A 72,089-nucleotide genomic window follows, 5' to 3' on the forward strand; every position below is an offset into this window, starting at 1 on the left:
TCATTATGTTAATTTATAATTTATTAAAACTAGTAATATCATTATTATTATTAGCATTAAAAGTATTATTAAAATTATCATCTTATATAAAATTTTCATTATTATTATATTTAAATTTAATAGTATTATTACCTATATCTTAATATTTCCATTAATTTAACTAACAAATGATAATCATATAAAAATATATTTAATACACATAAGTAAACTATATTAAGACTTTTATTTATTAAAATATATATAATAAATATATAATAAAATATATAAAAATTATCATTAATAATAATACAAATATTTGTTCGATTACAATATTATGTATTAATGAATATACGAATGATATAGGTTTGTGAATCCGAGGCCAACCATGCATTGTGCAGTTCCGTCGTATGAATATTTTTACTACAAAATATTGTAGAGTGAGTTCATTTGATTCCCTTTTACTCTTTACGTTTTTGAGACTCAGAATACATGCGCTACTTTTACAACTGCTTAATTAAATGCTTTTAAAATACATTTTGAACTGCGAAAACATGAAATACTTTTATAAATGTTTGACGAGATAGACACAAGCAAAACATTCCTCGAATGAATTATGTGGACGTGATAATTGCCACCATTGAATTATGTGGACATGATAATTGCCACAATTGATATGAATATTTTTTCCCCTGATTATTATTTCTTGGTAACCTAAGAATTAGGGAACATCACTAATTTTGAGAATTAGTGCACGCCTAATTGACGCGAATCTTAAAGGTAGCTACCGGGTTTAACACCCCCACCCAGAATGTTCATTAGACCGAAGGGTTAGTGGGCATGGTGTTTAGTACTTCAAAGTTTATATGATTATTATACAGACGAGATGTTCTATTTTGGGGATATTATTTATGCGCATTATATGTTAAGGTCGGTTACCAAGCCAAGTTATGAATGAAAAGTGAATGTTATGTATCGAGAGAATGATTTTATACACAGGTTATGTGTATGATATTTTTGTACATGAGATATGTGTACGGTTACTAAGATTTATAAAAAATGGTTTCGTACACACAAAAAAAGTGTACTGTATTTAAAAGATATCGCATGTACATTACATGTGGGTATAGGATTTGGGCCCATTTGTACCATGCTGCATTTAAATCTTGTGGTCTATCAAAATGTTGAATTTTATTGTTTTATGATAAACTTATAAACTCACCAACCTTTTGGTTGACACTTTAAAGCATGTTTATTCTCAGGTATGAAAGAAACCTTCCGCTGTGCATATGGAGTCGTTCATGGAATATAGAGGTCCGTTCATCGCAATGGTACCAGATGTTATTGTATTCGTTCAACAGAATTTGGACAGGGTATGACATATGGTATCAGAGCGGTGGTCTTAGCGAACCAGGTCTTGCATTAGTGTGTCTAATGGATAGTTGTTTAGATGCATTAGTGAGTCTGGACTTCGACCGTGTCTGCATGTCAAAAGTTTTGCTTATCATTTTTGTCGAAAATCATCTGCTTATCATCCTTAGGAAATTACCTGCTCATTATTCTTAGTCTAGACATGTCTTACTACCTCTATTGCATAGACAGTGTATAGATAAATTCATATCTTAACGTATCTATTATTGTTACCTTTGCCTGACAGCTTCCGTAGATTCCTCCGTAACTTATGGGATTTTAGTATTATATATGCATATGTAAATTATGTATTGCAGGGTACTAATCTACATCCTATAATCTATTTCTTAACGAAAATCCTTCATCTGATCGTACGAGATGAATCCCTCAACCAGTTCGAGTCCCTCAGATTTCAATAGCTATTCTGATAGTTATTCTGACAGCTATTCCTACATGGATATTCACCTAAGCTCAGAAAGCGGTGTCACCAGAATGAATCAATCGATCATCCCCAATTCATTTGATGGGTTCGTAGTCGACTTAATCAATGGAGACGCGAAGAAGGCGATCCTTTACACCAACCGAATTCACCTCTTGACGAACAACCTGAAGCACTTACCGGCGAAACTATCCGAAACACCATTTTTAGCATCATTTCTAGAATATCTCACCACAATTATATTCTATCTCAAATTCTAGATCTTATTTATTCGCTTGTTCTGACTGACAATCATCCCGGAGTAATAGCAGAAGCCAACGAGCTTCGCGCCCTAGTTGTAGCCTTGGAAAATATGGTGCAAAATTTACCAGTTTTAGCAACATCATCGACACCAACAGTACCATCAGTAACAGCACCAGTACCATCAACAATCCATGCCTCAACATCTCATTCTGTACCTCGAGTATAATCATCATTCTACGTATCGTTCTATATCAATTATCTTCGTTCTTCATGGCGATTATGTAATCTCTAATGTTTTATAGATTATGTACTCTAATTCTAGCCGTAAATCAGATGAGTTTAATATCATATTAACTCATTAAATCCACAATTTACATCTAAAGAAAATATATATATGTATATATGTTTTCATAAAGATTGTAATTAGAAATTCTTTTGTACAAACTATTAATGGTGAAAATATTTTAATGGGTAGGTAATACCCGAGGAAATATTTAACTTTCATATTAACATGTTATACTTTACATTCTTCAAATCCGATTCAACAGTCATTTACTATCCTATTTACATCCACCGATGCACGTATCTGTTCACCACAGAATAACCATTTTCATTCAATTTTATATTTGGATTTTGACCTATCAGAATCCGACAAGTGGCATAATGAAGAAAACATTGGACAAAATAAAATTTGTTAGAAACAAACAAATTAACTATGAGAAATTTTGTTAAGAATCCACGCTAACAAAATCCTAGCTAACTGTTCCTAGCTAACTGTTAATTCCTTATTGTAAATTTAATTATCGCAATTTAATTATCGCAATTTTATTTATCGTCATTTAATTTCTGTTATTTACTTTACGCACTTTATTTATCATCATTTAATTCCTGTTATTTATTTACGCATTTAAATATCGGGACACGTATACAAGGTTTTGACATATCATATCGACGCATCTATATATATTATTTGGAATAACCATAGACACTCTATATGCAGTAATATTGGAGTTAGCTATACAGGATTGAGGTTGATTCTACAATAATATATATACTTTGAGTTGTGATTTAGTCTGAGACATGTACACGGGTCATGACACGTATTAATTAATTCGAATATTGTATATTAAACTATATATGAATTATTGGACTGTCAACTGTGGACTAATAACATTGGACAATTAAAATGAATTAAAATATTGATTATAACACATGAAATTAAACATTTCTTCAAGTTTGCCACTTGATTTCATCTTAACCCTCATTTGTATCTTGATGATTACAATCCGCGTTCAAACCTTTCATGATTCTTGAGAACACTTCAATCGAGAGGATGAACCAACCGCACTTCATCTATGGAAGGACAGATTTATGCATATAGTTATGCACCTGAAAAATTCTCGGAACCTAAGTAAACGTTTAACACGTATCTGTGTTAGCTCCTTTGGCATTGTTATTACCGAAAATAATATTGTAAATCTTTTTCAAATTAGCCAATTTTGTCACAGCTCCAGCAAATCAACTTCGACTTTTCGTTCGAAACAAAATTAGTATAACCTTGCTATAGGTGCGTGCTCTTTTATTGTTACCGGGGAACCTTTTATATTCCACCATATTACCAGCAGATGTACCAGCAACCTCGTCGCTCCTTGGTTTAAATCTCTCCGACAAATCACTATATTTATCTATTAAAGTCTCATCATGTACTCATCCGCATCTTGTAACAAGAATTGCCATACCAATTACCGAAAATCAGCAAATCTGTATTGTGAGTCTCGCAACGTTTCCACAACAACAGTTATATGTATCTATATAACATTTATCTCTTAAAACTATGATCTTCCATTCTTAAATTCTGAAAAGCACCCAGTCTGCGAATTAATACTCTGAATTTTGAAAAGTTGAATGAAGCAACAAAAACAGTAAACGACCTCAACAGCCAAAAGTTGATGATAAAAAATTGTATGTTGGCAAAGCTCAGAAAAAGTTTGAAACTTAAAAACTGATTGAGAAAACTACGAAGGAGTCTCTGAACAAATCACAAGGACTAAACTTGTACATTAAAATTCCTGATGATTCTATTTCTGATGAAATCTGTAGTGACCCGAACTTTTACATGTTTATATATATTAATTGAGATTGATATTTACATGATTAAATGTTTCCAACATGTTAAGCAATCAAACTTGTTAAGACTTGATTAATTGAAATAGGTTTCATATAGACAATTGACCACCCAAGTTGACCGGTGATTCACGAACGTTAAAACTTGTAAAAAAAAAAACTATATGATGACATATATATGGTTATATATATAGTTAACATGATATTATGATAAGTAAACATATCATTAATTATATTAACAATGAACTACATATGTAAAAACAAGACTACTAACTTAATGATTTTGAAACGAGACATATATGTAACGTTTATCGTTGTAACGACATTTAATGTATATATATCATATTAAGAGATATTCGTACATCATAATATCATGATAATATAATAATTTAAAATCTCTTTTGATATTATAAACATTGGGTTAACAACATTTAACAAGATCGTTAACCTAAAGGTTTCAAAACAACACTTACATGTAACGACTAACGATGACTTAACGACTCAGTTAAAATGTATATACATGTAGTGTTTTAATATGTATTTATACACTTTTGAAAGACTTCAATACACTTATCAAAATACTTCTACTTAACAAAAATGCTTACAATTACATTCTCGTTCAGTTTCATCAACAATTCTACTCGTATGCACCCGTATTCGTACTCGTACAATACACAGCTTTTAGATGTATGTACTATTGGTATATACACTCCAATGATCAGCTCTTAGCAGCCCATGTGAGTCACCTAACACATGTGGGAACCATCATTTGGCAACTAGCATGAAATATCTCATAAGATTACAAAAATATGAGTAATCATTCATGACTTATTTACATGAAAACAAAATTACATATCCTTTATATCTAATCCATACACCAACGACCAAAAACACCTACAAACACTTTCATTCTTCAATTTTCTTCATCTAATTGAACTCTCTCAAGTTCTATCTTCAAGTTCTAAGTGTTCTTCATAAATTCCAAAAGTTCTAGTTTCATAAAATCAAGAATACTTTCAAGTTTGCTAGCTCACTTCCAATCTTGTAAGGTGATCATCCAACCTCAAGAAATCTTTGTTTCTTACAGTAGGTTATCATTCTAATACAAGGTAATAATCATATTCAAACTTTGGTTCAATTTCTATAACTATAACAATCTTATTTCAAGTGATGATCTTACTTGAACTTGTTTTCGTGTCATGATTTTGCTTCAAGAACTTTGAGCCATCCAAAGATCCATTGAAGCTAGATCCATTTTTCTCTTTTCCAGTAGGTTCATCCAAGGAACTTAAGGTAGTAATGATGTTCATAACATCATTCGATTCATACATATAAAGCTATCTTATTCGAAGGTTTAAACTTGTAATCACTAGAACATAGTTTAGTTAATTCTAAACTTGTTCGCAAACAAAAGTTAATCCTTCTAACTTGACTTTTAAAATCAACTAAACACATGTTCTATATCTATATGATATGCTAACTTAATGATTTAAAACCTGGAAACACGAAAAACACCGTAAAACCGGATTTACGCCGTCGTAGTAACACCGCGGGCTGTTTTGGGTTAGTTAATTAAAAACTATGATAAACTTTGATTTAAAAGTTGTTATTCTGAGAAAATGATTTTTATTATGAACATAAAACTATATCCAAAAATTATGGTTAAACTCAAAGTGGAAGTATGTTTTCTAAAATGGTCATCTAGACGTCGTTCTTTCGACTGAAATGACTACCTTTACAAAAACAACTTGTAACTTATTTTTCCGACTATAAACCTATACTTTTTCTGTTTAGATTCATAAAATAGAGTTCAATATGAAACCATAGCAATTTGATTCACTCAAAACGGATTTAAAATGAAGAAGTTATGGGTAAAACAAGATTGGATAATTTTTCTCATTTTAGCTACGTGAAAATTGGTAACAAATCTATTCCAACCATAAATTAATCAACTTGTATTATATATTATGTAATCTTGAGATACCATAGACACGTATACAATGTTTCGACCTATCATGTCGACACATCTATATATATTTTGGAACAACCATAGACACTCTATATGTGAATGTTGGAGTTAGCTATACAGGGTTGAGGTTGATTCCAAAATATATATAGTTTGAGTTGTGATCAATACTGAGATACGTATACACTGGGTCGTGGATTGATTCAAGATAATATTTATCGATTTATTTCTGTACATCTAACTGTGGACAACTAGTTGTAGGTTACTAACGAGGACAGCTGACTTAATAAACTTAAAACATCAAAATATATTAAAAGTGTTGTAAATATATTTTGAACATACTTTGATATATATATATATATTGTTATAGGTTCGTGAATCAACCAGTGGCCAAGTCTTACTTCCCGACGAAGTAAAAATCTGTGAAAGTGAGTTATAGTCCCACTTTTAAAATCTAATATTTTTGGGATGAGAATACATGCAGGTTTTATAAATGATTTACAAAATAGACACAAGTACGTGAAACTACATTCTATGGTTGAATTATCGAAATCGAATATGCCCCTTTTTATTAAGTCTGGTAATCTAAGAATTAGGGAACAGACACCCTAATTGACGCGAATCCTAAAGATAGATCTATTGGGCCTAACAAACCCCATCCAAAGTACCGGATGCTTTAGTACTTCGAAATTTATATCATATCCGAAGGGTGTCCCGGAATGATGGGGATATTCTTATATATGCATCTTGTTAATGTCGGTTACCAGGTGTTCACCATATGAATGATTTTTATCTCTATGTATGGGATGTGTATTGAAATATGAAATCTTGTGGTCTATTGTTACGATTTGATATATATAGGTTAAACCTATAACTCACCAACATTTTTGTTGACGTTTAAAGCATGTTTATTCTCAGGTGAATATTAAGAGCTTCCGCTGTTGCATACTAAAATAAGGACAAGATTTGGAGTCCATGTTTGTATGATATTGTGTAAAAACTGCATTCAAGAAACTGATTTCGATGTAACATATTTGTATTGTAAACCATTATGTAATGGTCGTGTGTAAACAGGATATTTTAGATTATCATTATTTGATAATCTACGTAAAGCTTTTTAAACCTTTATTGATGAAATAAAGGTTATGGTTTGTTTTAAAAATGAATGCAGTCTTTAAAAAAACGTCTCATATAGAGGTCAAAACCTCGCAACGAAATCAATTAATATGGAACGTTTTTAATCAATAAGAACGGGACAGAGTTTCATTACTCCCTTTTTAAATGCTTTTGCAATATATATTCTTGGGACTGAGAATACATGCGCTGTTTTTTTATAAATGCTTTACGAAATAGACACAAGTGATCGAAACTACATTCTATGGTTGGATTATCAAATCGAATATCACCCTATATAGTCTGGTAATCTAAGAATTAGGGAACAGAAACCCTAATTGACGCGAATCCTAAAGATAGATCTATCGGGCCCAACAAGCCCCATCCAAAGTACCGGATGCTTTAGTACTTCGAAATTTATATCATGTCCGAAGGAGGATCCCGGAATGATGGGGATATTCTTATATGCAAATTGTTAACGTCGGTTACCAGGTGTTCAATCCATATGAATGATATTTTTGTCTCTATGCATGGGACGTTTATTTATGAGAATTTGGAATATGAAAACTTGTGGTCTATTAAAATATTGAAATGATTATTTATGTTAAACTAATGAACTCACCAACCTTTTGGTTGACACTTGAAAGCATGTTTATTCTCAGGTACGAAAGAAATCTTCCGCTGTGCATTTGCTCATTTTAAAGATATTACTTGGAGTCATTCATGGCATATTTCAAAAGACGTTGCATTCGAGTCGTTGAGTTCATCAAGATTATTATAAAGTCAATTATAGTTAGATATATTATGAAATGATATGCATGACGTCAAATTTCGATGAAATGAAAGATTGTCTTTTCAAAAACGAATGCAATGTTTGTAAAATGTATCATATAGAGGTCAAGTACCTCGCGATGTTTGACTGCATTAACGCATAAAGGGAAGAAATTTGAATGGAATGATGAACAAGAGAAAGCGTTTCAGTTATTGAAGAAAAAGCTAACTACGGCACCTATATTGTCATTGCCTGAAGGGAATGATGATTTTGTGATTTATTGTGACGCATCAAAGCAAGGTCTCGGTTGTGTATTAATGCAACGAACGAAGGTGATTGCTTATGCGTCTAGACAATTGAAGATTCACGAACAAAATTATACGACGCATGATTTGGAATTAGGCGCGGTTGTTTTTGCATTAAAGACTTGGAGGCACTACTTATATGGGGTCAAAAGTATTATATATACCGACCACAAAAGTCTTCAACACATATTTAATCAGAAACAACTGAATATGAGGCAGCGTAGGTGGATTGAATTGTTGAATGATTACGACTTTGAGATTCGTTACCACCCGGGGAAGGCAAATGTGGTAGCCGATGCCTTGAGCAGGAAGGATAGAGAACCCATTCGAGTAAAATCTATGAATATAATGATTCATAATAACCTTACTACTTAAATAAAGGAGGCGCAACAAGGAGTTTTAAAAGAGGGAAATTTAAAGGATGAAATACCCAAAGAATCGGAGAAGCATCTTAATATTCGGGAAGACGGAACCCGGTATAGGGTTGAAAGGATTTGGGTACCAAAATTTGGAGATATGAGAGAAATGGTACTTAGAGAAGCTCATAAAACCAGATACTCAATACATCCTGGAACGGGGAAGATGTACAAGGATCTCAAGAAACATTTTTGGTGGCCGGGTATGAAAGCCGATGTTGCTAAATACGTAGGAGAATGTTTGACGTGTTCTAAGGTCAAAGCTGAGCATCAGAAACCATCAGGTCTACTTCAACAACCCGAAATCCCGGAATGGAAATGGGAAAACATTACCATGGATTTCATCACTAAATTGCCAAGGACTGCAAGTGGTTTTGATACTATTTGGGTAATAGTTGATCGTCTCACCAAATCAGCACACTTCCTACCAATAAGAGTAGATGACAAGATGGAGAAGTTAGCACGACTGTATTTGAAGGAAGTCGTCTCCAGACATGGAATACCAATCTCTATTATCTCTGATAGGGATGGCAGATTTATTTCAAGATTCTGGCAGACATTACAGCAAGCATTAGGAACTCGTCTAGACATGAGTACTGCCTATCATCCACAAACTGATGGGCAGAGCGAAAGGACGATACAAACGCTTGAAGACATGCTACGAGCATGTGTTATTGATTTCGGAAACAGTTGGGATCGACATCTACCGTTAGCAGAATTTTCCTACAACAACAGCTACCATTTAAGCATTGAGATGGCGCCGTTTGAAGCACTTTATGGTAGAAAGTGCAGGTCTCCGATTTGTTGGAGTGAGGTGGGGGATAGACAGATTACGGGTCCGGAGATTATACAAGAAACTACCGAGAAGATCATCCAAATTCAACAACGGTTGAAAACCGCCCAAAGTCGACAAAAGAGCTACGCTGACATTAAAAGAAAAGATATAGAATTTGAAATTGGAGAGATGGTCATGCTTAAAGTTTCACCTTGGAAAGGCGTTGTTCGATTTGGTAAACGAGGGAAATTAAATCCAAGGTATATTGGACCATTCAAGATTATTGATCGTGTCGGACCAGTAGCTTACCGACTTGAGTTACCTCAACAACTCGCGGCTGTACATAACACTTTCCACGTCTCGAATTTGAAGAAATGTTTTGCTAAAGAAGATCTCACTATTCCATTAGATGAAATCCAAATCAACGAAAAACTCCAATTCATCGAAGAACCCGTCGAAATAATGGATCGTGAGGTTAAAAGACTTAAGCAAAACAAGATACCAATTGTTAAGGTTCGATGGAATGCTCGTAGAGGACCCGAGTTCACCTGGGAGCGTGAAGATCAGATGAAGAAGAAATACCCGCATCTATTTCCAGAAGATTCGTCAACACCTTCAACAGCTTAAAATTTCGGGACGAAATTTATTTAACGGGTAGGTACTGTAGTGACCCGAACTTTTACATGTTTATATATATTAATTGAGATTGATATTTACATGATTAAATGTTTCCAACATGTTAAGCAATCAAACTTGTTAAGACTTGATTAATTGAAATAGGTTTCATATAGACAATTGACCACCCAAGTTGACCGGTGATTCACGAACGTTAAAACTTGTAAAAAAAAACTATATGATGACATATATATGGTTATATATATAGTTAACATGATATTATGATAAGTAAACATATCATTAATTATATTAACAATGAACTACATATGTAAAAACAAGACTACTAACTTAATGATTTTGAAACGAGACATATATGTAACGTTTATCGTTGTAACGACATTTAATGTATATATATCATATTAAGAGATATTCGTACATCATAATATCATGATAATATAATAATTTAAAATCTCTTTTGATATTATAAACATTGGGTTAACAACATTTAACAAGATCGTTAACCTAAAGGTTTCAAAACAACACTTACATGTAACGACTAACGATGACTTAACGACTCAGTTAAAATGTATATACATGTAGTGTTTTAATATGTATTTATACACTTTTGAAAGACTTCAATACACTTATCAAAATACTTCTACTTAACAAAAATGCTTACAATTACATTCTCGTTCAGTTTCATCAACAATTCTACTCGTATGCACCCGTATTCGTACTCGTACAATACACAGCTTTTAGATGTATGTACTATTGGTATATACACTCCAATGATCAGCTCTTAGCAGCCCATGTGAGTCACCTAACACATGTGGGAACCATCATTTGGCAACTAGCATGAAATATCTCATAAGATTACAAAAATATGAGTAATCATTCATGACTTATTTACATGAAAACAAAATTACATATCCTTTATATCTAATCCATACACCAACGACCAAAAACACCTACAAACACTTTCATTCTTCAATTTTCTTCATCTAATTGAACTCTCTCAAGTTCTATCTTCAAGTTCTAAGTGTTCTTCATAAATTCCAAAAGTTCTAGTTTCATAAAATCAAGAATACTTTCAAGTTTGCTAGCTCACTTCCAATCTTGTAAGGTGATCATCCAACCTCAAGAAATCTTTGTTTCTTACAGTAGGTTATCATTCTAATACAAGGTAATAATCATATTCAAACTTTGGTTCAATTTCTATAACTATAACAATCTTATTTCAAGTGATGATCTTACTTGAACTTGTTTTCGTGTCATGATTTTGCTTCAAGAACTTTGAGCCATCCAAAGATCCATTGAAGCTAGATCCATTTTTCTCTTTTCCAGTAGGTTCATCCAAGGAACTTAAGGTAGTAATGATGTTCATAACATCATTCGATTCATACATATAAAGCTATCTTATTCGAAGGTTTAAACTTGTAATCACTAGAACATAGTTTAGTTAATTCTAAACTTGTTCGCAAACAAAAGTTAATCCTTCTAACTTGACTTTTAAAATCAACTAAACACATGTTCTATATCTATATGATATGCTAACTTAATGATTTAAAACCTGGAAACACGAAAAACACCGTAAAACCGGATTTACGCCGTCGTAGTAACACCGCGGGCTGTTTTGGGTTAGTTAATTAAAAACTATGATAAACTTTGATTTAAAAGTTGTTATTCTGAGAAAATTATTTTTATTATGAACATGAAACTATATCCAAAAATTATGGTTAAACTCAAAGTGGAAGTATGTTTTCTAAAATGGTCATCTAGACGTCGTTCTTTCGACTGAAATGACTACCTTTACAAAAACAACTTGTAACTTATTTTTCCGACTATAAACCTATACTTTTTCTGTTTAGATTCATAAAATAGAGTTCAATATGAAACCATAGCAATTTGATTCACTCAAAACGGATTTAAAATGAAGAAGTTATGGGTAAAACAAGATTGGATAATTTTTCTCATTTTAGCTACGTGAAAATTGGTAACAAATCTATTCCAACCATAACTTAATCAACTTGTATTATATATTATGTAATCTTGAGATACCATAGACACGTATACAATGTTTCGACCTATCATGTCGACACATCTATATATATTTTGGAACAACCATAGACACTCTATATGTGAATGTTGGAGTTAGCTATACAGGGTTGAGGTTGATTCCAAAATATATATAGTTTGAGTTGTGATCAATACTGAGATACGTATACACTGGGTCGTGGATTGATTCAAGATAATATTTATCGATTTATTTCTGTACATCTAACTGTGGACAACTAGTTGTAGGTTACTAACGAGGACAGCTGACTTAATAAACTTAAAACATCAAAATATATTAAAAGTGTTGTAAATATATTTTGAACATACTTTGATATATATGTATATATTGTTATAGGTTCGTGAATCAACCAGTGGCCAAGTCTTACTTCCCGACGAAGTAAAAATCTGTGAAAGTGAGTTATAGTCCCACTTTTAAAATCTAATATTTTTGGGATGAGAATACATGCAGGTTTTATAAATGATTTACAAAATAGACACAAGTACGTGAAACTACATTCTATGGTTGAATTATCGAAATCGAATATGCCCCTTTTTATTAAGTCTGGTAATCTAAGAATTAGGGAACAGACACCCTAATTGACGCGAATCCTAAAGATAGATCTATTGGGCCTAACAAACCCCATCCAAAGTACCGGATGCTTTAGTACTTCGAAATTTATATCATATCCGAAGGGTGTCCCGGAATGATGGGGATATTCTTATATATGCATCTTGTTAATGTCGGTTACCAGGTGTTCACCATATGAATGATTTTTATCTCTATGTATGGGATGTGTATTGAAATATGAAATCTTGTGGTCTATTGTTACGATTTGATATATATAGGTTAAACCTATAACTCACCAACATTTTTGTTGACGTTTAAAGCATGTTTATTCTCAGGTGAATATTAAGAGCTTCCGCTGTTGCATACTAAAATAAGGACAAGATTTGGAGTCCATGTTTGTATGATATTGTGTAAAAACTGCATTCAAGAAACTGATTTCGATGTAACATATTTGTATTGTAAACCATTATGTAATGGTCGTGTGTAAACAGGATATTTTAGATTATCATTATTTGATAATCTACGTAAAGCTTTTTAAACCTTTATTAATGAAATAAAGGTTATGGTTTGTTTAAAAAATGAATGCAGTCTTTAAAAAAACATCTCATATAGAGGTCAAAACCTCGCAACGAAATCAATTAATATGGAACGTTTTTAATCAATAAGAACGGGACATTTCAAAATCTTTAGCGAATACCTTGCTTCTGACTCCAAACTCTTGCGGACGAATTTTCTTCACTATCCTTCGATATTAGAAATTCCAAGATATCATAGTATCTATAATTATAAATATCCTCCATATTTCTGAAGATATTTTCATAACTGTTCTTATCTGAAATCATTAATCTCTTCGTGCTATCAGTGTTACATCATATAGAAACTGTTAGTTTCTATATTCTGTAAACTTTCGAGCTTAAAATATGAATGTTATTGAAGTAATGCTGGGAACTGATGCATGAGTTAGTATAATATAATGACACTTGATCAACGTGATTATATTACAGTAAGTCATGCTGAGTTTTTAAATGGAACATGATGATTCACAGATCATACCGTCATCATGTGCCATGTTACACGACTCTTGTATTATATTTAACCTCAAAAATATCAAAAAAATATTTTCTTGATGATTCGGTCTTTTTCGGATATTCTGGTAATTTGACAAATCAAATCGTGCTAATATATTCCTTCTTGTTTAGAACATGATGTTCATTCGAAACTCCATACTTACAAATTATGGACCGTTACTCGCTTTACTAGAGGTCGAGAAGATAATAAAAAGGCAAAGAGCTCCGCAATATAAGGGAGAATATAAAGGCCGACAACAACACATAAATTACAAACCGTGTATGTCAATGTTTATCGCAACATAAAGACACAGGAGAATTAAAAATACTATAACCCCAAGGGCGAAGTAGAAGAAAATAGATTCCTCCAATGGAAGTTGGAAAATGAGAATGATTGTTGCGATAGTCAGGGTAAGGACAAGGATCAGAACGGGATTAAGCATTTTCACAATCTTTTGGATGTATGAACTAAGAAAGAAAGTATAAGAATGATGAGAATAATGGAACGGAAGAGTTTAATTTATAATGGAAATATCAGACAGAGTAATCAAGGCAGATCACCGTATTTAATATTAAAGATCTTAATTTCCTTACTCGCCGAAGAATCAAATCTTTTAGATTTCGAAAATTTCCTCTAAATCCCTTAAACTCCGAAAATCAACCCTATCTGCGTCAAAAGATATGACGAAACTTTATTTCTCTCATTTCACTCTTTTGTGATAGCTTCACTCATACTCTTCACAAAATCAAATTTGTTTTATCCATATTACTCAATGATGATAAAACTCTATGTGTCACGGAAACATACTTATTGCCAGCCATGATGATCCCACTCAAATTTCGGGATGAAATTTCTTTAACGGGTAGGTACTGTGACGACCCGGGAATTTTCAACTAAATTTAAACTTAATCTTTATATGATTTTGATACGATAAGCAAAGTGTGTAACGTTGAGTCTAGAAAATTTTGAAACGATGTTCATATATTCATTTGACCCTTGACTGTTTCCAACGATTCACGAACAACTATTTGTAAATGGATTCATATATGTTTAAATATATAGATAGATATAAATAATAATTTGAAGTATAACTTAAGATATTATATGTTGTTGTTATTAAAAATTTAATAAAATAAAAATAGGATATTATAATAATTATTATTTAAAATATATCTTTATATGAATAAAGTATATTAAAAATAAATGTTAAATGATTTTAATATTCGTTTGAAGTTTCGATTAATATTAAGCAAGTTAAATTCAAACATATATAATTTTAAAACAAAAGGTGATCCGAAAATGAGTTCTATAAATTTTTTGCTTACTAAAAATATATTTAGGACCTAGTTATTAAGTTTTAACACTTTTTATATTTTACCCAGAATCGAGAGGGACAGTTGATGTAATTTTTATTTAATAGTTAATGATCGAATTTTACACCATAATGACCAAAATAAATAAATATAGTTAATTTAAAAATATGAGATTTTTCTGAAAACTTTTATGCACCACTAATTAACAACGGAGCACGATATACTACCCGTATTTAAAATGCGTCGGTAGATTGAGGCCAAAATATATGGCTGCTTTACTGTTATTCAATGTTTCCTTTCTATGATTTAAGCAAGTAGTACTATGTGTTATTATTATTATATTATTATTATTATTGTAATATAAGATATAAGATATATATTTAGATATATATAACTGATAGTTTACTGCATAGTCCCAAGAATACAAACCCATTTCCTTCTTTGAATACCATTCCATTGACACCATAAACTACTATTTCCTTTCTATTTTCCCATTTTAATCGAGCTCCATGAGCATCCTCAAACCAAAGCCGCCACTATCATCGCCTAACAACACCCACCATGAAATCACGACATCATCTTCACCACCAAGACTATCACCAATTCAAACCCATCACTGTTTATGTTTCGATCTTTAACCAAAACCGACCACCCTTGATTTTGTTTTCGGCTTGAGCTCACCAAACAGTTACCACCACCATGACACCATGATTCACCACCACCTTCGACCAAACCTTCCACCTTCATCCTCTTCGTCAACCATCACCATTAACAACCCAAAACCACCCCACCTTGATCACTTTCCATCACCACCATCATCAAACGATATAACCATTATTAAACCACCATCAAACAAACCGGTTATCTTTTGGTTCCTGTTTATTTGAACCACCTTTATTTAGTTGCTGCTACGCTGTTGTTGCAGATATAAAACCACCACCAACGAAACCATTTAACACGTTAAACCATCAATAAAGTGCTATTGTTGTTGTATCGGTAGAACCATGACCATCACCAACTAAACTCATCATTGTTTGCAAACCCCACGACTTTTGGCTGCTATTATTTATTCTTGATTGTTGATGAGTCAGACGAAGCAATCAATACACGCACACTCCTTATTTTAATTACTGGGTCTATTAATGGACTCCCAAGTGTTTGCATCTTGGGCTCGTTAAATATTGGGTTAGGATAAGCGGGCTTGTAACAAGTCACTTTATGTTTTATAAAATGAGATAATTCCGGTTACTATTCGCTATCTTTCTTGTTTCTGTTCTATTAAACATCGATGAAGATGATGATGTTTATGATGTGTTATGATGATGAAGAATACCCGAATGATAGTGGATGAGGGTGATGTATATAAAATGATAATGATGATACGGTAAGGTGATGGAGTCGATTATGATTTATGATGATGGTTATGGTTAAATAATTATATTAAGATGATGATGATGATATTGTATTATGATGATTATGGTTAAGTAAATGATGATGAGATATGTGTTGATGATGAGGATTGGGTTTTAAGTTTAAGAAGAAAAGCAAACAGCTTCATATAGGTTATATAATTAAAACTGCGAGTTATTTCAAGAAGTAACGAGTGGGTCAGTGGTTTGTAGGGAAATGGTGGAAACGAGTGGTCGTGGGTTCGATTCCCGCTTCAGGCTGTTTATTTCCTTCTTTTTTTAAAAAAAAAGCTTCTAAGGTATTAACTCCTATTATTATTATTATTATTATTATTATTATTATTATTATTATTATTATTATTATTATTATTATTATTATTATTATTATTATTATTATTATTATTATTATTATTATCATTATTATTAGTTAATGTTATTATTGTTATAATTTATTAGTGTTGTTAGTACTAAATATTATTAGAATTATAATTATTATTATTATTATCATGTTTATAAGTAATATGAATATTATTATTATTAATATTAACGTTATTAATGTATTTATTATTATAAATTTTATCATTTAAGTATTAGTTATCATTTATCATTATTGTTATTATGACTATGGTTATAATTAAGAATATGGTTGTTATTGTTATTATTATTATACTTATTAACGACTAAGATATGTATTATCATTATTATTTTGTAGACATAAATACTATAATTAATGTTATTATCATTTTGTCATTAAGTAACCTCATTAAGTATTATTAAAGTTATTACTGATAGTACTAATATTAATATAAATATTAGTATGATTAGGATTATTACTATTATGAGTAGCTTTTAATGAACCATTACTAAAATTATTAATATTAGTAATAAAATGGTTATGTTTATAGTTACTAATAATATCAATATTATTACTGTTATCATTAATACTAGAAGTATCATTATTTTAATTTATAATTTATTAAAACTAGTAATATCATTATTATTATTAGCATTAAAAGTATTATTAAAATTATCATCTTATATAAAATTTGCATTATTATTATATTTAAATTTAATAGTATTATTACCTATATCTTAATATTTCCATTAATTTAACTAACAAATGATAATCATATAACAATATATTTAATACACATAAGTAAACTATATTAAGACTTTTATTTATTTAAATATATATAATAAATATATAATAAAATATATAAAAATTATCATTAATAATAATACAAATATTTATTTGATTACAATATTATGTATTAATGAATAAACGAATGATATAGGTTCGTGAATCCGAGGCCAACCCTGCATTGTGCAGTTCCGTCGTATGAATATATTTTTACTACAAAATATTGTAGAGTGAGTTCATTTGATTCCCTTTTACTCTTTACATTTTTGGAACTCAGAATACATGCGCTACTTTTACAACTGCTTTATTAAATGCTTTTGAAATACATTTTGAACTGCGAATACATGAAATACTTTTATAAATGTTTGACGAGATAGACACAAGCAAAACATTCCTCGAATGAATTATGTGGACGTGATAATTGCCTCCATTAAATTATGTGGACGTGATAATTGCCACAATTGATATGAATATTTTTTCCCCTGATTATTATTGCTTGGTAACCTAAGAATTAGGGAACATCACTAATTTTGAGAATTAGTGCACGCCTAATTGACGCGAATCCTAAAGGTAGCTACCGGGTTTAACACCCCCACCCAGAATGTTCATTAGACCGAAGGGCTAGTGGGCGTGGTGTTTAGTACTTCGAAGTTTATATGATTATTATACATACGAGATGTTCTGTTTTGGGGATATTATTTATGCGCATTATATGTTAAGGTCGGTTACCAAGCCAAGCTATGAACGAAAAGTGAATCTTATGTATTGAGAGAATGATTTTATACACAGGTTATGTGTATGATATTTTTGTACACGAGATATGTGTACGGTTACTAAGATTTATGAAAAATGGTTTCGTACACAAAAAAAAAGTGTACTGTATTTAAAAGATATCGCATGTACATTACAGGTGGGTATAGGATTCGGGCCCATTTGTACCATGCAGCATTTAAATCTTGTGGTCTATCAAAATGTTGAATTTTATTATTTTATGATAAACTTATGAACTCACCAACCTTTTGGTTGATACTTTAAAGCATGTTTATTCTCAGGTATGAAAGAAACCTTCCGCTGTGCATATGGAGTCGTTCATGGAATATAGTGGTCCGTTCATCGCAATGGTACCAGATGTTATTGTATTCATTCAAGAGAATTTGGACGGGGTATGACATGTGGTATCAGAGCGGTGGTCTTAGCGAATCAGGTCTTGCATTAGTGTGTCTAACTGATAGTTGTTTAGATGCATTAGTGACTCTGGACATCGACCGTGTCTGCATGTCAAAAGTTTTGCTTATCATTTTTGTCGGAAATCATCTGCTTATCATCCTTAGGAAATTACCTGCTCATTATTCTTAGTCTAGACATGTCTTACTGCCTCTATTGCATAGACAGTGTATAGATAAATTCATATCTTAACGTATCTATTATTGTTACCTTTGCCTGACAGCTTCCGTAGATTCCTCCGTAACTTATGGGATTTTAGTATTATATATGCATATGTAAATTATGTATTGCAGGGTACTAATCTACATCCTATAATCTATTTCTTATCAAAAATCCTTCATCTGATCGTACGAGATGAATCCCTCAACCAGTTCGAGTCCCTCAGATTTCAATAGCTATTCTGATAGTTATTCCGACAGCTATTCCTACATGGATATTCACCTAAGCTCAGAAAGCGGTGTCACCAGAATGAATCAATCAGTCAGTCATCCCCAATTCATCTGATGGGTTCGTAGTCAACTTAATCAATGGAGACACGAAGAAGGCGATCCTTTCCACCAACCGAATTCACCTCTTGACGAAGAACCTGAAGCACTTACCGGCGAAACTATCCGAAACACCATTTTTAGCCTTATTTCTAGAATATCTCACCACAATTATATTCTATCTCAAATTTTAGATCTTATTCATCCGCTCGTTCTGACCGACAATCATCCCGGAGTAATAGCAGAAGCCAACGAGCTTCGCGCCTGAGTTGTAGCCTTGGAAAATATGGTGCAAAATTTACCAGTTTTAGCAACATCATCGACACCAACAGTACCATCAGTAACAGCACCAGTACCATCAACAATCCATGCCTCAACATCTCATTCTGTACCTCGAGTATAATCATCATTCTACATATCGTCCTATATCAATTATCTTCGTTCTTCATGGCGATTATGTAATCTCTAATGTTTTATAGATTATGTACTCTAATTCTAGCCGTAAATCAGATGAGTTTAATATCATATTAACTCATTAAATCCACGATTTACATCTGAAGAAAATATATATGTATATATGTTTTCATAAAGATTGTAATTAGAAATTCTTTTGTACAAACTATTAATGGTGAAAATATTTTAACGGGTAGGTAATACCCGAGGAAATATTTAACTTTCATATTAACATGTTATACTGTACATTCTTCAAATCCGATTCAACCGTCATTTACTATCCTATTTACATCCACCGATGCACGTATACGTTCACCACAGAATAACCATTTTCATTCAATTTTATATTTGGATTTTGACCTATCAGAATCCGACAAGTGGCATAATGAAGAAAACATTGGACAAAATAAAATTTGTTAGAAACAAACAAATTAACTATGAGAAATTTTGTTAAGAATCCACGCTAAAAAAATCCTAGCTAACTGTTCCTAGCTAACTGTTAATTCCTTATTATACATTTAATTATCGCAATTTTATTTATCGTCATTTAATTTCTGTTATTTACTTTACGCACTTTATTTATCGTCATTTAATTCCTGTTATTTATTTACGCATTTAAATATCGGGACACGTATACAAGGTTTTGACATATCATATCGACGCATCTATATATATTATTTGGAATAATCATAGACACTCTATATGCAGTAATGCTGGAGTTAGCTATACAGGGTTGAGGTTGATTCTACAATAATATATATACTTTGAGTTGTGATTGAGTCTGGGACATGTACACGGGTCACGACACATATTAATTAATTCGAATATTGTATATTAAACTATATATGAATTATTGGACTGTCAACTGTGGACTAATAACATTGGACAATTAAAATGAATTAAAATATTGATTATAACATATGAAATTAAACATTTCTTCAAGTTTGCCACTTGATTTCATCTTAACCCTCATTTGTATCTTGATGATTACAATCCGCGTTCAAACCTTTCATGATTCTTGAGAACACTTCAATCGAGAGGATGAACCAACCGCACTTCATCTATGGAAGGACAGATTTATGCATATAGTTATGCACCTGAAAAATTCTAGGAACCTAAGTAAACGTTTAACACGTATCTGTGTTAGCTCCTTTGGCATTGTTATTACCGAAAATAATATTGTAAATCTTTTTCAAATTAGCCAATTTTGTCACAGCTCCAGCAAATCAACTTCGACTTTTCGTTCGAAACAAAATTATTATAACCTTGCTATAGGTGCGTGCTCTTTTATTGTTACCGGGGAACCTTTTATATTCCACCATATTACCAGCAGATGTACCAACAACCTCGTCGCTCCTTGGTTTAAATCTCTCCGACAAATCACTATATTTATCTATTGAAGTCTCATCATGTACTCATCCGCATCTTGTAACAAGAATTGCCATACCAATTACCGGAAATCAGAAAATCTGTATTGTGAGTCTCGCAACGTTTCCACAACAACAGTTATATGTATCTATATAACATTTATCTCTTAGAACTATGATCTTCCATTCTGAAATTCTGAAAAGCACCCAGTCTGCGAATTAATACTCTGAATTTTGAAAAGTTAAATGAAGCAACAAAAACTGTAAACGACCTCAACAGCCAAAAGTTGATGATAAAGAATTGTATGTTGGCAAAGCTAAGAAAAAGTTTGAAACTGAAAAACTGATTGAGCAAACTACGAAGGAGTCTCTGAACAAATCACAAGGACTAAACTTGTACATTAAAATTCCTGATGAATCTATTTCTGAAGAAATCTTTAGCGAATACCTTGCTTCTGACTCCAAACTCTTGCGGACGAATTTTCTTCACTATCCTTTGATATTAGAAATTCAAAGATATCATAGTATCTATAATTATAAATATCCTCCATATTTCTGAAGATATTTTCATAACTGTTCTTATCTGAAATCATTAATCTCTTCGTGCTATCAGTGTTACATCATATAGAAACTGTTAGTTTCTATATTCTGTAAACTTTCGAGCTTAAAATATGAATGTTATTGAAGTAATGCTGGGAACTGATGCATGAGTTAGTATAATATAATGACACTTGATCAACGTGATTATATTACAGTAAGTCATGCTGAGTTTTTAAATGGAACATGATGATTCACAGATCATACCGTCATCATGTGCCATGTTACACGACTCTTGTATTTTATTTAACCTCAAAAATATCAAGAAAATATTTTCTTGATGATTCGGTCTTTTCCGGATATTCTGGTAATTTGACAAATCAAATCGTGCTAATATGTTCTTTCTTGTTTAGAACATGATGTTCATTCGAAACTCCACACTTACGAATTCTGGACCGTTACTCGCTTTACTAGAGGTCGAGAAGATAATTAAAAGGCAAAGAGCTCCGCAATATAAGGGAGAATATAAAGGCCGACAACAACACATAAATTACAAACCGTGTATGTCAATGTTTATCGCAACATAAAGACACGGGAGAATTAAAAATACTATAACCCCAAGGGCGAAGTAGAAGAAAACAGATTCCTCCAGTGGAAGTTGGAAAATGAGAATGATTGTTGCGATAGTCAGGGTAAGGACAAGGATCAGAACGGGATTAAGCATTTTCACAATCTTTTGGATGTATGCACTAAGAAAGAAAGTATAAGAATGATGAGAATAATGGAACGGAAGAGTTTAATTTATAATGGAAATATCAGACAGAGTAATCAAGGCAGATCACCGTATTTAATATTAGAGATCTTAATTTCCTTACTCGCCGAAGAATCAAATCTTTTAGATTTCAAAAATTTCCTCTAAATCCCTTAAACTCCGAAAATCAACCCTATATGCGTCAAAAGATATGATGAAACTTTATTTCTCTCATTTCACTCTTTTGTGATAGCTTCACTCATACTCTTCACAAAATCAAATTTGTTTTATCCATATTACTCAATGATGATAAAACTCTATGTGTCATGGAAACATACTTATTATCAGCCATGATTATCCCACTCAAATTTCGAGACGAAATTTCTTTAACGGGTAGGTACTGTGACGACCCGGGAATTTTCAACTAAATTTAAACTCAATCTTTATATGATTTTGATACGATAAGCAAAGTGTGTAATGTTGAGTGTAGAAAATTTTGAAACGATGTTCATATATTCATTTGACCCTTGACTGTTTCCAACGATTCACGAACAACTATTTGTAAATGGATTCATATATGTTTAAATATATAGATAGATATAAATAATAATTTGAAGTATAACTTAAGATATTATATGTTGTTGTTATTAAAAATTTAATAAAATAAAAATAGGATATTATAATAATTATTATTTAAAATATATCTTTATATGAATTAAGTATATTAAAAATAAATGTTAAATGATTTTAATATTCGTTTGATGTTTCGATTAATATTAAGCAAGTTAAATTCAAACATATATAATTTTAAAACAAAAGGTGATCCGAAAATGAGTTCTATAAATTTTTGGCTTACTAAAAATATATTTAGGACCTAGTTATTAAGTTTTAACACTTTTTATATTTTACCCAGAATCAAAAGGGACAGTTGATGTAATTTTTATTTAATAGTTAATGATCGAATTTTACACCATAATGACCAAAATAAATAAATATAGTTAATTTAAAAATATGGGATTTTTCTGAAAACTTTTATGCACCACTAATTAACAACGGAGCATGATATACTACCCGTATTTAAAAAGTGTCGGTAGATTGAGGCCAAAATATATGGCTGCTTTACTGTTATTCAATGTTTCCTTTCCATGATTTAAGCAAGTAGTACTATGTGTTGTTATTATTATATTATTATTATTATTATTATTATTATTATTATTATTATTATTGTAATATAAGATATAAGATATATATTTAGATATATATATAACTGATAGTTTACTGCATAGTCCCAAGAACACAAACCCATTTCCTTCTTTGAATACCATTCCATTGACACCATAAACTACTATTTCCTTTCTATTTTCCCATTTTAATCGAGCTCCATGAGCATCCTCAAACCAAAGCCGCCACTATCATCGGCTAACAACACCCACCATGAAATCACGACATCATCTTCACCACCAAGACTATCACCAATTCAAACCCATCACTGTTTATGTTTCGATCTTTAACCAAAACCGACCACCCTTGATTTTGTTTTCGGCTTGAGCTCACCAAACAGTTACCACCACCACGACACCATGATTCGCCACCACCTTCGACCAAACCTTCCACCTTTATCCTCTTCGTCAACCATCACCATCAACAACCCGAAACCACCCCACCTTGATCACTTTCCATCACCACCATCATCAAACCATACAACCATTATTAAACCACCATCAAACAAACCGGTTATCTTTTGGTTCCTGTTTGTTTGAACCACCTTTATTTAGTTGCTGCTACGCTGTTGTTGCAGATATAAAACCACCACCAACGAAACCATTTAACACGTTAAACCATCAATAAAGAGCTATTGTTGTTGTGTCGGTAGAACCATGACCATCACCAACTAAACTCATCATTATTTGCAAACCCCACGACTTTTGGCTGCTATTATTTATTCTTGATTGTTGATGAGTCAGACGAAGCAATCAATACACGCACACTCCTTATTTTAATTACTGGGTCTATTAATTGACTACCAAGTGTTTGCATCTTAGGCTCGTTAAATATTGGGTTAGGATAAGTGGGCTTGTAACAAGTCACTTTGTGTTTTATAAAATGAGATAATTCCGGTTACTATTCGCTATCTTTCTTGTTTCTGTTCTATTAAACATCGATGAAGATGATGATGTTTATGATGTGTTATGATGATGAAGAATACCCGAATGATAGTGGATGAGGGTGATGTATATAAAATGATAACGATGATACGGTAAGGTGATGGAGTCGATTATGATTTATGATGATGGTTATGGTTAAATAATTCTATTAAGATGATGATGATGATGATATTGTATTATGATGATTATGGTTAAGTAAATGATGATGAGATATGTGTTGATGATGAGGATTGGGTTTTAAGTTTAAGAAGAAAAGCAAACAGCTTCATATAGGTTATATAATTAAAACTGCGAGTTATTTCAATAAGTAACGAGTGGGTCAGTGGTTTGTAGGGAAATGGTGGAAACGAGTGGTCGTCGGTTCGATTCCCGCTTCAGGCTGTTTATTTCCTTCTTTTTTTAAAAAAAAAAAGCTTCTAAGGTATTAACTCCTATTATTATTATTATTATTATTATTATTATTATTATTATTATTATTATTATTATTATTATTATTAATATTAATGTTATTATTGTTATAATTTATTAGTGTTGTTAGTACTAAATATTATTAGAATTATAATTATTATTATTATTATCATGGTTATAAGTAATATGGATATTATTATTATTATTATTATTATTATTATTATTATTAATATTAACGTTATTAATGTATTTATTATTATAAATTTTATCATTTAAGTATTAGTTATCATTTATCATTATTGTTATTATGACTATGGTTATAATTAAGAATATGGTGGTTATTGTTATTATTATTATACTTATTAACGACTAAGATATGTATTATCATTATTATTATGTAGACATAAATACTATAATTAATGTTATTATTATTTTGTCATTAAGTAACCTCATTAAGTATTATTAAAGTTATTACTGATAGTACTAATATTAATATAAATATTAGTATGATTAGGATTATTACTATTATGAGTAGCTTTTAATGAACCATTACTAAAATTATTAATATTAGTAATAAAATGGTTATGTTTATAGTTACAAATAATATCAATATTATTACTGTTATCATTAATACTAGAAGTATCATTATTTTAATTTATAATTTATTAAAACTAGTAATATCATTATTATTATTAGCATTAAAAGTATTATTAAAATTATCATCTTATATAAAATTTGCATTATTATTATATTTAAATTTAATAGTATTATTACCTATATCTTAATATTTCCATTAATTTAACTAACAAATGATAATCATATAACAATATATTTAATACACATAAGTAAACTATATTAAGACCTTATTATTTATTAAAATATATAAAATAAATATATAATAAAATATATAAAAAATTATCATTAATAATAATACAAATATTTGTTCGATTACAATATTATGTATTAATGAATATACGAATGATATAGGTTCGTGAATCCGAGGTCAACCCTGCATTGTGCAGTTCCGTTGTATGCATATTTTTACTACAAAATATTGTAGAGTGAGTTCATTTGATTCCCTTTTACTCTTTACATTTTTGGGACTGAGAATACATGCGCTACTTTTACAACTGCTTTATTAAATGCTTTTGAAATACATTTTGAACTGCGAATACATGAAATGCTTTTATAAATGTTTGACGAGATAGACACACGCAAAACATTCCTCGAATGAATTATGTGGACGTGATAATTGCCACCATTGAATTATGTGGACGTGATAATTGCCACAATTGATATGAATATTTTTTCCCCTGATTATTTTTGCTTGGTAACCTAAGAATTAGGGAACATCACTAATTTTGAGAATTAGTGCACGCCTAATTGACGCGAATCCTAAAGGTAGCTACCAGGTTTAACACCCCCACCCAGAATGTTCACTAGACAGAAGGGCTAGTGGGCGTGGTGTTTAGTACTTCGAAGTTTATATGATTATTATACAGACGAGATGTTCTGTTTTGAGGATATTATTTATGCGCATTATATGTTAAGGTCGGTTACCAAGCCAAGCTATGAATGAAAAGTGAATGTTATGTATCGAGAGAATGATTTTATACACATGTTATGTGTATGATATTTTTGTACACGAGATATGTGTACGGTTACTAAGATTTATGAAAATGGTTTCGTATACAAAAAAAAGAGTGTACTGTATTTAAAAGATATCGCATGTACATTACAGGTGGAGATAGGATTCGGGCCCATTTGTACCATGCAGCATTTAAATCTTGTGGTCTATCAAAATGTTGAATTTTATTGTTTTATGATAAACTTATGAACTCACCAACCTTTTGGTTGATACTTTAAAGCATGTTTATTCTCAGGTATGAAAGAAACCTTCCGCTGTGCATTTGCTCGTATTACATGGAGTCGTTCATGGAATATAGAGGTCCGTTCATTGCAATGGTACCAGATGTTATTGTATTCGTTCAAGAGAATTTGGACGGAGTATGACATTAAGGACCTGCTGTGTTAGATTTCCGCTGCATTACTTAGAGATGTCTCAATCATGAAACTTTTATTTTGTATTCGCAACTTATGTTATTTGAATAATGGCTTTGTAATGACCTCTGTGTCACGTTATCTTTTGTAAAATGCTATCTTTTTATGAATGTAAAATGGTTTTCAAACAGCATATAGTATTTGACCGTGTAAAGATCCTGTTGTTGACGAATCGTACACGATGGTTTTGTACGGGGCGTCACATAGACCTCCAAAATCACTGACCAGTAAACGAATTTATTTGAAAGAAAACTTCATAAATTTTGCATCACACTAATTAAGTACGGGGAGCGAAATGGAACAGAATTCAATGACATTTTTCGTACAACTTCGTGGATTCCTCATTTTTGAGTTAAAAAATCTCCAGTACTTCATTTTGAGTTTAAAAAAGCTCTGGTGTTTCTTGTATTCACAATTGGAATTGGAATTACTATTCTTCTAGTGCAAACCTTTTGTACTATTAAATTGAACAAAAAGTTAACATTTGATGAATTAGAAAGAATTATAGGTACCATTAACCATCACCAAATTATGTTTTCGAGGTCTTGATTTTGATCTAGCATCTAACAACTTAACAAACTTAGTAATCACAAAAAGTAAAGTTATATGAAAATTAAGTCACTTACCCGTGCTTCACATACAACACTATATTGAAAATGTAGGTCTTTGTTTTTAACCATTTCATATCCAAGAAAAGCAGCAATAAACTTGGATTTTATGTGGTTAGTGCTCTGTTCAACATAATCTACTAAAAGACATTGCTCCTCTTTTAATATATACTCCCGTATAATAAAGAGAAAGATATGGAACTTGCGGGCATAGCCCAACAGTTCCCCCCATGTACTTTGTGTCATGGGATAGGGAGAGGTCATCGGTTCGATCCTTAGGGATGACATGATTTTCTTTAAAACATTTGAACACCAATAATGGTGGTATATATTGACCCTATAGGGAGGTTTTACCGGATTCGTTCACGGACCTCTATCCAGGAACACTGCCCGTATGGATGTGTTCCCGGGTACCGTCGATCGGGTTCGGGTTTCCACCCGAACGTGTCTTATACGTGCAAATGATGAGGGTCGTTGAAATAAATGATCTACTGATGCCAAAAAATTGCCGTTCAAAAAAAAAAAATTAAAGAGAAATATATGGGTCAAAGTTTTCCAAAAGAATTTGAATACTATACTGTTATTGATTGATGCCATAATATATTGGCTACTGACCCATTTCAACTCTTATCCGAAACAAATTCTTAACTATGTTCTCCATTATCCTTAATCTCCAACGTACCACTCCTACGACTTTTAAGTCCGCATATTCGATCACTAAAATACCAATTCAAACTTGTTACCAATTAATTAGTATAGCTAAGATTTAATTAAATATTAATATTAATTAAATTATTAAACTAAAACTGATTAACCCAACAGCTTGTTCTCTGTGCAGGCTAGAAAGTGTTGATGCTGATCATTTAGAGCAAAATTTGAAGTAAACACAAACGAAGTAAATAATAATCTATTACATAGAAAATGAACTTTTTGACTTGATGCATAGTTTGATAAAATTCAAGTAAGCTGCTATATTATAATAAAATATAAACAGACATTTGATGCTTTAGGTAAATATAGTATGGAGTAGTAGAATATAACTATCTGTACCACTTTGGCCATATATATCTGCAAGCCTTGCAATTGCGTCCACAAGCGCTTTTTCATGTTTCTCCATCATGCAAATGACAAATAAGGCATCTAGACCATCAAAAATTAAAAAAAAATTAATAATAAAATAAATCATCATTTCAAACTATATAAGTTTTCTTTAACCTTCGAAACTTTTTTACCTTTCTGTATTTATACAGAATCTGAATTACCAGACCCGAATACCCTCTCTACCTGCATGTATTAACTAGATGGATAAGCTATAAATAATTAAATAATAATAAATCATAATCAAAACCAAAGACAAAATTGCCCAAGGTGCTTGTTATTATTATTACCTCCTTTATTAAAGTATCAGTGTTGTGTAGTTGAATTACATCCGGACCATTCTTTCCAAAGCCATTTTGTGACGGTGGTAACTCTTTTCCCATTTAACCTTTTGTCAACCCGCGACCTCTTACGCCACCTGGACCAACATCATGGCCCACACCTCTACTTATCCTGGGTCTTCGCCCTCCCATTGTATATCCTTGGTTGAAATCTTCATATTTATCAAAATATTAGTTTCATATGTATACTCTAAAATTTATATATTAGCAACAATGTTGCAAAAAAAGTTGGGAAGGGGAGTACGTGTATGATGTTGACCATGTTTGACTTTGACCAATTTTATCATAGTTTTGGCCAAATTTGACTGGTTATCCGAGTAATCCCGAGTTTTGACTGAGGGTTGACAGATTTTCCGAGTAATCTAGAGTTTTAGCAAAGTTTGACCATACCATATTTGACCGAGTTTTCGATCGCTGAGTAATTGTGAGTTTTGCAACACTGGTTAGCAATATAATTATTTATGTACTTCCCATGGCCAGATTGACCCACTCCCAAGTCTTGTTGTGCGTCTAACCCCTACTCTGTATACCTTTTAGCTGAAGTATAGTTTGTGCGTCTAATAATATACAGGGAAGCATCAAATATGATAAAAACCATCCAAAAATAACTTATTTAACTTACCCTTACTGTCACTTACAAAAGGGTATCATTAGAACAGAGTTTTGAAGAGCATCCAATTAAACCCTTTAGGGAAAAAAAAAAAAAAAAATGTAAACATAAATAGAATCCAAAAGTTTGTTCATCAAAAGGTTCACTGAAAAAAAATACATTTGCTACTTAGATAGTTACATGTATATGACACAACAAATAAAACATTTAAGAACAGCTCGAATGAAAGACCACTCTACTCTGTCACAAGCTATGCTCATGTTCACTTTGAGTGCAATTGCACCTTTTTTACCATCTGTCTTATGTTCAAAACGACACACACATATAAACAAAAAATAAAATAGAATTAACACTAATAACTACATAGTTATCTTGCATTCCTATGTATTATGACCCCTCTGTTGAGAAACCATTGTTTCTCCTTAGTCATATATGTAATTAGCACATATATATGTTAATAATAGATATAATGCATACATGTGAGCACTTATTTAAAATCTTTGAATACTCACTGATGTTTAGATATGATGAGACGAACATTACTCAATCGTAGGCATGTTTCTCTTAGATTTCAAGTACCTCATGATCTGTGGTCAATTACTCCTCCTTCGTTATGTACTCCATGATTTCCATTTCTTTCTCATAGTCACTTTTCGGAAGTACAGAAAATATGCAAGGTCACACTGGAGTAGTTCAAGTCAACATGTCAGATTTTTGTTGTTGTGAAAATCATATATACTGAAATGTGAATACAGATCATGAGTTAATAGCTTAGCATAAATCCTACCGTAATGCAACCACAAAGCTCCCATGTATCTTCTGCTATTTGACGATATCGACGACGTCAGACTTTGATCATTTAAAAATAAAACCTATGTTAATGCAGTCAGGTTTGGATAAACCCAAACTACTTTTGAACAGGATCATTAAACTTCCATGATACAGCTATTGATAATACGCTCGACAGGATATCTCCACGACAAAAAATTAATTTATCCAATTTAATACAAATTAATTAAATCATATAAAAAATATATACATATTCAATCCAATTACCCTTAAATTCAATACAAATAAATTAAATGAATAACATCGAAATTTGAATTTAACCTAAAAATTGAAATTTGGTACCTCCTTGCATATATTGAATCGGAATGCAGCAATCAGATTGATCGACGAATTTCTTCCCCTTCAACAGAAAATCGATCACTGAGTTGTTTAACTGAGATCAAAATCAAAGCATATCCTGTGATATTACAGTATGCGAATTCTTATTAGGTTAATGAAGATGTAATCTCAATTTTGAAGACAGTCCTATGTATTTTGAGAGGAAATTAGGGTGTTTTTGCCTTTGTTTGATCGTGAATGAATTCAGTTTTGTAGAATCCCTAATCCCTAATTTACCATTTTAATCCCGTAGTTTTCTTCAATCTGAAGGCTGAAGGGTATTTTAGTTATTTCATTATTAAACTTTGAGATTATGAAGTCATAATTATGACATAAACTTTTAAATAGTTATTTCATTATTAACCTTTGAGATTATGAGGTCATAATTATGACATAAACTTTTAAAGAGTCTAGATTTAATGATGCTTATAAATGGATGGCTAGGATTAAAAGATAGATATTTAAATGATCTATTTTTATGTTTGTTATTATATATAGAATATATAGAATATATAGAATAGAGTATTATTATTTTTAATGTATTGAGGGCAATAATTAACAATAACATCTTTATATTTTAACACAAATTTGATTAATAAACTTTGTCCAGAAAAAAACTCTAACCTACTACTTGTACGAGGGATGCAAAGTACACTTATGGCACGCTTTCCTTTTCCTCCTCCGCCCTCTATATACATTTCTCAGTTTCGCCCTTTTTATATATTTTTCAAACGGAGGGAGTGAATTAATTGTTTATACTATATGCATTAACATTTGAAATTTCAGACAAACTATATACGGAGTAATATAGTGGATCACGATTATTCTAAAAAGGGTGTTAGGATGACATGTTCAATATTCATTTCATCAATTCTAAGAGTGAATACGGAGGTGACACTGAAATATCATTTCTTAAAATGATACTTCATGATTGAGAGTGATAATAGTTCTTAAGAAGTACGTCATAATTGAAATTGGTTTAACGATCCTTTCTCTCAACTTGTCTCATAAGATAAAATAGTGTATATCCAATTATATAATAATTAAAATTAGTTTTATCAAGTGTTAGAGATATGAAACACCTTAAATTTAGGAATTTGTATGGCAGAAATATTTATAATTCAAATTATTGTATGACTTGGCAATTATTTTGTGTGAAGACTTGGGAATAAGCATTGTATTCTTGTTTATCTGTCAAATAGAGAAGGCTTATAGACATTTTATAACAATCGTATTTGTTTAGAAATTAGAATCGTTTCACATAGAAACGTGACGTTTTCTTTTTAAAAATTTGTCCAGTAACATCTACTTGTTCATTTGTCACCGTCACTACTATTTACTCTTTTATTTTTATTTGGTTTGAGTAATACTCTATCATTATCATTATTTTACTTTAATTTTGTCGCTTGGGAATATAAAAATTGTCAAAGGGTAAGCAGCTGCTGTGTACTCAATAGTCATACTGTCATAGAAACCACCAAGAGAAAGACCATATAACACCCGAACCTGATTTCAGCATTACAAAATTACAATTAAAATAGTAATTCTGAGCACATACAAAAACAGAACAAATTTTTATCATACAACAACAACATGAACATGAATGAGTCACCAAATTAATATGCATTTATACACACACATACACATAAACATAACAAGTCCCACAAATTCAAACACTTAGTGTACAAATCAAAATGTAAGCTTTCCAAATTTCATCACACCCCATCAATGGTTGCATTCTGCAGGTTACCACCTAACAACGACAGAAGTCCACCGCCATGGACCCGCCCTTCTGGAACCGTAAACTCCAGGCTCTTCCGATTATTGCCATTATCGTGCACTTTTTCTCCGCTTCGGTCTGAGTTCACAGGCATTGCATAGGATGAAAACGCTGATTTCATAGATGGAGGAACCAAAACTTGAGGCGGGATCAGGTGTTGTCGTTTAGCTGGCCTCTCTAGTGAGTCAATAGAATCCGAAACAATACTGACACCCGATGATGAGTACCTGTTATCAAAGCTGCTTATAGCTGAAGCTGGAGCTTGAACTATCCCATGAAACAACCCGGGCCCAATTCCAATACCAAAATTACCCTTTTTGTTCACATTGGACCCTCTCTCTTGAACCATACTCGTATGAGCCGCACACAACCCGCTCTTTCCCCTAGCAAACTTTTCACATTTCCCATCTCCGCCCCAATTACACCGTTTCCCACCCCCGTGCGCCTTACAAAAATCCGTACTACCTTGTGCCGACTTAGTACAATTCTCGGTTTTGCACCTTTTTCCGCCACCATGTTTCACGCAACAATCGGTCCTACCACGCGCACTCTTGGTACAACCGGCGACCGAACACCGTTTTCCGCCACCGTGAGCAACACAAAAGTTGGTCCCACCATGCACACTTTTCGGACAAATCCCGCCACCGTCAAAAAGACACCGTTTTCCACCACCGTGCGCCTTACATAACGGGGTACTACCTTCCGCCCCTTTCGTACACCCGGTAAAAACACAACGTTTGCCGCCACCGTGAGCCTTGCAATACATCGTGCTACCTTGTGCGCCTTTGTTGCACCCTTGAAACTGGCACCGTCGACCGCCGCCATGAGATATGCACAAACCGACTTGACCTTCTGCACTTCGGGTGCACCCATCCACCTTACACCGCTTTCCACCACCGTGTTTAATGCAAAGTCCCGATTTACCCCTAGCGGCTTTACTACAACCATCCGAATGGCCACATCGTCTCCCGCCACCGTGCGCGATGCAATATTCCGTCCTACCTTCGGCACTTTTCGTGCAGCCCAAATGTTGACATCGTCGCCCACCACCATGAGCCTTACAGTAAGCGGTTCGACTCTCGGCACCTTTATTACACCCCTGTTTTTGACATCTTTGACCTCCACCATGACCAATACAAAGACCCGTGGCCCCGCGGGCCCCTTTTGTGCACGCATCGTACTTGCACTTTTTAGAATTACTCGTTTGGTGGTCGGATATTGTTCCCATCGAGTAGTCCGAAACAGCCGATGGTTCGGAGCTTATTTGTGGGCCATGATAGGAGTTTTCAACAGGGTCCATAAGGTTATGCATTTGCATTCTTGGAGCCAAAAGTAGTGATGGCATATAGCCACCTGATCGCTTTGCTGACGTGGACCCCTCGTCAATCGGTATCTCAAATAAATTATTACCTTTTTGAGAATAATAAGATGTATTCATATTCGTATTCGTATTCATATTGCCCATTGATGTAACACAGTGATCAGAAAGACCAAGTTTAAGAACTGAATCATCTTCATATGACAACCCCATGTTCGACCCAGAGGCTGGTTTTTTGCTTGTGGAAAAATAATCATTAGAATATACACTCGGTGTGGGTCCCAATCCGAGGACCAGTCTGCATCCATCATCCGGTGCACCCGTATTATCGTCTTTTGATTTTTCTTTTCCACCATAACTAAAGCAGTCCAAACTTAATGTTGTATTACTATTTATATTCAACTCGCGGTTACAAGAAACAAGTGCAAGACTATTATTGAGATCCATTTTCGGGTTACTATAAACCATTTTTTGTGTGAAAGAACTTGAAGAGTTTGGGAGAAATTTGTTAAGGAAATTAAGAAATTTTACAGCTACGATGATCTGTATATCAAGATAAACAGAAATAGAAAAGTTTCGAATAAGCTAGCACCACCACCACTTACAAAACCAGATGTGTCTGACCTGTCCATTCAGTTGTCATTTTTCAGACAAAAGAGTGCACTCTAAAACTGCTCAAACAAACACCATCTGATAACATTTTTGGCATAAAACCCGATTATGTTATCATTATTGATTGGTATGTCAAGGTCAGCAAATTCTCTAAAACTTTTTATTCTTAAGTCTTTAAGCTTCATTCACCCTGCAGTTTTTTTTACTTCATTCACCCTGCAATTAAAGGAACATAGACATGTAAAAACGAGGCTTTAGTTAAAGTTATTTTTACTTTCGTGGTGAAATAATCGAATAAAATTTGCAGAAAGACTGTATCCAGTGATCATGTTAATATAGCAAATTTGTTTGATAAATAATTTGTGAAAATTTTAACATTAACTAATCAATATCTACCCAAAAAGTGGATGTAGAATGTGCCTATAGTATCTGCCCTGATACTAAAGATATAAACTTTTAGCTTATTTTGCGATGACTTTGATAGCAAGTCAAAATTTTATTTTTATGATTATAAAACGTCATATACTGAGTTTCAGATAAACCTCAGCAGAACCTATATCATACCTCATAAACCCTGATTTCTCTCTAATTATTAGTTTTCAAAATTAAAAATGCTGGAGTAACTTTTTCAATATGTTTCGAATCTGAACCCCATAAAAATAGAAAGTTTATTTTACTAAATATAGAATTAGACATCCTAACTTTACCAATTACCAATTAAATAAATAAAGGGCAAATTACATAAAAAAAAGGTAATCTATTTTCATGGTTTTCCTATTCTAGGTAATCTATTTCATTCGGATATAAAAAAAAAAGTCTTTTCTCAAAAGTTAATCAAAAAGAGGAGTGTCGTTAACTTTCTCCGTTAAACGCCACCATGGCATGACACGTCACTTCTTTTTTCCACGTGGACCAGTTACACACTTACACGTTGACCATAGTATTTCTTTATTAAGAGCTAATCTGCTACTGTATGCATACATTTATGAGCTAAAAAATTGAATTCGTTCATTCATGTTTCTCATCACAAATTGATGTTACATTCACGATCCTTACACTATGAAGAAGATGATTTTAGAGTGTTAATGGAAGGATTTAGAGCAACTTTCATCAAGGAATCGATTTATAAAACTTCCTAAATTTCGAATTTAATTTTTGGTGTTCATCATTCGATTCATCGATTCATTGTTGGTGGATTCTCAATGATTTTAAGCTTCAATTCATTAGAAATCAGTGTTTGTCGAATTTTTTATGAAGAACGGTAACCGGTCCACTTGGAAAAAAAAGTGACGTGTAATGCCACGTTGGCGTTTAACGGAGAAAGTTAACGACACCCCCTTTTTGATTAACTTTTGAAAAAAGACTCTTTTTTTTATATCCGAATGAAATAGATTACCTAGAATAGGAAAACCATGAAAACATGTTACCTTTTTATGTAATTTGCCCTTAAATAAAAGGAAGAAAAAAAAAAATCTGAACATATATAACAATCTAAGGTCAACAACACTTAGAACATAAAATACATGATGTTATGATATAGATAAGGACAAAAAAGTTTAGGGAAAATATCAACACCAACTAACAAGCAACCATATATTAAAAATCTAAATCTAAATAGCAATAATCCTGAACATATGGTGTGTATTCATAAATTCTAACAAATTAACTGGTAAGGATCTCAATCCATAAAAAAAACTAACTAGAATTATCATCAATTATCAATCAATTTAACTTAACAAAATATAACCAATTTCCCTAATATGCAAACCTTAAGCGAAATAAACAATATATTTGTTATTATTATTATGATTATTATGAATTATGATGATTATGATATTACAAGTTAAGTAATAGATGGAATTCTTTAAACGAATTAATTAAGAGAACTGGAGATACATATAGAAAGTAAAACAAATTATTAATTATTCATTAATTAATGAAATAAGATAAGAGTATTTAAGATAGTAAAAAGGAAAAAGGATAATACCTCAAGAAGAAAAAACATGGGAAGTGAGCAGATCTAAGAGCAAATTAAGACATAGGAACGCACCCAAAAACAACAGTTGACGAATATGGAAACAAGTGATTGAATTGAGGTTTTTTTCAGATGGAGAGAGAGAGAGAGAATGAGGAAACAGATGATGATATTTGCACAAGTGGAGTTATTATTATTTGGTAATGAAGTGAAAAATACGAGCCAAACCTTATTAGTAATTAACAGTGAGATAATTTTCATTTAGCCCCTTTGTTATGTCACACTATACAAATATGGTATCTTAATTATGAGTTAATTACTTTTTTTTATTAACCTGAGTGACTACTCGCTTTGCCAGGAGGGAGAATAATTTTGTAGCTCCATGAAATCGAACCCTTGACCGGAAGATCAGAGTCTTATCATGTCAACACCACCCATGATCTATGAGTTAATTACCACAAAGTATAAGGATGATGTGTCATATTATTAATTATTAATGTATTAAACTATTATTATATCATTTATTTTTATTATTTTAATTATAATTAATAATTAAAACTATTATACTAAAAGATTTATCACCCTGCGACTAGAGATATATGAGAAAAATCAATGATAATGTGTTCGTAAATTCAAATATCATAAAACATGTGTTTATTATTTGCAAGTATTGCATGGATTACGTTAACCTGTATAATAGCATTTTTCACGTAAATTACGGAGTACTTTTTTAGATCGTAAATGACATTCTCTTATTACGATTAGAAATAATCATCTTAATTGTAATAATATCTTTGAATACACTTGAAAAAAATCATGACGCTTGAAGACCAACTAAATAAGTCTGAGGGTAAAATATGCATATTTTTAAAAAAGAAGGGCCTATATGACCAAACATATTCGGAAGTAGTGTATTAATTGAATATAAAATGTTAGGAGTGTGCACACATTGAACATTCTACTTCTATGATTGCACAATTTACCGAAAATACCCCACACATTACAACTGTCTTTTGGACCATTCGAAACCAAGACGACGACGGAACGTTGATTACTTTTAAGCGATGGCGACGTTATTTCAGTTATGACTATATTGCCTATGTTCGGTAGTAATGGCTTTAAGCACTCAAGGGGTTTGATTGTCATTTCGAAGTAATAATAGTGATGTATGATGGGGTCTTGGAAATTAGTGGAGGAGATGAAGCGATGACGTGGCAACCCCGTGCCAGCAACCAATTATAAAGTGCATCTTTTTTAATATATTTTGTAGTTTTAGTTTCTTCGGCTTCGAGCCGCCACTTATTTACAACCGCTACGTTTATACTTTATACGCGACTTGCCGGCTTGTGTATGCTTGTTTGGTGGGAAGTAGGAATGCCAATGGATCGGATTACGCCATATTCACATCCATATCCATTAACCAAAGTTCCATCCATATCTATATCCATATCCGTTAACCAAAGTTTCATCCATCTATATCCATATCCGATGGATTATTCGGGTTAATGGATATTCATTGGATAAGTCATCTCTAATCTTTTTTTCAACTTAATTCTAGTTAAAGTCATCTCTTGTTATAAAATTACATAAAAATAAGTCATAATGTATATACCTAAAAGCTCGATAACACTTAGCTAACTAATATGTTATAACTTGTGTGTATATTTACATATATACGATATGATAACAACAAATAAACATCATACATATAAGAATATGATCACCTCTACTGGTACGTTGATCGAAATATCAATTAGCTTTGTAGAAAAAAATCCCAACGTTAAGACTTGGACGTATTGAAATCTAATGTAATAAAAAGTGAACGGAATATGTATATATATAATGAAATATAATATATAATTGCGAGTAATTATAACGATATATCTATATTTATATATTATATGTATATAAATTTAATCATTTCGGGTGAAATCGGGTTCATCCATGGATTACAAATTGTCATCCATATCCGATCCAAAAAACATCCATATCCATATCCATATCCAATATTCATCCATTTAGATCATCCATATCCGCTTTAAGTGGATCGGATCGGATGGATATCCATCGGATCGGATGATCATTGTCATCCCTAGAGGGAAGTGTTTGTTTAGATGCTATTTTAATTTAAGTACTTGTTGAACCCTCGCTTCGCGCCGAAAGTTCGATTTTCAATGTATTTTATTGTATTTAGTTTGTAAAATTATTTCGTGGCTAAAGAATGATGTCATTGAAGCGCAACTCGAGTCGAGCTAAAAGGTATAACCCGTGAAAGATTTAAATGTTATTTTAAATTAACAATATATGTCCATCTCCGCGTTTAGCTATGTAATTATCGACTTTTAAAAAATTTAACTCAAAATCAACGTGTATGAAAAGTATCCCAAATATTTAGCATTTTTTAAAAAGCGTCCGTTTTGCGTATAGTTAGTGACATTGTGTTCCTAAAATTATTTCGAGTTTAACGATGGTGTCGGAAAAATTTAACTCGTTGCAAGCGAGAAGATATGACCTGTTGAATATTTGGGTAGAGTTTATTTAAGATTTTTTTTATGAAAATTGTTATTTGACCCTTTACCCCCCAATATTTGAAAAAAGTGTGGGGTCTTTGTTGGTGTAGTGAAATTTAATTAGAATTATAAAAAGTAGAAGGACGAAAATGCCCTAGTCACTATACACCATTTTTGTCTATTAGATAATATAGTAATTAATCATAATTTATAATTTAATTTTAAATTAATATCACATAACTTTAATTTTTAAAAAAGAAATTAAAATAACTAAGCCTTCATCATTAGGGTTTATTATTCAAAAATAAATCAATCAATCGATGTATACATTGTTAATAAATTTCTATTATAATGATGTCATAAATAAAAAATACACAAGTTTAAAAAAATTCAAAAATAAAAAAATATTTTTTTTGCTATCCATAATTCTGTCATTAAAATAATTAATTATTACTTTTAATATATTAACATGTTAATTGTATAATATGAGAAACATTATGCACAAACTTGTAACGACCCCAAAATCGTTTACCAAAAACGAAGCACTATTTTTTTTTATAAGTTAGGTCCCAATATAGCGTTCATAATACATAACATTTCCAACTCCGTTTTAACCAAAAACATAATATCATAACATTACGTTTAACAGCTTATAATGACCCGTGGTACACAAATGGCACATTACAAAAGCATTTGTAATAATGACCCAATTACACCAAATACGGGTTAAGACTCAATAACCTAACCCGATACCAAGAGCATAATCTCGGGGACTACCAAATCCCCAATCCGCGTCCAAATATCCAAAAGCTACCCCATCGAGCCCAAGCGCTCCTACGCATCTAGTCTAACAACCAGCTAGCTTCACAAACACAATACCTGTAAAAAGGTAAACAACGAGAGAGATAAGCATAAAGTTTAGTGAATGCAATAATTATACATATACATATATAATCTATTTACTTGCAAACAATTACACAATTACCGCATACATGCTAATAATCTAATTAGCATACCATCTCAAAGTAATAAGCTAATATCCTCCAATATCGCAACTAGCATATCCAATAGCATATATTCATCACAATATAAAATGCTAAATAAACAACACACACAATATGGTTAACCATTCTCACGCTATGGTGCTACCGGCTCTTTGGTTCACACCATACGTCACATGCTATGGTGCTACCGGCTCTTTGGTTCACGCCACTACGCATTTGTCATGATGATACCGTCTCTTTGGTTCACATCATAACACTAAGTCATACTCACGCTAAAGTGCTACCGACTCTTTGGTTCACATTCTAAGGAACTCACGCTAAGGTGCTACTGGCTATTTGGTTCACACCCTAATAACTCATGTTATAGTGCTACCGGCTCTTTGGTTCACACTACAATACACATGCATGATGCTACCGGCTCTTTGGTTCACATCATAGCACATTCGCACATGCTATGGCACTACCGGCTCTTTGGTTCATACCATAGCACACAAATAAATACACTATATACATACACGTATAATTATTTCACTCACCTTGGAATGCCCGCACAAGTCATGTATAACATGATCTCCGTCCTCAAATCCGAGCAAGTAACCACCTATATCACACATAGGTACAATATACACATAAATAGTCATTCTCTAAAAGAGAACTCGACACAAACATCCCTTAGCCGATGGATCACACCTTGCTCGCCAAAACCCGCCCATTTAACACCTAATGGACATAATTCAATTATCACTTCGGGTGGTAATTCAAACCCACACTACAAAGTACAATTTAGCCAAAATTATACTTTACACCAATTAGACCAACCTAGGTCCCGACATTAGATTACTACTTAGGTAGTGATCATTTCAACCGTCGTTTATACCAAAACCACAACACGTGCAATATTGACCCATTTTGCGTTTGGTCGCGTTTGACTTATTGTTAAAATACCATTTTAACCCAAAATCACTTCCCATGATTACCTTCATTCAAAAACGTCATTTAACACTTAACAAACGTATTTAACATCCATTAAATCCAAAATTAGTGTCATTACCAAATTCGACTCAAGTCAATTTTCCCATTTTGACAAAAGTCACAAAACGCCCAAATTCACTAACGACTAGTGATTATATTTCCAAAATACCAATTAACACCTAAATCAAGTATTTACATACTTGATTCACTAAAACTTGACCCAAAACTCATTTTGACACCAAACCAAGTCAACACCCATTTTGACTAGTAACTTGTTCTTAAGAACATCAAAACCACCAATACACTTACAAACTAATGACTAACACCCAAATCCATGACAAACATTTCCAAATTCATCATCAAACCCTAAACCCACAATAATCGGGTTTACTTACACTAATGATACCCAAAACCCCCAATTTCATGAGAAATAGGGTTTATAACCCTAACTAGCTCTGATGGTTAAAGCTAAGGGGTATAAAATACTATTAAATTTTAGCAGGAAATACTATTAAATACGATACAATTTTACACAAGATATTTATTTATTTATAGAATGGATATACTTAAACCTTGCTACAACACTTATAGGTAGTGTACCTAATCGTACAGTAGTGTAGTTTTTAGTAAGTCCGGTTCGTTCTACAGGGAAAATCTTTTAATCAAAGCTTAACGCTATATTAGTTTAATTTATAAAAATACGAATATATATATATAAGTAATATTATTATTTTAAAAGGGGGTTTTTACCATTTAATGACCGGTTTGTCGATTTTAAAACGTTAGTCGCAGTTAAAATAAAATGTAAAATATTAAATAAATAAAAGACTTAATTTAAAGCGTAAAGTTAATAACGATAATGAAATTGCGATAAATAAAAATGCGATAAAATAAACTTGCGATAATTAAAAAGTACGATAATTAAAATTGCAATTAAATACAATAACAATAAATAAAAGTGCGATAATTAGAAGTGCAATTAAATATAAAATAAAGGAAATTAAATATGAAATAAAAGAATTATGCTTATTTAAACTTTCCGTAATCATGATGTTTGACGTGTTGATTTTAGTTTTATGCCCATGGGTTAATTGTCCTTTGTCCTGGATTATTTAATATGTCCGTCTGGTTTTTGTCCATAACAGTCCATCAGTCATAAATATAAAGTGCGAGTGTCCTCGTCAAATTATCCTTATACCCGAAGTCAAATGTTCCAACTAATTGGGGACTTAAACTGTAACAAGATTTTAATACTTTGTTTAATAATTACACCAGGATGTCGACTGAGTGTAACCCAAGGTTTTAATACTTTGTTATCAATTATGCCAAGTGTCCTTGTACATAATTTCACCCCTGTTTTAATAATTCTAGTGGCTATTAATCCATTCCCGTGTCCGGTTAAATGAACGATTATTCGTACATATAAATATCCGGCCCATCGTGTCCGATTGAGTGTATATGGTTATTTATAGGGACGTCCAATTGTAAATCTTTATATTAAAATTAACAAACTATCATTTAGTTAAACAAATATAAAGCCCATTAATAGCCCATAGTCTAATTTCCACAAGTGTCGTTCTTTTGTCCAAACCCCAATTATGGTACAAAGCCCAATTACCCAATTTTAGTAATTAGCCCAACATCATGATTACTTCGTTTTAAATAAGCATAATAATAACTTAGCTACGAGACATTAAATTAAAAAGGTTGAACATAACTTACAATGATTAAAAATAGCGTAGCGTTACACGGACATAATTTCGACTTACACCCTTACAACATTCGCTAACATACCCTTATTATTAGAATTCAAATTAAAATTAAAATTAAAATATAAATATAAATATATACTACGTATATAGATAGAGAGATTGATATTATGGATATATTTTTTACGTCGAACTGCGTTGGCTTTTATAGGGAATTGAGTCCAGGGGAACTCCGCGACTCGCGGCATTTTCCTTCTTCAAACTCCGCAAGTCGCGGAGTTTGAAATTACAGCTCACTCAGCTTTGGCTCTTTGTTTGCCGACGAATTATAAATATATTATAATATATATATTAATTTTAAGAATTAATTATATATTATATTATATTTATATACATAGTTAACTTGTAATTTTTAGTCCGTTGCGTCGAGCGTTGAGAGTTGACTCTGGTCCCGGTTCCGAATTTTCGAACGTCCTTGCGAATAATTTAATATCTTGTACTTTGTGTTTTGAATCTTGTACTCTTGTAATTTCGAGACGTTTCTTATCAATAATTGGAACCTCTTTGATTGTCTTTTGTACTTTTGAGCTTTTTGGTCGTTTGCGTCTTCAATTCGTCGAATCTGCCTTTTGTCTTCACCTTTTATTATTTAAACGAATATCACTTGTAAATAGAACAATTGCAACTAAAAGCTTGTCTTTCTTGAGGAATAATGCTATGAAATATATGTTCGTTTTTAGCATTATCAAATATTCCCACACTTGAGTGTTGCTTGTCCTCAAGCAATATAGTCTTGAAATACTAGAATCACTTCTTTATTCTTCACACTTTGTACATCAGTGATTTCTATACGGCGGTATAAACAATGGTAGTAACGATATGGTTTACAGTCCCACATGACTATAAAATTTAGATCCATTAAGGAAATTGGATCTTTATGAAAACATTAGATCTTTTGAAAATTTTAATCTAGCTTTTACCCTAGATTAGTTTTCCGGAATAACCCTTCACCGGTGTTTGCAAAATATTTTTGTGGGTTTGTGTGGGTTTCAGATTTGAAAATTTTAGCTCAACACTTGTGGTTTTGTGTTACCCACTTGCTAACCTTGTATTAGGAAAGCAACACGTCCAGTTCACTTGTCCCGTATATTACCTTTCGATAAACTACCGTCCGGTTGTAAAGGAAAGCGTTGAACAAGCAACTGTTAAGGCAATGTCCCCTGACATGCTTTTAATTATGGTCTATAACGTGTCGGACGCAATTACTATCCTTGGTAGGAGCAATAGTAAAGCTCACCCTTATAATTTTTCAGTCTGGCACAAGGTCTTGTCTTTGACCATGCTATGCAACCACCGTTCTTATGGTTGACACCCGATTTGGTTCAGATGACCTAATGAATTCCAGGTGAATTCCTAGGATTTTACGTTCAATGGTAATGAACGTATTGAAAATAGGGTTTTCAGAAAACAAATCGGTTTGTAATTTTTGATCAAAATATTTTCTCGTTCAAGCTCGAGTTTAGATATCATTGAATTCCATGAGTTTGAATTCTCAATCTTTAAGGTCAATCTCTAGGATTGAGTAATATCAGTCTTAAAAGCTGATTTTTGATCTTTAAGGAGATTATCCTTTCTGGGGATCTGATTCATTAGTCTTATCCAGCTAATTTGCACGGTGCCCCCCCATTGTATGAGATAAATCCTTCTCATGGTTAGGATAAATCTGACCACTTGGCGACCCTGTTTTATGCTGAGGTCCGTGGATTTCCTGCTGATTTTAGAGATGACTTTTTTAGATTTTTCATCAACCTACAGCTGGTCTGGACGACAACTTCATGACCTAAATCAAGAAGCGCATTTCTTTTTCGGAAGACTTTACTTCCTTTTAATGATGGAATTGATTCATCGTGTAGATCCATCTCTTCTTTTCTTTCATCAGGTAAAACAGTTTAGTTTAGTCCAAAGCAAAAGTATTTTCAGTTATTTGTTACAGAAATATGTGACATATGTTTAAAATATCTTGGTAAATTTTCCCACACTTGGCTTTTATTTTCCTTTTTATTGTCCTCTATTCCATTTTAAATGAATTTTAACATTTTGGTTTGTTTCTCAATTTATGTTCTTTCCGAGGTAACAATAATTTTAGTGTTAAAACCTAGTTTTATCATTCATAAATATGTATAAACATGATTTTGAGTTCATTTAATTGAAAATTTTGAAAATTTTTACTAGAATTGGGTAGTCAGTATATAAGACTAGGGCTGTTCTTTATTATTAGAGAGCACTAGATTCTAATACAACTACTGCTTTACTAGTATTTTTAATGGTAACCAAATGTTTAAGATAAAAATCCGAAAGAATTTAACCCCTTCCCACACTTAAGATCTTGCAATGCCCTCATTTGCAAGAAATCAGTAACAATTTAAATTATTGAGGGTGATTAGCGTAGAAAAATGATTAAATTTTACCAAAGTTTCCAAACATATTGGCGTTTGTTTTCTGAATGATAAATGGTGCATATCATTTATTCATTCCGTCTTGTTGTTATTTCACATATATTTTGCATCTTGTCGTCAAAATTAGTTGCTTTTGCTGAACTTAATGCCAGTCTTTGAAAATGCGTTGTTTTTCCCTGTTGTGTACATAAGATAAACTGCAAACATATATACATATTTTTGAAGTTTGGTATATTACCCCACATTCAAAAATTATTAAAATCTAATAATAAAAGTTAGAAAATTATAAAAACTATTACAATATTAACATAAGTATTAAATGTATCAACATTACAAATAATAAAATAAATAAAACTAAGTAGACTAGGGATGATACTGATACCAGTAGGGGTTCCATGCATAACCATATGTGTTATAAAATGCTTCGGCTGGGTTATACGTAGGATACGGTGGTTGGATCTCTATAGACCAGGGAGGAAATACGGGCGATGGAGTAGGAATATAGTTTCTACCTATTTGTTGGCAATAAGCTATGATTTGGTTTTGATGAACTTGCCAATCTTCAAATGCTCGATGTCTAGCATTTTCGTACTCTTGTGAAGCTATAAACCTTTGCATTTCTGTCATTTCATTTCCCCCTCTCACATTACCTGGCTATTGGTTTCTCTCAACCTGTGGAAGTCTACCATTATATCGTACTGTGGCGTTATTTCGCCTCTTCAAAACCTTCGCACCATGGTATACATTTAAACCTATTGTATCGCGGGGTTCTGGTTCTTCGATTAGTAATCCCCCCCGACTTATATCCACACCGAGATATTCAGCAATCAAAGTAATAAATATACCACCTCCTATTATACTGTGCGGTCTCATCCCCCTAACCATAGCTGATAAATAATAACCCACACAATACGGTATACTTACAGTGCTTTGTGGGTCTATAATACACATATGGTAAAACAAATCCTGTTCATTTACCTTTTCCTTATTCTTACCTCCTTGTGTAATCGAATTAGCTAAAAACCTATGAATTACTCTTAACTCTGCTCTATCTATATCCAAATAAGAGTAATTTCCCCCTTTAAATCGGTGATGGCTAGTCATTTGACTCCATACACCATGTGTATCAAAATTTTCATCAATTTTCCTACCGTTCAATATCAACCCTCTACAATCGGCAGATACTAGCTCCTCAGGCGTATATATACGTAAGGCCTGAGCCATGTCTAGTAAAGACATGTGGCGCATCGAACCTCCTAACAAAAATCTAATAAAAGATCGATCGGTTAAACTAACTACCCGATCATTTATTTCTATACTACACAATAATTCTTCACACCATACTTTATATACAGGTCTACGCATGTTGAATAAACGTACCCAATCGTTAAAAGTAGAATTACCATACCTCTGTGTAAGTAATTCCCTAATTGGCCCGGCTAATTCTACAGCTTCTAACGGTGCCCATTCTATTACCCTAGGTACTTCAACAGCTTTAGAATGAAGAGTATGCAAGCCCCTTTGGTATTTTGGATAATCTATCCAAAGTCTGTAAAATCTCAAGTTCGGGTGTAAATCTTCCAAGTGCATATCAGAAAATGTCATAACTGGATGAGGTATATCTTGTTTGTAGTAGTTATCCACCTCCTGTTGTTCCGCATTCTCAGCAGAAGCATTGCGAGCTTGGGATGAAGATTCACCCCTTTCAGTCTGCAAAACACATCAAACACAATTTTTGTGCATCCAAATATGCATTAGTGTCAGCAAAATCATCAATTAAAATAATTATAATGACATGTTCAATTTATATCAAACTTAAGCTCATTTTCATATTTTTATCAAATCTACACTTTTTCAAATAAGCATATACAAAAATGTTCGCCAAGTTCATAAGCATTCAACTCAAATAACATGTCAAAATAATCATTACTAGCAATTAAACAAGTTTCAAATGACATTATCTCTTAAAAATCAAGTTCATGAATTTTAGACTTGAAAAAGTCCACTTTAATTGTCAAAATCATGTTTAGGCTCAAAGTTTGGATCATTTAACTACCTAAACATGTTACACTACTTAATTTAGCAACAATTCATGACAAAAATCGGCCATAACCTGTTTATATCAAAAAGCCCCAAATTGCTCAAGAACACAAACCCTAGATTACTCAAAATTTGAAGTTTAAGGCTTCTAATCATGTTAAATAGAATCAATCTAGGTTATACAAGCATAATACATAATCAATTTAAGCATAATTACACTAAAAAGTATCAAAATCGAATTGGGGAAAAAATTGCTCAAGAACACCAATTTTCGGATTAAATGGTGTTTAGGTGTAGAAATTTACCGTTTTTCTTGAGTAATTCCTTGATAGCATCCTTCTCAACATGATTTTAGTAAAAGATTTGATGAAAAACGGTCAAAAATTGCGAATTTGGTGTGTGTTTTTCGGTATTTTCGGGTGTTTGCGCAGTTTGGAGTGGGTGGGTGTGTGCAACTGAGCTGTTCAGCTCGTTTTATTTTTTTCTGGGTTTTGGTCTCTCCGCGAGTCGCGGCATTTGACTCTTTCAAACTCCGCGAGTCGCAGTGTTTGGGTTTTTATTTTTATTTTTTATTTTTATTTTTTATATAAGCCTTAACTTATAAAACAAATATAAAATAAATTTAAAATTTTGTTTTCCTTTGTTTTAGGACGAGGTCGTTTCGGATCGATGTCCTAGTCCGTCCTTCGACAAAATTTTAAAATTTGTCTTTTTGTAGCGATTGTTTTAAAAGCTAAGATTGTTGGATTTTTTTAATGTTTTTGGCATACTTTAAGTCAATAAGTTTAAAAATAATGATAATAAAAGTTCTCGTCCCTCCCTCGGGTAAAGCAATTTCGGTTCAAAGACCTAGTCTTCAACTTACGACGAATTTTAAAAATCATATTTTTAACTTAGCGAAATAAAGTAAATTTTTGTTTTTAAATTCAAACCACTTAAATTTAAAATGCGTAAAATTAAAAATTCATATTTTAAAAATTAAAAATTCACACCAAACTTAATTTAAAAATTAATATTATAAATTCACACCAAACTTAAATTATATTTTTGTTTTTATACATGCAAACTTATATTAAAAATATTAATTTTTCAAATATTTACAATTTTAAGTATATTGATTTAAAAAGTTTACAATATTATTTTAATATTAATTTTAAAAACAAAGTAAAAATAAAATTAAAAATCTTTTTGGCTTTTATCCCACTTTAATCAATCAAATATTATCAAAAATATGCGCCCCTCTTTTCGGTAAAGTAATTTCGGTTCCATGACCTAATTTAACTCATGACGAATTTTTGAAATATTTTGTGTTGATTGATTAAAGATATTTATACCTTAAGAATAAACGTTAAATTTCGCAGTGATGTAATAAATTTTTGTATGATATCAATAATTTCGGTCGCCAAACCTAATTTTATTCAATACCAATTTAATACTTTATAGCGAACAAATTAGCGTTTATTATCAAAAGGTTAAAAATGAAAATAAAAAAGAAAATTAAAAACTGTACAGACTTACCTGTGAGATAGTATTCTTAGTGATATGATCTATCCCACTCATAAGATAGTCGGTTTAATTGGTTTTCCATAGCTACAAAGGCGTAACCTCGAGCATTCATTGTTTTTTCTTCTAAACATATGAACGGTCCGTCTCTGCATAAAGTAACAAATTCGGTGTTTGAATAGGTTTGATTATTTGAACATTTACCTCCATGTGACCATTTTCCGCATTTGTGACATCTTTCAAGGTGTCGTGCTCTTCTTTTTGCTGCGGATTTTGATTTTCCTTTACCAAATTGTAACTTATTATCTTCGCATCTGGATTCTTTTCTTACTCCGTCCAATCTTTCTCTGATTACTGATACTATTTCACTCGGAAGTGTGTCATTATTACGTTTAGTGATCAAAGCGTGTAGCATTAGACCATGGTTTAGTTCACAGGCAGTCTTCATTTCCTAAAAAAAATAAAAATTCAGAATGGGGGGAGAAGACTAGTTCTTTAGGGTCTGCTAGGGAAAGACCATTCGGGTTCCATTTTCGAGAACTACACGAAAACAGAAAATCTAACTCTAACAGAAATACATATTATCCTTTAAAAGACTTGATTCTCCCCACACTTAGTTAGCTGTGGTATCGAAATTGTGATTAACTTCATTGTCAACTTTCATTTGACTATCTATGTAATGTTTAACTCTGTGACCATTAACCTTAAATTCAATCCCATTTGAATTTATTAATTCTATCGTTCCGTATGGGAAAACTCTTTTGACTATGAATGGTCCAGACCATCTTGATTTCAATTTTCCAAGAAATAGCTTGAATCGTGAATTGAAAAGAAGAACTCTGTCTCCTTCTTTGAATTCTTTTGAACTTCTGATTCTTTTATCATGCCATTTCTTCGTTCTTTCCTTATAGATTAACGAATTTTCGTATGCTTCATGTCTTAATTTTTCTAATTCGTTTAGTTGACTTAACCGTAGACGTCCAGCTTCATGTAAATCAAGATTACATGTCTTCAAAGCCCAAAATGCTTTGTGTTCAATTTCTACTGGAAGATGACATGCTTTTCCATAAATAAGTCTAAAAGATGTGGTTCCAATTGGAGTTTTGTAGGCTGTTCTAAAAGCCCAGAGTGCATCTTCCAATTTAATGGACCATTCCTTCGGATTTGATCCTACGGTTTTTTCTAGAATACGTTTTAAAGCTCGGTTGGTATTTTCAACTTGTCCACTTGTTTGTGGATGATATGCGGTGGAGATTTTATGAGTTACTCCATATCTTTTGAGAACTTTCTCAAGTTGATTATTACAGAAATGAGTACCCCGATCACTTATTAAAGCTTTCGGCGTTCCAAACCTTGCAAAAAGACGTTTTAAAAAGTTGACTATAACTCGTGCATCGTTAGTTGGGAGAGCTTGTGCTTCCGCCCATTTAGATACATAATCAAAGGCTACGAGAATATAGAGATTATTATGAGATTTTGGAAATGAACTCATAAAGTCAATACCCCAAATGTCAAATACTTCACATACTTGGATGACATTTTGTGGCATTTCATCACGTTGACTTATTTTTCCAGCCCTTTGACAAGCATCACAGGATTTGCAAAGAAGGTGTGCGTCTTTGTAAATTGTAGGCCAATAGAATCCAGCATCATAAACTTTTCTTGATGTTAGTTGAGGCCCATAGTGCCCTCCTGTTGGTCCTGTGTGACAATGGTTTAAAATTTTACTAGCTTCATCTCCGAATACACATCGGCGTATTATTCCATCGGGACAACTTTTAAACAGATGTGAATCTTCCCAAAAATAGTGTTTTATATCACTGAAGAATTTCTTTCGTTTTTGGTACGATAATCCTTTTTCAAGGAATCCACATACTAAGTAGTTTTACATAGTCTGCATACCATGGTATTTCATTATAATCTATCTTCAATAGATATTCATCAGGAAAGTTGTCTTGTATGGCCGATTCATTTAGAACTTCTAATTCGGGATTTTCAAGACGAGAAAGATGATCAGCGGCGAGATTTTTTGCTCCTTTTTTATCTCGGATTTCAATATCGAACTCTTGTAAGAGTAAGATCCAACAGATTAATCTTGGTTTGGCATCTTGTTTCGAAAATAGGTATCTAAGAGCAGAATGGTCGGTATAGACCACCGTTTTTTGCTAGAACGAGATATGAAAAAAATTTGTCAAAAGCGAAGACAATAGCAAGGAGTTCTTTTTCAGTAGTTGTATAGTTCGTTTGTGCTCCTTGTAACGTCTTACTAGCATAATATATAGGTTGAAATCGTTTTTCAATCCTTTGTCCTAAAAACGGCTCCCATTGCAAAATCACTTGCATCGCACATTAGTTCAAACGGTAGATTCCAATTTGGTGTTATCATGATCGACGCATTAGTGAGTTTCTCTTTAAGAATATTAAAAGATTTGATGCATTCATCTGAAAAGATGAATGGAGCATCTTTTTCTAGGAGTTTATTCATAGGAGTGGCAATTTTAGAAAAATCTTTTATGAAACGTCGGTAAAACCGGCATGCCCTAGAAAACTCCTAACTCCTCTAACATTGGTGGGATGTGGAAGTTTAGCAATTACATCTACTTTAGCTCTATCCACTTCAATTCCTTCTTTTGAAATTTTATGTCCAAGAACGATGCCTTCTTTAACCATGAAATGGCATTTCTCCCAATTAAGAACTAGATTTGATTGTTCACATCTAATCAGCATTCGTTCAAGATTAACTAGACATGATTCAAATGTATCACCGAAGACTAAAAAGTCATCCATGAAAACTTCCATGCATTCTTCTATCATGTCGTGAAAAATCGCCATCATGCACCTTTGAAAGGTTGCAGGGGCGTTGCAAAGTCCAAATGGCATGCGTTTATAAGCAAAAGTACCATAAGAGCACGTGAATGTGGTTTTCTCTTGATCTTCGGGTGCTATTGGAATTTGAAAATATCCGGAAAATCCATCAAGAAAATAATAGTAACTGTTTCCGGCTAATCTTTCCAACATTTGATCAATAAAAGGTAAGGGAAAGTGATCTTTTCTGGTGGCGTCATTTAATTTTCTATAATCAATACATACACGCCATCCTGTTACAGTCCTTGTAGGAATAAGCTCATTTTTTTTCATTTGTAATGACAGTCATGCCACCCTTCTTAGGCACGCATTGAACTGGGCTTACCCATGGACTATCAGAGATTGGATAAATTAAACATGCATCTAGCAGTTTAATAATTTCTTTTTTTAACTACATCTTGCATATTCGGATTTAGTCTTCGTTGGCGTTGCACATACGTTTTATGACCTTCTTCCATAAGGATTTTATGTGTGCACTACGAAGGACTTATTCCTTTAATATCATGAATTTTCCATGCAATGGCTGGTTTATGAGCTTTCAACACAGAAATGAGTTGAGATTTCTCATTTTTAGTAAGAGAAGATGATATTATTACAGGTAATTCAGATTCACCATGTAAATAAGCGTATTCCAAATGGTTTGGAAGTGGCTTTAATTCTAATGTCGGTGGTTCTTCTATCGATGATTTATATCGATATCTGTCTTCTTCTTTTAGCATTTGAATTTCTTCTGTTGTTGGTTCATATTCATTAGCTATTAGTGTAGCTAACATTTCAGCTTCATCAATTGGTTCATTACCTTCTCCTAAAGAACATTCTACTGTTCCTTGTAATTCTGGAAATTCTTCTAACAATTCTGCATGTGAATCTATAGTTTGAATATAATAACATGTATCATCTGCAGATTGCGTTTGTTGCATTGCTCTATCAACTGAAAAGGTAACACTCTCGTCCTCTATACTTAGGGTCAATTTCTTACCAAACACGTCTATCATTGCTTTAGCCGTGTTTAAGAATGGTCCTCCTAATATGAGAGGAACTTGAGAATCTTCTTCCATGTCCAGAACAACAAAATCTACTGGAAATACTAAAGTACCAACTTTAACTAGCATGTTCTCCATTATCCCTCTAGGATATTTTATTGATCGATCGGCTAGTTGTATGATTATTCTTGTTGGTTTCAATTCTTCAAGATCTAGTTTAGCGTATAGTGAATACGGCATTAAATTTATACTAGCACCTAAGTCTGCCAATGCTTCTATTGAACTAAGACTACCCAGAAAACATGGAATTGTGAAACTTCCTGGATCAGATAATTTTTCTGGTATCTTATTCAACAGCACTGCTGAACAATTAGCATTCATAGTAACGGCCGAGAGTTCTTCCATTTTCTTTCTATTTGAGATTAGATCTTTCAGAAATTTAGCATATCTAGGCATTCCTGAAATCACATCAATGAAAGGAAGATTTACATTTATATGTTTAAACATATCCAAGAATTTGGATTGCTCGGCTTCAAGTTTCTCTTTCTTCATTTTACTCGGGTAAGGAAGTGGTGGTTGGTATGGTTTAACATAAGGTTTATCCTTAGCTGTATTATCTTCATTAACCTTTTCAACTACCGGTTCTTTTTTCTTATCTTGATCAGGTTGTGGTTCTTGTGGAGTAGGAATAGCTTCATCAGAAGTTACAGGTATTTCAGGTGGTTTAAGTGTTGTACCACTTCTTGTGGTAATGGCTTTAGCTGTTTCATTCTGGGGGTTAGCATTTGTATCACTAGGTAAACTTCCCGGTTTTCTTTCACCTATTAACCTTACTAGGTTACTTACTTCTTGTTCCAAGTTTTGGATAGAAGCTTGTTGATTTCTAAATGCTTGAGCATTTTGTTCATTAGTTTATTTTTGAGATGTGAAAAACTGCGTTTGAGTTTCAACTAGCTTCATCATCATATCTTCTAAATTCGGCTTTTTATCATCGGTTTGTGGTGGTTTGTTTTGAAAATTAGGTCTTTGGTTGTTGTATGGAATATTTCGGTTATAGTTCTGGTTTTGATTGTAAATCGGTCTTGGCGGTTGATAATTATTCTGATAATTATTTCCAGGCCTTAGGTTTATGTATGAAATATTCTCTCTTTGTTCCATTATTAATTCAATACTGAGACAATCTTTTGTCAAATGTGGTCCTCCACACTGCTCACAACTAATTCGTATTGAGTGGATATCTTTAGTCATCTTTTCCATTCGTCTCTCGACAGCATCTATCTTTGCAGAAATGGAATCTAAGTCATGGCTAGAATCGGCTCTAGCTGCTTTAGATGATCTAACGATATCTTTTTCTTGGTGCCACTCATGTGAGTGGGAAGCAGTGTTATCAATAATTTTGTAAGCATCAGTTTCGGTTTTCTTCATAATGGAACCACCAGCTGCAATATCTATGTCTTTCCTTGTAGTGATGTCGCATCCTTGGTAGAATATTTGTACTATTTAACAGGTATCTAAACCATGTTGCGGACATCCTCTTAATAACTTTCCAAATCTTGTCCACGCCTCATATAGAGTTTCATTTGGCTTCTGTGTGAACGTAACAATTTCTCTTTGAAGTCTTACGGCTTTAGATGCCGGAAAGAATTGTTTAAGAAAATTTTCAACTAAAACGTCCCATGTATCAATCGCCCCTTCAGGTAACGATTCCAACCAATCTTTGGCTTCTCCCTTTAAAGTCCAGGGAAATAACATGAGATATATCTGTTCATCCTCAACTTCTCTTATTTTAAATAGTGTGCAGATCCTATTAAAGGTACGAAGATGTTCATTTGGATCTTCCTTCGGCGCACCACTAAATTGGCATTGATTAGTCACCATATGTAGAATTTGTCCTTTGATTTCATAATCTGGCGCATTAATGTCTGGATGAGTAATTGCGTGACCTTGGCCAGTGCGTTTAGCTCTCATTCGGTCTTCCATACTTAAAGGTTCCAGATTTTCCATGATTGAATTTGTTGAATCCGAATCACTAGAGGATTCTAATTTAATGGTTCGTTCCTCAACAATCTCTGTTTGAATGATTGGTGGTTCCAGAGAAAAATTTAATGGTTCAGAATCTATGAATTGTCCCTGAATATTATCCGGATTCTCAATTGTGAGGTCGGGTTCAAAAAATGGATTATCGGAAATTTGAATTGGAGTACTTGGTCGACTGGATGACGATTCTAAAGGAAAATCAACGGCGTTAATATTTTCTAGATGTCTTGATCTAGTTACAGGTGGTGAACGTACAAAAGGTGGTGAACGTCTTGCTCGGTGCATTCACTGAATATCCTATTAGTTTTTAAAAGGAAAGAAAAATTATATAAGTTATCCAATTAATAGACTTTTCTGATTTTGCCCACGTTTCGAATAGCCAATAGATGCAGCAGAGGGGCAGGATTCGTTTGGTCTCAATATAATTGAGGACTGTTTGGCTCCAATAACCCGGTCCACGTACAAATCCAACTATTACTACGAACCAGAAAATTTTGATGTCTATCAATTTAACCACTTAAAATAAATTTTCGTAATTTTAAGAAGTATAGATAAGAAGTAGAAAAAATTCTAAGTCCTAAAAACTAGAATGACGAGAAATAAGAAAGAAAAAGAGCGCGTCGAAAAAGGTCGAAAAATAAAAGGCGTCGAAAAATACGAAAGAAAAAAAATGACTTTAAAACTTAAAAACACTCGACTAACCCAACCTTATTACTACCACTAACTTAAAATTATAATCGCAAATTGAGATTACTAATTGGAATGATAATTGATACATAGGTAAAAGGCGTCTAAAAATATTAAAGCTTACAAGTAAATCTATATCCCAAATTGGCAATATCTTAAAAAGGTACTAAAACTTAAAAAGGCGTCGCAAAATTCTAAATCACCTAAATCTTAGTCTAAAGAAAAAGCACTTAAGGGATTTTACGACAAAGCCTAAAAATCTATAAATAAAAATAACTATGGCAAAAATTAAGTTTAAAACTAAAAACTAGTGAAAAACACAAAAGTTACACTAAAAACAAATAAAAAGGGACAAAATATAAAAATATACTAAAGGTTGTAAAAAAAATACAATTTTTTATAAAAATATTATTTTTATATTATTTATTTTATAAAACTATTAATTTTTATATATTAATAAAACTAAATAAACTTAATATTACAAATTAAATAAATAAAACTAAATTAATTAAAATTAATTAACTAATCAAACCCTAATTAGGTTTTAAAATTAATAATAATAATAATTATCCCGTAATTAATGTTGTTAGGGTTCCTGTGTGGCCCGTGTCGGCCGTCTCCGCGAGTCGCGGTTGGTCCGGTTTAATAACTTCGCGAGTCGCGGAGGGTTCAGGCTCAGACGAGATGCAGGTCAAAATTCAACAGGTCAGTTTTATTTATATTTTATTTATTTGTTTTTCTGTTTTAAATAAAATATATTTATATAAATTTAATAAAACTTATATTTTAAACCCTAAAATAAAAATAGAAATATTTTATAATTTTATAAATAAAACTCTTAAAACTAGATTTATAAATGTTTTTTTTTTTTCAGTTTTTGATTTTATGTTTTAAATAAAAACAAAATATTTAAATAAAACTTATATTTTTATAAAATAAAAATAAAGAAACTTTATAAAACTTAAATATTTCACAAACTCTTAAAAATATTTATATATTTGTTTTCTTTTTATATTTTCGAATATTTAAAACGTATTTTTACAAAAGCGTATTTTAATAAAAGTAAACTAAAAATAAAAAATCTTTTTTTTTTAATATTCAGCGTTGCGCTTTCGGCGTTTAAGTTCCCCGGCAGCGGCGCCAAAAATACTTGATGGTTAAAGCTAAGGGGTATAAAATACTATTAAATTTTAGCAGGAAATACTATTTAATACGATACAATTTTACACAAGATATTTATTTATTTATAGAATGGATATACTTAAACCTTGCTACAACACTTATAGGCAGTGTACCTAATCGTACAGTAGTGTAGTTTTTAGTAAGTCCGGTTCGTTCCACAGGGAAAATTTTTTAATCAAAGCTTAACGCTATATTAGTTTAATTTATAAAAATACGAATATATATATAAGTAATATTATTATTTTAAAGGGGGTTTTTACCGTTTAATGACCGGTTTGTCGATTTTAAAACTTTAGTCGCAGTTAAAATAAAATGTAAAATATTAAATAAATAAAAGACTTAATTTAAAGCGTAAAGTTAATAACGATAATGAAATTGCGATAAATAAAAATGCGATAAAATAAACTTGCGATAATTAAAAAGTACGATAATTAAAATTGCAATTAAATACAATAACAATAAATAAAAGTGCGATAATTAGAAGTGCAATTAAATATAAAATAAAGGAAATTAAATATGAAATAAAAGAATTATGCTTATTTAAACTTTCCGTAATCATGATGTTTGACGTGTTGATTTTAGTTTTATGCCCATGGGTTAATTGTCCTTTGTCCTGGATTATTTAATATGTCCGTCTGGTTTTTGTCCATAACAGTCCATCAGTCATAAATATAAAGTTCGAGTGTCCTCGTCAAATTATCCTTATACCCGAAGTCAAATATTCCAACTAATTGGGGACTTAAACTGTAACAAGATTTTAATACTCTGTTTAATAATTACACCAGGATGTCGACTGAGTGTAACCCAAGGTTTTAATACTTTGTTATCAATTATTCCAAGTGTCCTTGTACATAATTTCACCCCTGTTTTAATAATTCTAGTGGCTATTAATCCATTCCCGTGTCCGGTTAAATGAACGATTATTCGTACATATAAATATCCCGCCCATCGTGTCCGATTGAGTGTATATGGTTATTTATAGGGACGTCCAATTGTAAATCTTTATATTAAAATTAACAAACTATCATTTAGTTAAACAAATATAAAGCCCATTAATAGCCCATAGTCTAATTTCCACAAGTGTCGTTCTTTTGTCCAAACCCCAATTATGGTACAAAGCCCAATTACCCAATTTTAGTAATTAGCCCAACATCATGATTACTTCGTTTTAAATAAGCATAATAATAACTTAGCTACGAGACATTAAATTAAAAAGGTTGAACATAACTTACAATGATTAAAAATAGCGTAGCGTTACACGGACAGAATTTCGACTTACACCCTTACAACATTCGCTAACATACCCTTATTATTAGAATTCAAATTAAAATTAAAATTAAAATATAAATATAAATATATACTACGTATATAGATAGAGAGATTGATATTATGGATATATTTTTTACGTCGAACTGCGTTGGCTTTTATAGGGAATTGAGTCCAGGGGAACTCCGCGACTCGCGGCATTTTCCTTTTTCAAACTTCGCAAGTCGCGGAGTTTGAAATTACAGCTCACTCAGCTTTGGCTCTTTGTTTGCCGACGAATTATAAATATATTATAATATATATATTAATTTTAAGAATTAATTATATATTATATTATATTTATATACATAGTTAACTTGTAATTTTTAGTCCGTTGCGTCGAGCGTTGAGAGTTGACTCTGGTCCCGGTTCCGGATTTTAGAACGTCCTTGCGAATAATTTAATATCTTGTACTTTGTGTTTTGAATCTTGTACTCTTGTAATTTCGAGACGTTTCTTATCAATAATTGGAGCCTTTTTGATTGTCTTTTGTACTTTTGAGCTTTTTGGTCGTTTGCGTCTTCAATTCGTCGAATCTGCCTTTTGTCTTCACCTTTTATTATTTAAACGAATATCACTTGTAAATAGAACAATTGCAACTAAAAGCTTGTCTTTCTTGAGGAATAATGCTATGAAATATATGTTCGTTTTTAGCATTTTCAAGCTCAAACCCCAAATATGAACAAGATGCTTAAACAATTAAATTCGGAGTTTGAACTTACCAACACTACCACAACGTAGCCGTGAACGAGGTGAACTACTTTAACTCTTGAGACCCGACCCGAATTGCTCTTCTTCTTCTCCAAATCCCCAATTCTCTCTCTAGAAACTCTCTCTCTCTAGGGTTTGATGTGTTTGAGTGGATAAGAAATGAGGATAAGATAAGCTTGGAACCAATTTTGTGGCCAAAAACTCGACCCTGAAGTGAAAAGACCAAACTACCCTTCTTTTAAATTACAAAAATAATAAGTATGCTGAATCGGGGTGTGTACGCGCCGTGCACACTATAATACGCACCCCTCACACCAAGTGTAATTGTGTGAGCCGCGTACATAAAAGCGCGCCCCTCACACCAAGTGCAAATTGTGTGAGCCGCGCACATAAAAGCGCGCCCCACACATTCCAAACTTCAATTTATGGACATTTTCTTGCACTTTAAACCATTCGAACTTATACCCACAACCTATATAACCCACGATAACATACGAGCTTCAAAATGTAGAAAAATAACACAATTTGCGCGATAAACACTTTAAACCCAAATCCTCCAACTTTAATCATTATACAATTGCACCTTTGGATAGGGTCTTACAACTCTCCCCACTTAAACTGGATCACGTCCCCGTGATCTCTGTCACTTAACAAACCGGACCCACACTCAATGGTCCAGCGACATACCTTCAAACTCGATGTCCACAACGATTTCCATTAACTCAAATATCCCCCCACAAGCTAATAATCACTAGCGTGCATTACCGCAACAAACGACATCTCATACACTCAACGTCCAAATGCCCACTTCGGAAATATGAAAAACACCATTATCCCTTCAAGTTCTCTCGGCTAAAACTCGCAACAAGCTACACCAATAACTATATCACGCAACGCGATCTACTAGGTCCACTACGCCATGAACCAAGTCTTGCATTAATCCAAATCGAGAAGGATCCATGCCTTATTAAAACTCCATACTTCATTGGTTCATAAACACATCACTAAACCGGTCAATCACGAATGTTCTCCGAATCAAGAACATACTTCCCCCGTCACCACCATCGGGTTATTCCTTCAACGAAGAAATTTTGGTATCCCCATATAATCATACTGGGAACACAAAATTCCCCATCAATCGATCCGCATAAGACCATCAGTCTCTGGATTAATTCAGGACGACAACAATACACCACGAGCTAGACAAAACATCAACATTTGACACAGGGTTTCTCCCCTAAACCCTCCAACACATCATTACAATTACGGCTTCCTAGTACTAGCATGGAAACTATTCGTGTACTAGAATCCCGTCAACAATGAATTATCATCACAAAAATTTGCAATTCGTCACGCAACCCACAAAAATATCCACCAATGCCTGGTGAATCCTCTTGCCTCGACCGTTCGTTAAGGATGACCTCGACATTTCAATGCAACCAATAGGTCGCATCACTAGGGAACACACTCTCGCAAACAAACAACATCCGCGTGCCTCGATGTGAGACAATCAGAACCGACACTCCCCGCCTCACAATCATCCACAAAGTGGAATAATCCACTGACAATTTCTACGATCACATTTCCCGATAGGGAAAATGCAGTATTCACCATGATATCGAACTCGTTCCCATTCAATAATCCTGTCCGAGTTTCACGACAACCCAGATTTTCACTACAAGAGCACCCGCAACGACAACTTCATTCTCTCACTTCTGTGATCTCAAACTTCATACTTGGTCTCATACCGCACTTTGACACTACACGAACACATTACATAACAAGTCTTACACAGTAGTTGGTCTAACACCACCGGAGCTTCCTCAGGCGGCAGTAAAAACTCCCCCACTTACGTTTCGGCTCCACATCCTCATTGCCAAGATGATAACATCCTGTGGAATTTTCATTCCATGAAACACATGACCATTCTCATCGTTGGCCATATACTCCAAATCACCACGAACTCACTTCAGGCTCTCAGAGCCGACATACACATTCACTTGAAATGTCGTACACGTGACGACATCGCACCTTCATACCACAAATCACGATCAACTGCCTTAATCGTTTGCAAAGCGAATCCATCAAAGTCCCACATAGCCTCTAAACCTAGGCATATGCCACTCCGCTTAATCAGTCGTGCATCTCAGTTGAGATCACCCGACCTTCCACCCAACGAACCTTTATCAACAATTATTCACTCTCATGGAGAAGAGTGACCAATCCGACACAATAATTGCATCGACCGCAATATCAACACTTCATCGTAACCTTCGGTCTAACCGACCAGTAAGTCCATCACCGGTTCACCGATCATCTTTACCCGGATATCACTTAAGAGCAACAAGATTCACTCATCTGTCACTTCATAAGAAGTATTTACAGCAAGGCTCCCTAACTTTGACTTTCACATTCGTCGAATTACTATCACCCGTCGATCATTATTATAATCTTCGATGCTTTCAAGGGTATCTCACGGGCATCCTAAGCACAAAGTGATCACACCATCACCGGAGTTAAACATCACAATAGTAGGTATTAGGGGGTACCTGACGCAGTGTCATGCATATTCCCACCACAATCTACCAAGATTTAGAAACTCGATATTTGGGTTCCATACACCCGATGTCACCTGTCTCTCCACAATAATGACCCGAAGTCATACCTACCCGACAACCTTACGGTTAATTGTCTTAAAAAAATTTACTAGCGATCACACGTTACCCGCAATTCCACAAGGCCAAACGATATAGTCTAACGAACCCTTCCCTCTAATACTAAGAGATGCTTGGAAACATCAAGTCTTACACCCTTCAACATAACGGCACAACCACAACAACAAGGGATATTCTGTTAGGAATGTTACCCTATACTCCACAACATGCTAACACACTAACGCAACCATTGTCATACGGGTCCCACTCCCATGAGTATAACGACCCGAAGACTCCCCGATTCGCCAATTCCAAGGCGAATCACAACTAGAATCCTTACACGATTCTCTAACCACACACACTCTACCGAGTGTAACCCAATACCACCATCATTAGACTTGTAACATCCCTTTACGGGATTCAAGTCTTCGTCGTACTCACACTCACTAATTTGTCATCCTAGTTATGATGAGTAACTACAACCAATGACAATCTCAATAGTGCACCCACTACTTAGGGTGACTAGGTACGCGTCGAACTCGTGAGTTTGCTCACTAACCTTAACTAACCGAGTCCACCGTAACACCTCCTCGAATCAAAATAAACTCGATGTGACAACACGCACATCACCTGAGACAACTATATCCTAGGAACCAATAAAAGATTCCAAATTCAGCCCAAATCTACCCCCAACCATGCCACGTTTCCTCCGTTCAGTACTCGTCATGTCATGCTTGGCGTCAAGATACACTATTGTAATAATGGTGATCAGTCACTAATACAATTGCGTTCCTTACCATTTCCACATGGTCACGCAAAGTACTTTAATCGGACTGATGCGACATTCACACAAAATAACACGTGATAACTCCTAGTACCTGAATGACCAAAGTTCTTACGGTGAACTTGATCACTTAAACTGCCAAACATGCGAATATCTCCAATAGATTCGTCTCTAAGACACCGCACCAATAGATACCTGTATATACACATATATACAATATAATAATAAATATACCCAAGTACACCGCAATAACGAGTCAACCTACAACCTATGTGACTATCACTAAAACAACGTCTAAATTCGCCTACTTACATTAGGCACTAGCTATCCAAGGTACTAATTTACTCACGAAATGAGGCCCCACATAATCACACTTTGGACAAGCACTAGTCCTAGTTAGTCACCTACTCTAAGGCACTAACAAATCTCAATCCGACCCGTAATTCTACAAGTCCCACAAATAACGCACCATTGTCAATAAGTCTAAGACTAGGCACCTATTCCAAGGTCACCTAATTCCCTTAGACTATGCTCTGATACTACTTGTAACGACCTCAAAATTGTTTACCAAAAACGACGCACTATTTTTTTTATAAGTTAGGTCCCAATATAGCGTTCATAATACATAACATTTCTAACTCCGTTTTAACCAAAAACATAATATCATAACATTACGTTTAACAACTTATAATGACCCGTGGTACACAAATGACACATTACAAAAGCATTTGTAATAATGACCCAATTACACCAAATACGGGTTAAGACTCAATAACCCAATCCTATACCAAGAGCATAATCCCGGGGACTACCAAATCCCCAATCCGCGTCCAAATATCCAAAAGCTACCCCATCGAGCCCAAGCGCTCCTACGCATCTAGTCTAACAACCAGCTAGCTTCACAATCACAATATCTGTAAAAAAGGTAAATAACGAGAGAGGTAAGCATAAAGCTTAGTGAATGCAATAATTATACATATACATATATAATCTACTTACTTGCAAACATTTACACAATTACCGCATACATGCTAACAATCTAATTAGCATACCATCTCAAAGTAATAAGTAATATCCTCCAATATCGCAACTAGCATATCCAATAGCATATAATCATCACAATATAAAAATGCTAAATAAATAACACACACAATATGGTTAACCATACTCACGATATGGTGCTACCGGCTCTTTGGTTCACACCATACGTCACATGCTATAGCGCTACTGGTGTCACACCCCCTAAATGGGACCGGGGGTAACTGTGACTAACTAATATCATAACACAAGTGTATAAGCGAGAACGACTCTAAATGAGACCTTTTATTTATTAAATAAACAGCGGAAGCGTTATTCAAAGTTTTACATCATAAGAGTACAGTAAATGGGAAATGTCTAAACAAAATGATAAATATGAATGATGGACTCCATGCAAGCAGCAAAGCATACATCAATCATCTAAAAGCAAGTAACAGCTAGCTCAATCATCACCTGAGACAAAACATGCTTAAAGTGACAAATAAAAAGGTTGAGTGAAATTCATAGGTTTATAAATAATATCCAAAGTTTTAGACCACAAGGTTTAGTTTAAAGTTGATCAATATAGATATATCAATCTAAAAGTGTTGTTGTAGTTTATAATATCGCTACTAAACAATTTACCCTAGGACACCTTGTACTGTCAGTGTCGTGGAATCATTATTATGTAACCAAAGACCAACGGTCGAATGGATAGAGACGTTACTCTTAATAGGCCTACTCACAATAATTAAGTTTGCATTTATATGTAGCAATTAATGATATTAGCGTAGCGATTTAGCATGAATCAAAGCAAGACATCATAATTAACAGTTCAGTACTTGTGTCTAAGCGTAAAACAGTTTAAAAGCAAGCATGTTGAAACGACTTGTCCATATTACTATAAACGCAGTACGTTATTCGTTGGTCCCATAGCGAGGTATTTGACCTCTATATGATACGTTTTAGAAAAATATTGCATTCGCTTCATAAAAGCACACCATTTTTATACATAATGCATGTTTTAAACAAGTGAGCGATTATTTAAAAATAATCCCTATGATACATCGATTTCTAAATACTACACACGTGACATAACAGTTAAATATGATACATGACAAAAGTTTTATTGAATGCAACACTTCATTTAAACAAAAGCATGAGACTCCATGCACAGCTTGCTCAGATAATGCAACAGCGGAAGACTTTATTAAGGACCTGAGAATAAACATGCTTAAACAGTCAACACAAAGGTTGGTGAGATATATAGGTTTAAGGCTAGCATCAATATAAATATAGACCACAAGATTTCATAGTTATAAATATTTCAATAAAGATATTCTATAAGTTGTTGAGCGCTTCGGTAACCATACTTAACCATAAATGTAGCATATTCCCTTTATTATGAAATCTACCTACACTGTACCAAGTGTAGTAAAAACGAAGTACTATGCAACTATTTACGACACTAGAGCGACTAGCCCGGTTGGGGTTGTCAAACCCGATAGATCTATCAATAGGATTCGCGTTTACATGTTCTTACAACATGTAAATATTAGTTACCAAGCTATTAGGGAAGATATGCAATGTGGTACAACTCAACGTAGAATATATTTTAAGTACTTGTGTCCATGGCGTAAAACATAAAATGCATTTTTAGAGTTTAAAAATGGGACTATATACTCACGGTAGTAAAAGTATATTAATAATAAGTTTTCAACTTATTAAAAAAATATGGCCGTCGTCCTTGGATTCACGAACATGTAACAAATATATATATATATATATATATATATATATATATATATATATATATATATATATATATATATATATATATATATATATATATATATATATCAAAATGTAATACAACTATTATTCATATCATATCTTCAATCACATGTGATTGTTTAAGTTCATACTTTCAATCACGTGTGATTGTTTAAGTTCATATTTTCAATCACGTGTGATTGTTTAAGTTCATATTTTCAATCACGTGTGATTGTTTAAGTTATCAAGTTAGCAGTCCACCGTTAGTAGTCCACAATTAGTAGTCCATAGTTAGTAGTTCACAGTTAGTAGTACGTAGTATACACGTGTTGTATAAGACTCAATCATGACCCACAATACCACTATTTTAGTTACACGTATTGTGTATGTGGTGTCTTTTAAATTATCCGACGTACTGTGTAACCATGACATGTTAGAATACATGTATAATACAAGAAAAGTTAGCTAGGATATGGTTAGTATATATTTTAATGAATTAATCCTGTAATCAAATTATCCATTTCTAACCAATATTGTTTTGCCCATAATTTCTTCGTTATAAATCCGTTTTGAGTGAATCAAATTGCTATGATTTCATAACGAACTGTAATTTGTGAAACTAAACTGAAAAAGTGGTGGTTTATAGTCAGAGTTACAAGTTATAATCCATATTTGAAAGAGGTAGTCATTTTCGTCGAAAGAACGACATCTTGATGACCTTTTTGAAAAACATACTTCAATTTTGATTTTAACCATGATTTTTGGATATATTATCATGTTCATATGAAATATAATTTTCCCAGAAGAATAACTTTTAAATTAAATATTATGATAGTTTTTAATTATCCAACCCAAAACAGCCCCCGATTTTACTACGACGGCGTATGTCCGGTTTTACGGTGTTCTTCGTGTTTCCAAGTTTTAACTAATTAAGTTAGTATAGCATATAGATATAAAACATGTGTTAAGTCATTTTTAAAAGTCAAGTTAGAAGGATTAACTTTTTTACGAACAAGTTTAAAATTTACTAAACTATGTTCTAGTTTATAAACTCTTATATAGATAGTTATAAACATATGAATTGAGCAAGAGTTGAAGTAGAGTTTTTACCTCAAGTTTAGAATGTAAAGTTGCTGGAAAGAAGTAGTAGAACAAAACTTGAGAGAGTTCTTGCAAGTGTGTGTGAAAATTGGAAGTAGAATTTGGAAAATGAATGTGTAAAAATGAGTTAGAAATGGTGCTTATTTATAGGCTTGAAAATTTGGATTTTAGTGAAAATATCTAAGATAAGTTAAAAATGTATTAAGTCATGGATGACATATTAAATTGATTAGGTCATGGATGACATATTACACAAATAATTGCAGATTTCTATTGATATATACCAATAGTAAATACTTCTAGAAGCTGTGTATAATACGGGTAAAAATATCGTATGGATGCGAGTAGAATTCTTGAGGAAATTGAACAAAAATACGAATATAGCTATCCTTTATATGTATTTGTATATTATAAAGTGTATTCAATACTTTTAAAGATGTATTTATACTCATAATACATTGTATGTAAATACATTTTAACATAAGTTAATTACGTCGTTTAAATAGTAACATATATATTGTTCAAAAACTCTTTAAATTACTAGTATGAAAATATATATATATATATATATATATATATATATATATATATAATATTTTGTTAATCTACTTAATGAGATATTTAATTATCATATTTTCAAGTTAAATCTATATATATATATATATATACACACACACACACACACACACATATGTATAATTAATACAAGTTATGACGTTCGTGAATTGTAAGAATAAAAGGGTGGTCAACTGCTTATGTAAAATTCTTTCCGGAGGTTCAAGACTTATTAAAATTCATTGCTTATCAAGTCGAAATTATTAAATCATGTAAATAGTATAATCAAGTAGTTGGAAAAATCCGGGTCATCACAGTACCTACCCGTTAAAGAAATTTCGTCCCGAAATTTGATGTAGTACCTATTCAATGGGCGGTGTTTGTAAAAGATGTGGATACTTCTATTTCATATGGTCCTCTCTTTCTCAAGTGAACTCGGAACCTCTTCGAGCATTCCAACGAACCCTAATATAGGTATGTTTCTTTGCTTGAGCTGTTTGACTTCACGGTCCATGATTTCGACAGGTTCTTCTATAAAATGCAGTTTCTCGTCGATTTCGATTTCTTCAAGAGGAACAGTGAGGTCTTCTTTTGCAAGGCATTTCCTTAGGTTCGAGACGTGAAAGGTATTGTGTACTCCAGCAAGTTGTTGTGGTAGCTTCAGTCGATAAGCCACCGGTCCAATACGTTCGATGATCTTGAATGGTCCTACGTATCTTGGGTTCAATTTACCCCTCTTACCAAAGCGTATCAAACCTTTCCAAGGTGAAACCTTTAACATAACCATGTCATCAACCTGAAATTCTAACGGCTTCCTTCGAACATCAGCATAGCTCTTTTGACGACTTTGGGCGGTCTTCAATCTCTCCTTGATTTGCACAATCTTTTCAGTAGTCTCCTGTATGATCTCGGGACCAGTCAGTTGTCTGTCACCTACTTCGTTCCAACAGATAGGGGATCTACACTTTCTTCCATAAAGTGCTTCGAATGGTGCAACATTAATACTCGTATGATAACTGTTGTTATACGAGAATTCTGCCAATGGTAAATGTTTATCCCATCCGTTTTCGAAATCAATCACACATGCTCTAAGCATGTCTTCAAGAGTCGGAATGGTCCTTTCACTTTTCCCATCAGTCTGAGGATGATATGCAGTGCTCATATCCAGACGAGTCCCTAGAGCTTTATGTGGTGATTGCCAAAACCTTGACGTAAACCTACTGTCGCGATCAGATATAATGGAGATAGGTACTCCATGTCTTGAAACAACTTCCTTCATGTAAAATCGTACCAATTTCTCCATCTTATCCATTTCCTTCATAGGTAAGAAATGTGCAGATTTGGTGAGACGATCGACAATTACCCAAATGGTGTCGTAACCCCATGCAGTCTTTGGTAGCTTCGTGATGAAATCCATAGTAATACATTCTCATTTTCATTCTGGGATTTCTGGTTGTTGAAGCAGACCTGACGATTTCTGATATTCCGCCTTGACTTTGGAGCAAGTCAAACATTCTCCGATGTACGTTGCAATATCAGCTTTCAAATTTGGCCACCAAAAGTGTGCCTTAAGATCTTGATACATCTTTCCAGCTCTGGGATGTATCGAGTATCTCGTCTTATGTGCCTTATTCAAAACTAATTTTCTTAACCCTTTAAACTTCGGTACCCAAATGCGTCCATTAAAATACCGGGTTCCGTCCTCTCGTATCTCAAGTTGCTTGTCTAAACCCTTGAGCATCTCATTTTCAAAGTTTTCTTCAGTAATAGCTCCTCATTGAGCCTCCTTTATTTGTGTAGTGAGGTTTGTACGAATCTTCATATTCATTGCTCGTACTCGAATCGGCTCTCTTTCCTTTTTGCTTAAAGCATCTGCTACTACATTTGCTTTCTCGGGATGATAGCGAATTTCACAATCATAGTCGTTTATCAGCTCGACCCACCTACGTTGCCTCATGTTCAGTTATTTTTGGTTGAAGATATGTTGAAGGCTTTTATGATCGGTATACATAGTACATTTAACCCCGTACAAGTAGTGTCTCCAAATCTTTAATGCAAACACCACTGCTCCTAATTCTAGATCATGAGTTGTATAATTTTGTTCATGAATCTTCAGTTGTCGGGATGCATATGCAATAACCTTCTTTCATTGCATGAGGACACACCCAAAACCTTGTCGCGAAGCGTCACAATAAATTACAAAATCATCGTTTCCTTCAGGTAACGATAGAATAGGCGATGTAGTCAACTTCTTCTTCAATAATTGAAATGCGGCTTCCTGCTCAGAAGTCCATTCGTACTTCTTCCCTTTGTGTGTTAATGCTGTCAATGGTTTGGCTATCCGAGAAAAATATTGAATAAACCTTCTGTAATAGCCAGCAAGACCCAAAAATTGGCGTATTTGCGTTGGAGTCTTTGGGGTCTCCCACTTTTTAATGGCTTCAATCTTGGCTGGATCAACCTGAATTCCTTCACTGCTGACAATGTGACCAAGGAACTGTACTTCCTTCAGCCAAAAGGCGCACTTGGAAAACTTTGCGTATAACTATTCTTTCTTTAACAGTTCCAACACCAAACTTAAATGTTGTTCATGTTCTGCTTCATTCTTAGAATAAATTAGAATATCATCAATAAAGACGATAACAAACTTATCTAAGTATGGACTGCATACCCTATTCATGAGGTCCATGAATACAGCTGGTGCGCTTGTCAGCCCGAACGTCATGATTAAAAATTCATAATGACCGTAGCGTGTCCGAAATGCGGTTTTTGGAATATCTTCTTCTTTTACTCGCAGCTGATGGTAACCCGATCTTAGGTCAATTTTGGAGTAAACACGCGATCCTTGCAGCTGATCAAACAAGTCATCAATTCTCGGTAATGGGCACTGATTCTTGATAGTTAACTTGTTCAATTTGCGGTAATCTATACACATTCAGAAGGATCCATCTTTCTTCTTGACGAATAAAATCGGAGCTCCCCACGGAGAAGTACTCGGTTGAATGAATCCACGGTCCAGTAATTCTTGTAACTGGCTTTGTAACTCTTTCATCTCAGACGATGCAAGTCTGTATGGAGCACGAGCCACTGGTACAGCTCCTGGTACTAGATCTATTTGAAATTCTACAGATCTAAATGGAGGTAATCCCGGCAACTCTTCCGGAAAGGTTTCAGGAAAATCTCTTGCCACAGGCACGTCGTTAATTCTCTTCTCTTTTTCCTTCATTTCGACTTTATTAACATGTGCTAAGATAGCATAGCACCCTTTCTTCAAGCACTTTTGGACTTTCAAGCAGCTAATGAATTTTAGCTTTGAGTTACCCTTCTCTCCATATATCATTACTGTCGTTTTATCCTTACGAGGAATGCGAATTGCCTTCTTGGCACACACAACCTCAGCTCCTATTTTGGACATCCAGTCCATGCCGACTATTACATCAAAACTTCCTAATTCTACGGGTATTAAATCAATTTTAAATGTTTCTCCGGCTAACTTTATTTTACAATCACGGCAAATTTTACCGGCTTTAATTAGTTTACCATTAGCTAACTCAATCATGTACTTAGCATCTAGAGGTAATGATGAACAATTCAATTTAGCGTAAAAGTCTCTACACATGAAACTTCTATCGGCACCAGTATCAAATATAATATATGCGGATAAGTCATTAATGGTGAACGTACCCGTAATAAGCTCCGGGTCTTCACACGCCTCTCTAGTATTAACTAGTTTTCGAACCCTCACTTCACGCCGGGGTTCGGTTTTCAATGTATTTTATTGTGTTTAGTTTGTAAAATTATTTCATGGCTAACGATTATGTCGTTGAAGCGCAACTCGAGTCAAACTAAAAGGTATAACCCGTCAAAGATTTAAATGTTATTTTAAAATAACAATATATGTGCATCTCCGCGTTTCGTTATGGAATTGTTGACTTTTCAAAATATAACGCAATTAAGTCATTATCTTATATTAACACTTCGTATGATTTAAGAGTAGAAGATTTACTGAGATATATCTAAAAAATCACTAAATAATTAAAAATTAATAATAAGACCCATATTTGTTTGTTGTTAATAGATGAAAATAGTTATGGAGCCTGCGAGTGAAAAATCAACGTGTATGAAAAAGTACCTCAAATATTTATCGTTTTTTAAAAAGTGTCCGTTTTGCATATATTTAGTGACATTGTGTTCGTAAATTTATTTTGAGTTTAACGATGGTGATGGAAAAATTTAACTCGTTGCGAGCGAGAAGATATGACCCGTTGAATATTTGAGTGGAGTTTATTTAAGATTTTTTATGAAAATATTGTTTTGACACTTTACCCCCTTGTTTTGGGGGTCGATTTTAATTTTTGAACAAAGTTTGGGAGCTGTTTGTGGTGAATTGGAAATTGGTTAAAAGGGGAAAAAAAGGTGAAAAGTCCAAAATACTCTCGGTACTATTCATCATTTTGTCTAATAGTTAATATAGTAATATTAAACGCTCTTCCACGTGCAGGTCCGTTATTCTTCTCTGGATTCGGGCACTGGCTCTTAATGTGACCCTTTTTCCCACACCCGTAACAAGTAACAGTAGCCAAGGCAGTTCTATTTGCATTGGTGGCAGGAGTCTTGATGCCATTTGTATTTGTAACGGGAACTCAACAATCTTCAGCAAGATGACCCCTTCGATTACATTTGCTGCACACCACATTGCAAAAACCAGTGTGATGTTTGTGGCATCTGTTACATAAGGGATTTCGTCCTTTGTAACCCGAGCTTGAACCACTACCCGCACCTTGCATGGTTTCCTGTTTCTTAATATATTGTTGTTGGTGACCTCGATCACAGTTTCCATCCCACTTTATTTTGTTATCCGATACCTTGGCATCGGTATTTGATGCGTTCTTATCCAGGATGATCTGATCCATTAGCTCGTTTGCCATGGTGATTGGTGATAGCTTCATGAATTGTCTTGAGTTTGGATGCTGTAACATTGGCCTTGATGTTTTTTGGCAGACCATCTTTGTACAATTCAATCTTTCGCTCTTCCGTTGGTACCAATTCAGGACATAACAAGGCTAATTCCATGAATCGACTATTGTAGTTAGTAAGTTCCGTGCCAACAACTTTCAGATTTCGTAGCTCGGTTTCCATTTTCCTGACCTCATTTCTTGGGCAGTATTCATTGATTAGCATATGTTTTAACTCCTCCCAAGGAGTATCATATGCTTCGTCACCCCCTACAACTTTTACATAGTTTTTCCACCATGTAAGTGCACCATCCTGTAATGTGCATGAAGCATACTTCGTACTATCCCCTTCCGCACAACCACTAATTTTAATTACGGACTCCAGCTTTTCGAACCATCGGGTTAAACCGACTGGTCCCTCTGTTTCGCTGAATGATGAAGTTTTGCAACCTTGAAATGCTTTATATAGGCATCCAACACGAGGGTTTGTGCTGTTTGCTGCTGCTCTTACCACTTCGACCCAAAGCATTCGGTCGTTTACGCGTTGGTTGATAAGCTCCTCAATTTCTTGTTCCGTCATTCGATTTAATCGAGCCATGATTCTTCAATAAACATATA

The 72,089-nt window shown here is 33.2% G+C and overlaps 1 protein-coding gene across 1 annotated transcript; it reads right to left on the minus strand.

Moving 5' to 3' along the window:
- Nucleotides 1-32,470: 32,470 nt before the first annotated feature.
- LOC139887804 (uncharacterized) lies at nucleotides 32,471-36,860 on the minus strand. Its single transcript, XM_071870883.1, has 2 exons — nucleotides 36,681-36,860; nucleotides 32,471-34,909 (listed from the first exon to the last, which is right to left on the minus strand). The coding sequence occupies exon 2, from the start codon at nucleotides 34,547-34,549 to the stop codon at nucleotides 32,699-32,701; it is 1,851 nt and encodes a 616-aa protein (XP_071726984.1). The 5' UTR covers nucleotides 34,550-34,909; nucleotides 36,681-36,860; the 3' UTR covers nucleotides 32,471-32,698.
- Between the last annotated feature and the right edge of the window lie 35,229 nt (nucleotides 36,861-72,089).

This window comes from Rutidosis leptorrhynchoides, chromosome 1, assembly GCF_046630445.1.
Source record: "Rutidosis leptorrhynchoides isolate AG116_Rl617_1_P2 chromosome 1, CSIRO_AGI_Rlap_v1, whole genome shotgun sequence".
Lineage (NCBI taxonomy): Eukaryota > Viridiplantae > Streptophyta > Magnoliopsida > Asterales > Asteraceae > Rutidosis > Rutidosis leptorrhynchoides.

Bases quoted from the DNA above. Each gene is read 5' to 3' on its own strand.
- LOC139887804 (XM_071870883.1), bottom strand. From the start codon at position 34,549: ATGGTTTATAGTAACCCGAAAATGGATCTCAATAATAGTCTTGCACTT.